The sequence below is a fragment of the Mustela nivalis genome (genome assembly GCF_964662115.1).
Source record: "Mustela nivalis genome assembly, chromosome: 9".
Classification (NCBI taxonomy): Eukaryota; Metazoa; Chordata; class Mammalia; order Carnivora; family Mustelidae; genus Mustela; species Mustela nivalis.
The window spans coordinates 54,365,525-54,437,613 of NC_139028.1; the positions used below are offsets into that span (position 1 = coordinate 54,365,525).

General features: G+C 42.8%; 1 protein-coding gene and 1 long non-coding RNA gene across 2 annotated transcripts in view; one reads left to right on the plus strand and one right to left on the minus strand.

Moving 5' to 3' along the window:
• Positions 1-16,839: 16,839 nt before the first annotated feature.
• LOC309840637 lies at positions 16,840-45,699 on the minus strand. The gene is made up of 3 exons (XR_014298727.1): positions 45,578-45,699; positions 39,741-39,858; positions 16,840-17,372 (listed from the first exon to the last, which is right to left on the minus strand). It is a non-coding gene; the product is annotated as an uncharacterized lncRNA (long non-coding RNA).
• A 26,292-nt stretch (positions 45,700-71,991) lies between these two features.
• CCDC90B (coiled-coil domain containing 90B) overlaps positions 71,992-72,089 on the plus strand; it is a 37,507-nt gene continuing 37,409 nt past the window's right edge. The window contains exon 1 of the mRNA XM_082682889.1: positions 71,992-72,089. This exon is cut by the window's right edge and continues 436 nt beyond it. The gene's annotated coding sequence lies outside the window, so the exon portion shown is untranslated.

Consider the following 72,089-nt stretch of genomic DNA (forward strand, 5'->3'; position numbering starts at 1 on the left):
GGACCCTCACTGCAGATGGATCGCTTTCGAATGTCGGATGCCCTGTGTCCAGTGAGAATGGGAAAATAGATTGATCTGGAAAATCCATACATCTGGTGTAAAATTGTTGAAAGAAGTAGATGAAAAACAGAAGTTTTCCATTAACTGGTCAGTAGAAGGAGCGGGGGAGGTTTTTTTCCTTCACATGACCTATGTCTTTCTCCATTAGACCTAACTTAAATAATAAGGACAGTATGTCATAGATCTCCGCATCTTCCGTATCTAGACAGGGCTTTCCACATAGTAAGTGCTCAATGAGTATTTGTTGTAAAGAATAAATTCATGAAGAAGCACTAGACTTGGCATCATAGAAACTGAGCAACTGAACGTCATTGGCAAAACATTCCCTCTTTTGGCCTCAGCTTCACCATCTGTGCTCCCTGATCTTTAATGTTCCTTCCAGACCTTGAACACCATTATTCCCCAGTGTAGAAAGGGGTAGCTTCTACAGCCACCAAATGCAGACCCGTTCCTATGGCAACCATAGGTCCCATTAGCCCCATCTGCAGAATTTCGCCCTGCAGGCAGGAGGCTCTTAGCAGATTCCAGAGACCCTCCTTTCTCCCAGAGGCCCCCTAGAGGCAGGTGATATGATCTTTCCTCACCTCTTGGGCGACTCTCCCATCCTAAGTTTGTTTCTGAGGCCCCCAGAGATTTAACGGATAGTTGCTGTGCTGACACCATTTTCCCTCTCTGTGCCCACTGCTCCCCAATATGCAGGTTAACTCCTGGTGCAGGTGAGACAGAGTCCTAATCAAAGCTGACTCAAAGGGGGACACCAAGAAGTCACATTCAGTGTGACATACAGCATTTGTAGGGTGGTGATTCTCACATCAACGAAAGGAAGTGATTGGTCTCATCCCTATTTCACAGATGAGGAAACCGAAGCTTGACTCAGGAAATTAGAAGGATTTTCTGAGGTCACAAAGTTAGAATGAAAAGAATGATTCAAAGCCAAGACTGACTGGAAAGCGGGTGCTCTTAACCACCGGGGGTTACTGCCTCCCAGTCAAGTATGTGCCAGTGAGATCTTACTTAGCATTATAAGCCTGGAGAAAATGGGATTCCTGGAACCAACCAGGTATCAGGGCCTCAGTCCAAGCTCCCAGCTCTAAAAGAGAATTTAAGGCTGTCCGGAGCTGGTGGTCAATGTCCAACTGGCTGCCTAAGGCAGAACCTGAGGATATACCAGGCCCTGCCAGGGAGCAAGGTGACAGGACTGTGAGGACAACCACAGCCTCCCAAAGCCCTGCCTCTCACCTTCAGTTCATTCAGTTCTCCCAAGGACCCATGAGAGGCAGGTTGTTGTACCCATTTTACAGATAGAGACACTGAAGCTCAAAAGGGTAACTTACCTAAAGCTAAGTAACAAGGAAATAGATGAAAGAGGTTATTTGAGACCTTCTGATTATAATTCCAGCGTCCCAAGAACTAAAATGTTACTCAGTCTGTTGGAAAGTGAAGGAGGGGGCAGTCAAATATCCTTCAAACCGAGAAGGCACTTTGAGACTAAAAAACAGAAGCAAGCGACCACATACCATTCACACAGGGTTTTATTCAGGTTTACTTACTGACAGTGGGGGGTCAAAGGGACGGCAGTCCAGGCTCTATGCAGCCGTTCTCCACAAAGTCCAGCCCTTAATCTACAGCTTTTATAGGACAAGGGCATTGCAGTAAGGTCTAAGAGTAGTCCTGTAAAGGAGTGCCAATCCGTGTGCCAGAGGGAAGATCAGAATAAGGCTTCCTGGGTTCCAGTCGGGGTTCAGAACATGTGACCGGAAGAGGTTGTTGCTCAGACATGAACAAGATGGAGGGCCAGAGATGCAGTCGGTGTTGTTAGCACTCCTGTACATCCCTAGTCACAGAAGACATGGTCAGCATAGAGGATAATGACAACAGCGACATTTTTTGAGAACAATGTGTCCAAGAGCCTGGAAAGTTAAGGACTCTCCTAAGGTTAAATATTCTCTCCCATTCTCATAACAATCCCATAGAGTAGATATGACTGTCCCACTCTACAGATAGGGAAACTGAGGACAGATGAAGTATAAGATTTGTAATTACAGATTTGTAATAAGAAATATGTATTTGGTCTTTGTTTCTGGCACAAAGCTCCTAAAACTCTTGAAATCTCCTGTGATGAGAACAATAAAGATGTTTTTTGTTATGTTCATGAGGTGACTTTTGGACCTACATCTAAGGATTGGGGGCAGGTTGCCAGGAGGACCAACCGTGTGATTAGGGAGTAGGAACTCTCACTCTGACCTCTGGGGAGGGAAGAGAGGCTTAAGTTCAGTCACCAATGGCCACCGGTTTAATCAGTCATGCCTATGTAATATAAACTCCAAAACACCCCAAAATGACAAGGTCCAGAGAGCTTCCAGGCTAGTGAACGTGTGGAAATTTGCAGGAGCATGGTGCCCTCGTAGAGGGCATGGAAGCTCTGTGCCCTTGCCCTATACGCTGCCCTATGCATCTCTTCCATTTGGCTATTGATTTGTATCCTTTAATATCTTTTGTAATAAATCAGCAGTGAGTGAACAGATTTCCTGAGTTCTGTGAGTCACTCTAGCAAATTAATCCCACCCAAAGAGGGGACTGTGAAAAGTCGTGACTCATAGCCAGAAGCAAAGGTAATGACCTGGATTTGTGACTGGCATCTGAAGTGGAGGGAGTAGTTTGTGGGACTGAGCCCTTAACCTGTGGACTCTGATGCTATCTCCAAGAAGATAATATCAGAATTGAGTGGAATTGTAGAACACCCAGCAGGTGTTGGAGAATTGCTTGTTGGTATGAGAAACACACACACACACACACACGAATGGATGCTCAGAGTCTTTTTTTTTTTTTTAAAGATTTATTTGACAGAGAGAGAGAGAGAGATCACAAGTAGGCAGAGAGGCAGGCGGAGAGGTGGGGTGGGGTGGGGTGGAAGCAGGCTCCCTGCTGAACGGAGAGCCCGATGTGGGGCTTGATCCCAGGACCCTGAGATCATGACCTGAGCCAAAGGCAGAGGCTTAACACACTGAGCTACCCAGGTGCCCCTGCTCAGAGTCTTTTATGAAGGGATTTGTCTAAGATCATGTAGAAAGTAACTGCTGATTTCAGCTCGGGTATATCTGATTATAATCTTCTCCACAAGAAACCCAGGTCTGTAAAGAACTGGCAAAAATTTGCTTTCTCTCCACCTTGTTCACACTATAGATTCCTTGGTTTAGCAAGTCCCCCCATCTGTATCAGTGGTTTGGCTGCCTGGGACCCAAAATAATAACAGCTTAATGATCGGACGTTAGTTACTTTTTCACCTAAGAACGTCCCAGAGATAGGGAGCCCAGAGCTGGCCTGGCAATTTCAGAACGATCAGGAACCCATGTCCCAACCACCGCACTCCTCTGCCATTTTTAAAGTGTATTCCTTCATCCTCAGGGTCCAAGCATTTGCTGAATTCCAGCCACTGTGCCTGAGTTCCAAACAATAAGATGGAGGAAGGGATGGAGAACAGTGTACTCCCTTCCATTAAGAAACTTTCTGGAATTACTAGATAACATACGCATTTACATATCCCTGGCCGAACTAAGTCATGCCAAGTAGGCACGCCAATGCTAGGGAGGCTGGCAGCCATGTCATCCAATGGGCATTGTTCCTAAGGAGGAAGGGAAACATGGACTAATAGTGCTGGTCACACCAGCCTACAAGAACTCAATGATATTTTCATCTCCTCCTGCAGACCTTCTGACCACCAAAGCCCATGTGATCTCACCCTTCTCTGAACGCTTAGCATGTTTCCCAACGTGGTGTTGAGCAAGCCCTGTATTAGCTTCTGTATTTTTTATGCACCTGCTCTTCTGCCAGATGCAAAAGGTAGAGGGATGATAGTGCGACAGATATGTCTGGGTCATGAAAGTGGGCATAGGTATGATTATGAATACAGTTAGATGTAGATAGATGTAAATAAAGATATAAATACAAACTTTCAATGGGTAGCACTGTGATTTAGAAAAAGCTTAGACGTTGGAGTGAAACAGATCCAAGTTCAAACACTATCTTTACCCATAATTTCAGTGCAGATTTGCACATTAATGAAGGCTCGGTTTCCTAATCTATGAAATGAAGATCATAATTGGACCTACCCAACAAAATTGTAATGGCTTACAAAGATAATGCACGCAAAGGACTTAACACTATGCCAAGCACATAGTAAGTATTCATTAAATATTAACCACTTTTATTCTCTTTCATTCCTCACAATGGCCCTATGAGATGGATCATCCTCAATCTTTTAAAAGAGGAAACTGAGGCTCAGAGAAGTTAAAGGACTTGCTAGTGGTGGTACTTCTGAAACTTGGACTCAAACCTGACCTCAGATCCTGAGCTCTTAGTTCAAGAGCCCCCATCTCCTGCCTCTTTCCCCGCTAGCATGTCTAATACATAACGGGCTTTCTACTATTATCTGCTATCTGCTGTAACAAATGCAAGTAAGTCAGTTGTCATTCTGTCTTTTGCTTTAAGGCCTTCTGGGCTGTTAGCTCCACTGCACATTGAAATACAGGGAAAAATATTTTTAATTTCCAGGATAAAGATCATTTTCATATGAAACCCATATAGGGCAGAAAATCTGATTAGAAAGATTTTATTTAGAAAGAAATGAGCTCAAGGCAGACTTTTTGACTAACAGAGAAATAATGAGGAAAAGCAGATGCATCTAAGTAAAACATCGAGCTGCTCTCCCTTGGAGATAAAATTTAGCATTCCAAGCAGCATACTTCATTGGCTCCAGGTACAGAACCATTAGAGTGTCTTTCTCACTATTTTACCTTGAATTTATATTCAAGGTATTTTCATAAGCAATAACTCAATTTAGAGACATAATTGCCCTTGGGAAAAGAAGATTCAGTACACCCACCTTCACGTTTCTAAAAATTAAGATAGGCTCAGTCCCTTGTAACTGAAGCAGGAGGGCACTCCTACGGGTTCGTGCTGAGCAATATTGGGGTGGGGAGCAGACCAGATTCCCATTACAGTCCTCTAGGTGGAGTCCTTATTCAAAACCCCAGGGACTCTAGCTCCAGACCAGACTGTGTGAATAGATGTCTTTCTATGCAAACCACTTTCTCTCTTTGCATTTCCACTGTGGCTCCATAAAATGAGAGATTTGCACTCTGGCCACTTGGGTCTCTTCTAGCTGAAACTATATTTGATAAACTGGCATTAATTCTGGACGGTTTCAGAGAAGTAAGGCACATTAAATGTCACAGGTCACTTGCTAATTTGTTTTGCCTGCTGAACTCGTTTGTTTTAAGACATCATTTTTCTTTGATTTTTTTTTTTTTCATCTTTAAAGGGGTGATCTTACTTAAGATTTACATGCTGGATAGAGTATTGCATATTGTTGACGTGCGGAAGGATATATATATATTTTTTAATCTAACATCTCTATAGCATTTTACACTCTCCAAAGCAATTTCGCTGTCATTATCCCTGTCGGTTTTCACCATTAGCCCCCGAGACTAGAACTGTATTATTGATGCAGTAGGAAAAAGCATGAATTTGAAAATCAAAGAGACTGAGGACAAATTCTAGCTCAAGCCTTTATAAGTCAAGAGATCCTGGGAAAGTTTCTCAACTTTTCTGAAGTTTCCAGTTTCCTTATCTGCAATATGGGGAAGATGATAACAATAAACTAAGGTTTTTTTTGTTTATTTGTTTGTTTTTTATGTAAAACACCTAGCAGCCTAATAGCTGCTTTTCCCCCCTTTATCTTTGGAGGAGTCTAGAAGGCTAGAGAGAGAGGAGACTCTTGTAAGGTTAAGAGCTGCCCAGGGCAATGTCAGATAAGAGGGAGGTAAGGGATTGACCAAATTTAAGGATTGACCAAACCTGCAAAAAGCACACTTTGGTTTTCTCATATATTTGTTTGAAAGATAAGGAATGCATTTATATAGTAAGTGGAGAAGGACTGAGGAAAGTGTCAGTCAATATTGGGGAGCTCAGGAATTCTGGAGCACCTGGGCAGCCCAGTGATTCATGTTTGCATCCAAGGAACATTAACTAAGCATTACTGTTTACAAAACGATCTGTCAGGTCTCTAGAGGTGGGGGAGGGGGGCAAGAAATTTGGGAATTAGAATAGACCCTGAAAGCAAGGATTTCTTTCCTCTGTACCTTGTTGAAGTAATGGAGTTCACAGGGGCGGTGGGTTCTTAAGTCACTGGTTTGTTCCAACACTACACTGGGTACTAGAGACATCAATGCTTCTCCTCTTCAGGCTGCTTATGGTCTAGAGGGGGCACAGCAATGATCCCAGGAAAGAGAAGAGTACTCAGAGATGTCACTGAAGGGAATATACTTCTGTGTGGGAAGGTTTCCCAGAGGAGATGATATTAGAGCTGAATCTTTAAGCCTTAAGAAGAGTTTACTAGACTGATAAGGGCAAGAAATACTCCCAGCCAGAGGCAAAGTAAAACCTAGAACATTTAGGAAACCACAGAGAGTTAGGGATTTATAGAGAACCAGAAGAGACAAGATCAGAAAGATAGGTGGTCAGGAGGAGATCCTAAAGGCTTTGGATGACATCAGAAATGACAGGATCATATAGGTAGTGAGAATCAGTGTGGGTGAGTGAGGAAGAAATCCATGGACTTGCTCTCTGAGAGATCCTACTAGCTGATACTCAGAGATGGACCTTGGAGGGAGGGAGAGAGGATGAAGACTAACCAGATGCAAATTCATGGAAATTTCCTAGTCACCTGAATGGGCAAAACTATTAGTTATTTTTCTTTAAAATTTAATGAGAAATTGGAGCACCTGGGGTGGCTCAGTGGGCTAAGGCCTCTCTGCCTTTGGCTTGGGTCATGATCCCAGGGTCCTGGGATCAAGTCTGCTTCCCTTCTTCTCTCTCTGCCTGCCTCTCTGCCTATTTGTGATCTCTGTCAAATAAATAAATAAAATCTTTAAAAATTAAATAAAATAAAATTTAGTGAGAAATTAATCACTTCTCAAAAACCTTCCTATGCCCAGGCAGAATTTGAAATGAGTTTAAATGTTGCCTTTCTCACTTATTATGTGTGTGGCAATGGACAGATTTCTTATACTCCCTGCCTCACTTCCATCGTCGGTATAATGACAATTTTCCTATCTTGCAGGGTTATTGTAAGATTAGGATAACATATATAAAGGGTCTTATGTTCAAAAGTTAACTTAATAAATAATATCTCTATTATTCCAATGTTTTCATTTTAATTTGCCACAGGTCAATGCTCTGAGTTCATTTAAATATGACTTAATTTAGGGTGTTCGGCCTATAAAAGTTCAATTTGTCCTTGGGGTTCCAGGAACACACTTATCCTTTAAAGGGAGATGTGGCAGCACCTTCTTTGTAACTCTCTTATCTGTCCCTGAAGATCAGATTCTTAAAATGTTGGGTGGGAGTTGGAGAAGAGGGAAAATAGGCAGGAAACCGTTAAATCATTAAATTATACGTTTCATCAGAATCGTTTGAATCATGTGATGACACCTAACCTTTCTCGGTTTTCCTTAGATTTTTCTCTTTATAGCTCTAGTCACCTCAGACAAACCAATTAAACTTCATAAACCCTTGAAGGATTATGTGTTCCCAGCTCAGCCTCACTTAGAATTTCAAATGAGACGCCATCTTCTCAGAGAATACTCAATTGTTCCTTTATCAACTCCTGTGATTTCTCAATGTCAGTCATGCAGGCAGCCTTTATTAAGTGATTTCTATTCTTGGTGGGTAATATAAAAAGGAGAAAAAGGCAAATCATTCAGATGTGGAATTAACAGTCTGGTCTCTGCAAAGCCTCCAAACGGGCTTTGTATACCTTACAGTTCAAAACCATCTCACAGTTTACAAGTCACTTTGCAGTTTTTAAGGCACTAGAATTTTTAGTCCTTGTAAGAACTCTGAGATGTATTATAATCAGCCTTTTGCAAATGAGGAATTGTTGCTTAGCGAAGGTTTGTGACCTACTCAGGAGATACAGAATTCGTAAGGGACAGAATTGGTGCTTCAACCCAGGGCTCGCTGACTTGAGGTTCAGGTCTGCTAAAACACGGTGGCCTGAAAATCTGAGCCTGAGAAATTTAATGAAAAGGCAAATTATCCTAGGTTTATTTAAAGACCATTGCAACTGATGCAGCTACATCTTCTCCAGGGGAAATGAAAGTAGACTTACTGAGTTACCATAATATGTAAGCAGAGTCTGGAAATGTGTCTCTGTTCACTTAACAATTGCAAAATGGTTTAAAGTCTTTAAAAAACTATTCGGTTGGGAGAAGGGGGGTGGGGTTATGGACACTGGGGAGGGTATGTGCTTTGGTGAGTGCTGTGAAGTGTGTAAACCTGGCGATTCACAGACCTGTACCCCTGGGGATAAAAATATATGTTTATAAAAAATAAAAAGTTTAAAAATTTAAAAAAAAAACAAAAAACTATTTGGCGGCACCTGCATGGCTCAGTCAGTGGAGCATCTGCCTTCTTCTCAGGTCATGATCTCGGATTCCCAGGATGGAGCCCTGTGTCAGGCTCCGTGAGAGCCAGCTTCTCCCTCTCCCTGCTGTGCCCCCCCGCCCCCCCGCCTGTACTCTCTCGCTCTCTCTCACTCTCCCTCTATCTCAAATACCTGAAAAAAACCTTTTAAAAAATGTATTCATTTAGCACATGTATATCGAGTGCTCCGTAAGCCCCCAGCGCTGTTGTACATACTGAGAATACAACAGTGAACAGAATAGGCAAAACTCTCACTCTTGAGGAACTTAAACGCTAGAGGGGGAGCTGAAGAGAAAACAAAACAAACAAACAAAAAATACAGAAGATACTAACAAAAGCTGTTGAGAAAAATAAAGCAAGAAAAAGGAGGGGGGGTGTCAAGAAGCTAATGTTGGTCAGTATAGACCTCCGTAAGAGCGAGCTTTGGCGTTAATGTGGCTGGAAATCCAGGCTTCAGAACTTTGTAGCTTTGAGTTTTGAGGAGTTATTTAATTGCTCAATGTGAGGCTCTGTGTCTTCATCCATAGGGCCTCACAGGGTTATTAGGAGACTCCGTAATGATAGTAGGACCTCTTGCACAAAGGCTCTCCATAAACGTTAGTATACTTCCTGTCTTGCCATTAGCACTGTTAAAAGATAAACAGAGGTATATGTTGGGGAGGAAAACTTTTCCCTTCTTCCTTCCTAATTGACCTAATAATCAAATTGTTTTGATTGATAATCAAATTGACCTAATAATCAATTGATAATCAAATTGACCTAATAATCAAATTCTTCCATTGACCTAATAATCAAATTGACATAAGATACAGCAGAAAAACAAATTTAATTTCATAAGTAAGTGATCTCATAAAAATGAGACTCAAGTCACGAAAGCAGGCAGCTTTTACACCTTTTAGACCAAGAAACAATAAATATGTGAAGCATTAGCAAAACAAAGAACTTGGAGCTTGGAGCAGCAAATGAATGAAGTCAGAAGGCTTGTTTATACAGTCTTCCCATGCCCGAGATCTCTCTCTGGCAATAAGGAAGCCTCTGCGCCCCAGGTCCAGGGAGGGTGCCCTTCCCATGGGGAATTTATTTCCTGCTCGCAGTGGGACAGAATGTTTTTTGGCACTGGCTATTTCTTAAGTAAACTTAATTCAAAGTGATCAGTATGCCAAAGGGTCATATTTGGGGGCTGCCTACCCTGAACCCCCTCACATACTGAAAATTTCAGTTGTTTATTTGCACAAAAGTCAATCCTATATGGGCAGTACCAAACTGGATGTAGTTAGAAACACTCCACCCACTGGGGCCAGGGGTGAAGTCATAGATAAGTGTTGTATTGAGAAGCTAAGTTTTGGGATAATTTATTATGCAGCCATAGGTAACCAATAAGCTTCTCTTCCTTAATCATATTTTAATCATATTTTGGATATAAAAAAGCCAAACAAATGTCTCATTCTCATTTCGAATTTATTAAAACAGGTATCTGAAATGTTGATTTCCACTTGTTTCCCTTTTTTCATCCTCCAAGTAGTGATCTGTGTGGCTCAAAGAGATGGTGGATTCTCATGCAAAAGAGATCTTGAGCCTGAGAAGCTTTCATTATAAATAGGACATATATATTTTGAAATAAAAGTGACAGAAGTACATGGTTTAAAAAATAGAGACAACATTACAGAAAGACAAAAGACAGGGTGCCTGGGTGGCTCAGTGGGTTAAGCCACTGCCTTCGGCTCAGGTCATGATCTCAGGGTCCTGGGATTGAGTCCCACATCGGGCTCTCTGCTCAGCGGAGAGCCTGCTTCCCTCTCTCTCTCTGCCTGCCTCTCTGTCTACTTGTGATCTCTCTCTGTAAAATAAATAAATAAAATCTTTATTAAAAAAAAAAATAAATAAAGACAAAAGACATTTTTCCTACTAATCCCAGTATTATTTTTCAGAAATAATGACTATTATTTTTAAAGGTTGATTTATTTATTTGAGAGAGAGAGAGCTTGAGAAGGGGCAGAGGGAAAGAATCTCAAGTGGATTCCCTGCTAAGCCCTGAGCCCAACTCAGGGCTTGATCCCACCTTGGGGCTTGGTCCCATAACCTATAAGATCATGACCTGAGCTAAAACCAAGAGTTCAGGGCACCTGGGTGGCTCAGTCGCCAAGCGTCTGCCTTCAGCTCAGGTCATGATCCAAGGGTTCTGGGATTGAGCCCTGTGTTGGGCTTCCTGCTCAGTGGGAAACCTGCTTCTCCCTCTCCCACTCCCCCTGCTTGTATTCCCTTTCTCGCTGTCTCTCGCCGTCTCTCTCTCTCTTGCTCTCTCTGTCAAATAAATAAAATCTTTAAAAAGAAAAGTAAAACCCAGAGTCCAACATCAATCAACTGAGCCACCCAGGTGCCCCAGAAATGATGACTATTTTTTTTAAGATTTTATTTATTTATTTGACAAAGAGAGAGAGACAGTGAGAGGGGGAACACAAGCTGAGGGGGCGTGAGAAGCAGGCTCCCCACTGAGCAAGAAGCCTGTTGAGGGACTCAATCACAGGACCCTGGGATCATGACCTGAGCCAAAGTCAGATGCTTAACTACTGAGCCATCCAGGCATTCAATAATGACTAGTAACACATTTTTTTTAAAAAGATTTATTTATTTGAGAGAGAGAAAGAGAGAGTTTGCACATGAGCAGGGAGAGGGACAGAGGGAGAGAGAGAAGAGAATACTCAAGCCAACTCCCCACTGAACATGGAGCCCAACATGGGGCTTGAACCTAGGACCCTGAGATCCTGCCCTGAGCCAAAATCACGTAGGCCAGTCAACCACCTGAGCCACCCAGGCACCCCTAACACATTTTCAATCTTTCTAGGAAGTAAATTTCTCACACATATACCACATAGGTGATTTCCCATCTATACAAATGGAAATAAACCACTCATACTGTTAATTTTTTTTACCTAATTCACCCTGAAGACCTTCATTTGCCAGTTCATGCATATCTACCTTCATGGTTATTTTGTAGTCTGTTGTGTGGTTGTACCATAATTTAACTAGTTCCTTGCTTTTCGACCTTTAGATGTTTTCCTTCTTTTCCAAAACTTTTAAAAGTAGTGCTCTAATGACTTAAACACGTCAGTAAATCTGTAGATTCTTTGCCGTGAAACTGTGATTTCAAGTAGGTACATTTGAAGTTTATATGAGTATTAATAAATTCTTTTTTAAATTAATGCAACAATTTACAGTTCCATTGTCAGTATATGAAAGTACCTGGGAGAGATGTGTGAGAGAGAGAGTGTGTGTGTGTGTTTACCCACCCTCACCAGCACTCCATGTCAACAAACTTGAATTTTTGCCCATCTCATAAAGGAAAATCACAAAGACTTTTTCTAGAAGTAATTCAAAGAGGTTTGGTTGGCTTCTGACCAGATGCTTTTATTTTCATTGGTTTTTCCTGGACACTTTTGGTCAGACATATTTCAAGGGATTTTACCTTTAGATTTTTCTGTTGATCTTACGATTTTCATCAATGTGTAGTCCATCACACAGAGATACTTTTAACAGTAAAAAAATAAAAGTTTCAAGAGCATGATTTTAACCCATTTTACTATAAGTAAGGTCCCTCTTAGAGGAAGTGTGAGATATCAAATAATCATTTCTAGTGGGTGCTGCTCACTGCAGTGAAACTCCATATCAGGGGAAAACATTCCACATTCAGAAATAGACAACATAGGATGCCTGAGTGGCTCCATCAGTGAAGCATCTGCCTTTGGCTCAGGTCATGATCCCAGGGTCCTGGGACTGAGCCCTGCATCAGACTCCTTGCTCAGTGGGGAGCCTGCTTCTCCCTCTGCCTACTGTTCCCCGTGTTTGTGCTCTCTCTCCCCGCCCTTTCTCTCTCTGACAAAAAAATAAATAAAATCTTTTAAAAAAGAAAAAAGAAATAGACAAAAAACATGGAGGGAAGTCAGCAGGACATTAGATACAAAGCAAAAAATTCAGAATGCCGGTGATACTCCTCTAAGATTTCATATTTCTTTTAATGTTTTTAAACAGATCAGGTATTCATCTTATATTCTTTATCTTTTCCTTAGGGAAAAGATCCAGATCTCTGAAAGCAAAAACATTTCTTAAATTTGTTTAATTTGAATTCTCCCCAATTTAAAATATAGAACTATAACAGGGTTGGAGGAAATGGAAGCTGTTAACAAGAAAAAATATGGAAAATAAAGGCAAAGAAAAAGAATAGCTAACAAGTTGGGGAGCACCTATTATGTGACAAATGCTTTACATACATGATCTCTTTGAATAGTCACAAGAACCCCATGAGATGAATCTTATTCTCCCTGCATTCATTTGCTGGGGTTGCCATAACAAGGTATCACAGACCAGGTGACTTAAGCAACAGAAATTTATTGTCTCACAATCATGCAAGAATGGAAGAATCCCAAGACCAAGATGTTGGCAGAGTGAGTTCCTTCTGGGGCCGCTCTCCTTGGCTTATGGATGGTGGTTTTTCCCCATGTCTTTTCATGGCTTCCCTCTAGGTGTTTAGATGTGAGGCATCATCAGTGTCATAAATATGTGCTATAGGGACTTAACCTACACATTGTAGCAGTGGTTGACAGACTATAGACCAAATATTGCTTCTATAGTCACTCCACAAAGGAAGAAGAGTGCCAGGTGTGATCTTGGGAGGTGACCCTAAGCACCTGGCCAAAAATCAGAGCATGAGCATGTGTACGGGCTGTACCCTGAGGAAGAATGTGATATGGAGGTCAGGGGGCTTGTATATTGTATTTATATTCCCAAGTCTTTATACACTTATCTGACCTAACACTCCAGGTATATATAGTCTTCCTATCATATATACCAAGACAGGTATAACACCATGAGAAGTACAGTCTGTCTTAAAGACGCAGAACTTCATTCATTACTTGGCAAGCATCTATTCAACAGGCATGAAACACACCAGGAATAAAAATACCAGAATGACACAACCTTTGCTCTGGAGTTAGCCACAGTCTAATGAGGGAAGAGAGTATGATGTGAGGCAGAGAATTTATATGTTACAGACCTGGTCTGGGTGAAAGACTTGGGGAGATCACCAGGGAGAGAGGACTTGCAAGGGACGGAGGTTGCAGAAAGTAGTATCTGGAAGGCAGTTGAACTGGTTTTTTCATTCTGCTTATACTTCAAAGCTACATAAAGAGGTTGGGTTCACCTCTTTTCGTGAAAATGTTTAGACTACTTCCCCTCATGCTTTTATGGCATTTTGAACAGTGAATCATGGACTTCTTTGAAGTTCTTTGAAGGCTGGAAACAGATCTATCCCAGGCAGTTTGAGTGAATCGAGCACATAATTGGTACTCAGAAAGCATTTTTTCTAACCAGATGGAACTATCTATCCAAGTTAAGGCTTTTCTCAGCTTTGGACCTCAGTTTGTCTCCACTATAAAATAAAAGGTATAGCCCAGACCAGGTAATTCTGAGGTCTCTGCTATTGCCAACAGTCTATGAGCCCACCTTGCATACTTTCCTAGAATATTCAGTTTCTCGGTTCAGTTCAAGCCAGTCAAATATTTGCAAGTTAATTTATTCTAAACCTGTGGATCCAACTGTTGTGAGTTTTGTAGGTAGATGGCTGATTTCTCTCCATCTAGAGCGGCTGCTGAGGCTATGTCTACGAAGTGTCAAAAGAACTGTTGAGCTCTGTCAAACAGCTCATCAGTGCTGACTGAAGGGAGGGCTGCCAGTTCCCCAGTCTGAAGGGAGCAGTCAGTTCAGTTAAAAAGCTTACTCTTCTGACCTCAGGCAGTTACAAATCTCATTCACTGGCTCTTAAGGGTCCTTAAAGGCACAGGCTCAACATCCCTGCTAATCACTGGAAAAGGAAATTATGGTAGAGATGAGTGCCTTGAGATCATTTATGTGAAAGTATTTTGCAACTATAACATGCCATCAGAATGTGGCTTACTGTGGTACTGCTAATAGTAGTGGTGCTATGGAAGAAGTCTGGAAAAATTAGCAGTATTTATACATATAAGTTGAGATTAAAAGGTACCTTCTTAGATTTGTGTTTCTAACATGTTTGAATTTAAAATGATGAATTTTGTACCAGAAAAACCAACTGAGAGAAAAAGATCAAGAATGCGACCTCCTCTGGGTGTAGGATAGTTCTATAATAATTTTAACAAACACTTGTTCCTGGACGGGGACTTACCTGGAGTCCTTATGTTGCCGCGTACTAGCTGGTGAGGACTGCCCGCCACCATCTAATGTCTCAAACCTTATTTCTTTATGTGTAAAATGGGTATAAAACTATCTAACCTCCCAGACCCAGTGAGAGGACTTAAGAGGTAAATCTGAAAACCCAACAGCCTAAAGAAAATCAAAGTATTATTACCTTACTGGATCTTTCCAACAACCATGTTGCTTTTGGCTGGATTTCTTCTCTCCCAATTTATGAATGATATAACAGAAGCCTAGACAGGTTAAGTAAATGGTTTCTGACAAGAAGGCTAGTTTGCCCAGAGTTTAATTTTCTATTTGCATATTTTATGCATATATTTTTATGTATCTGTTTGTTTGCCTAGGGCTATAGAATGACTTGCATATCATTTTCTTTTAAAAAAAAAAAAAATCCAGAAAAAGAATACAAGTATAGAAGAAAAATCTCAGTTAAATCTACCATTAGCAAAAGAAAAGAGCCATGAATTCAAGCCCTATTGAAGGCTGCCAAATGTAATTTTCCCCAGCTTTATTTATCTCCATAAGGCAATTAAGCAGAAAGCACAAAAGATGAGAAAGGGAGAAAATAGCTCATTTCAAACTACAGCAAGCTATATTCTTTGCACTGTCTCTTCCCTTCCCCCAAACCCCACTTTAGCTGCAGCCTCTAGAAATGCGTGTGAATTCTTCACATGTTGCGACTCGTCTCCTATTTCACAGTTCCTGAAATGACAGATTGTGTGCAGGTTGTCACTGTGAATGGCAGACCCAAGAGCTGGGGGCTCAGCTGCCTCCATCATTCAGAGGGGAATCGCTGAGAGCAATTTCTTTGAGATTCCAGGTAGGCATGGTTGGCTCTGCCTCCTGCCAGCTGTTTGACCTTGGGCGACACATGTACCTTTTCTGCACCTCTATTTTCTCATCTGTAAAATAGGTATATTGATATGAACATCACAGAGTTGTTTGCAGGAATTGTATGAGAGCATGTACATAGGATTAGCTGAAATTAATACTATGGTACCTAGTGGGGGAGCAGGGGTTGGAATATGGTAGCAGCTCAAACACTGCTTGCTGCTCAGTCCTGAACTCTGATCCAGGCGGCCTCGCATCGAATGCCATCTCTGCCATTTACTAGTGTGTCCTTGACAGAATCATTTTCTCTTCTCTGCTCCCGGCCAGTAGGGTCGAGATAATGGCAGTGCCTGTATCATATGGATTATAAGATGCTCAGAACAGTGTCTGTTAAATAAATTGCAGCAAGCTCATACATTATCTAAACTGCCATGTGGGAGCACAGAAGCCGGTGGAACCATCTGAGGCACAGTCATTCACAGCACAACTGTCCTAAGATCCAACAGCACGCCTCCCTTCTGAATCTGTCTCTATTCCTCCTGCAACTTCTCGCTCCCCACTCTCCTCCATCAGCCACCTGGCTTCTGTCACTGACTTTCCTCCTGTCCTTGACCCTCTTCAACAACCGCACCCTGCATTCAAATTCCTCAGCAGAGCGGGGCCTTTTCCCTCATGGCTCCCTTTGCCTAAGTCACAGATCCCAGCCAGGTCACCTCAAAAGCTACTGGCCTCCCTCATGTGCAGTCAGTTGCAAAGTCACAATCCAAAGCCCAGCAACCCCTGCCCCAGGAAGGTGGCCACAGAGTGGTGAACACTTTGAATTATGGTTTTGTAACAATCGTGGCAATAGGTGGCATTCTAGAGGAATCTATAAAGCCCTTGGAAAGTAAGGGAGGTAGGTGCGCCCTGTGGGCAGAGTGGGGACATGCCCAGAGCAGGACATGCTCATCTGAGCAGGCCCGGCGAGGTGAGTGGAAGATGGTGAGGAGGACAAGACGGGGAAGGGTTCTAGGCAGGAGGCAAAGGTGGACCAGGGCGGGGAGATGTAAGCAGAGGTGGCCTGTGCATCTTCCATTCCACGAGGTCCAGTCACCTGTGCTACACCTTTGACGGCGCTTTGTATAAACTCCTCACTTCTACTGAAGCTTTCAAAAAAAAAAAATGCTACTCAGCTTTTATGGAAATAAGTCTGTTTCACATTTCATCAGTTTCCATCGTGTGTTATTGAGTCATACAGTAACAACCACCCCAGCAGGAATAAACAGGGGAGGATCCTGCAGAACTGCCTCTCATTAAACAGTAACTGATGGCGAGGCCCTCCATTAGTGGGAGTGAACGTCTGCACACAAATGAGAGGGCCCCCGCCCAGCTGCAGAACTCTGCCCTCCACAGGTGTCAGTGGGAGCACTTGCAGAGGAAACAGAGAGCCTCAGTTTACTTGGGAACATGGTGATATGAAGGTTAGTTATGAGAACCTCGACAAAAACCAAGGGGACAAGGGAGGCATTTGGCATCTTTGGGAAAAAAGATGTATGTAGGCTAGATACAGCAGTTTGGCCACGAGTGCCCAGGGAACTCCTCTCTTCTGGGCACTCCTTGGACTCCTTGGACTCCTGGGTCGTCCAGCTGCCTGTCACCACCAATCTGGCCTCTCCCAGAAGCTCAGCGGTTCTTAGAGAGACAATGGCTACCATCTCCTGCAGGCTCGCTTCCTGCCATCTGGTAGGAGGTGGTGGTGGCCGTGGAGCTGGGCCAGGGCACAGCTCTGTGTATACCTGGAAGACAGAAGGAAGCTTTGCATTTTATGGGGAAAGAGGGAGAGTTGGGATCCCTGTGCTCATTGTTCATGGCGCACCAGGCCTTCAGAAAGAACATATACACAAGGAAGCGAGTTAGGGTTGGTGATCCCTGGTCCCTGAAGCCGTGTGCCTACAGGAACAGCCTGCTCTTGCCGGGAAGCTGGCCCCACTCCCTCTATGGGATGCTTGCCCAAGAAAGCACAGCAGACCTGGTCTGTCCCTGTGGCCTGGTAAGAGAGGCATGCCAAAAGCAGACGTGTCGAGTGACAGAGGACAGAGCAAACAAACAGTGACATGAAAGTCGGGAAAGCTCATGCCGCAACCAGGAGAGAGACACATGTAGTGAGCCAGAATTCTACAAATGCGTGGTGACTGGGTAACTATGTTCCTCTCCTGTTAGGTGTGTGTGTCATCCTGCCCTTGGGAGCCTCCAAGTCTTCCATGTTCACACAGCATGGTAACCTAGACTGCTGGGTTAGGATGTGTCCCAGTCACTTAATTATGTGCTTGCTTCTTTTTTTTTTTTTTTTTTTTTTTTTAATATTTTATTTATTTATTTCACAGAGATCACAAGTAGGCAGAGAGGCAGGCAGAGAGAGAGAGAGAGGGAAGCAGGCTCCCTGCTGAGCAGAGAGCCCGATACGGGACTAGATCCCAGGACCCTGAGATCATGACCTGAGCCAAAGGCAGCGGCTTAACCCACTGAGCCACCCAGGCGCCCATGTGCTTGCTTCTTGATACCTGCATCCAACTGAAAATCCCACAGAATCTCGGAAACCAACACAGACATAAATGCTCATGCTCATTTGATGAAGGAATGAAGGAAGGAAGAAAAAATGAATGAGTTTATAGAATTTTTTGGTAAAGATTCATTTATTTAGTTTAGAGAGAGAGAGCATGAGTGGGAGCAGCAGAAGAAGAGGGCGAGAGAGAATCCCAAGCAGACTCCATGCTGTGTGTAGAGCCCGAAGCGGGGCTCAATCTCCCAACCCTGAGATCACAACCTGAGCCAAAATCAAAAGGCAGATTCTTTTTTTGTTTTAAGATTTTTATTTATTTATTTGACAGACCGAGATCATAAGTAGTCAGAGAGGCAGGCAGAAAGAAAGAGGAGGAAGCAGGCTCCCTGCTGAGCAGAGAGCCCAATGTAGGGTTCGATCCCAGGACCCTGGGATCATGACCTGAGCCAAAGGCAGAGGTTTTAGCCCACTGAGCCACCCAGGTGCCCCAAAAGGCAGATTCTTAACCGGCTGTACCACCCAGGCTTCGCTAGAACATTTTTATAATCACTATCTCACTTGCTCTGCTCCCTAAAATTCTGTGAGTTTGGAAAAGCAGGCTTTATTGACCCCATTTAATAGATGAGAAAGCAAACTCCGTGAGGCCCTAGTAGCAGCTGGAGTTAAGTGGCAAAGCCTTCTCTCAGAGCAGAACTTCAATTTCACATCCCTGTTCCCAGGGAAGAATGAAATGAGCCAGTGTCACCTCCTGATGGGAGAGAGGAGACAAAGCTCTCTGGTCTAACTCTCTGGCTTTGTGGACAGGGACAGGGACAGGAGGCCTTGAGAACTAGTGGCAAAATAGAGACTTGAACCCGGGTCCCCCTGCTCCCAGCCCAATGTACTGTCCTGTGAACACACAGCGTATCCCTCTGCCTATCTGTGTATCAGTCCAGTTGATCTGGATGCTGGTACTGATGGAGTGACAGGCAGGGAAACGATGATAAGAGGCCTGAACAGACAGCTTGGTGCCCACGTTGCTGTCAACCATGTCAAAAGTGGGTTGTGGGGGGGCGGGGGCAGGCGCCCACCATCCCAGCTGTGCCGTACCTGTTTTGGTCCTGGCAGCTGAGGGAGACACTGAATCCAAAGGAACCAGATTCCCCTGTTGAGCTTTCTCCTCTGGAGTCTCAGCAGACTTTTCTTCACTTAAAAAAAAAAAAAAAAAGTGAGAGGGGTGCCTGGATGGCTCAGTGGGTTAAGCCACTGCCTTCGGCTCAGGTCATGATCTCAGGGTCCTGGGATCGAGTCCCGCATCAGGCTCTCTGCTCGGCAGGAAGCCTGCTTCCCCCTCTCTCTCTGCCTGCCTCTCTGCCCGTCAAATAAATAAATCTCTCTCTGTCAAAGGAAGGAAGGAAGGAAGGAAGGAAGGAAGGAAGGAAGGAAGGAAGGAAGGAAGGAAGAAAGAAAGAAAGAAAGAAAGAAAGAAAGAAAGAAACAATTAAGTTTATCCTCCTACCATCTCACATGTATCACATTAACAGATATTTATCCCAATACCAGGAAAACCATGCTCATGACCACTGCTGCGGCCAGGAGTAACTTGGGTAAGAGGGAGATAGCCAGCATGGCAGCTTGGATATGGGTCATGCCCTCCCACAGCCACCACTGAGACCCAGCCCACACATCCTTCGTCCCCTTCTGAGTCCATCGACAATACACAGTTTCCAGGACACTGCAGTTTTGACCCTGCATCTCTCTGGTCCTCCACCTGCAGGCTTTCTCTAGAGCATAAAATTTGTTCAACCTGCAAGGCAGCCCAAAAGTACCAGCCAAGGACAGTCTTCAGCCAATGAGGGACAAGAGCCTGGAAGAAGACTCCAGCTTCCCCACCTCGCGATGAAACAGTTTATCTAAATAATTGCCCAGGCAGTAACTTATCTAAATAATTACCCAGGCATCTTTTAGCAGAATATATTTAACTTCCTGATACTAGGAGCCATAGGAGGCATTTTTCGGTGGTTTCTCATCACTGAATGTCCTACAGAGCAGATGACTGTTTGCAGGACACTGTAATCAGAACAATGGTTCTCACTACATGCCAGGTGTTCTGCATTTCTCATCTAAGTCTTATAATAGCCCAGTCCTAACAGTATTATCATTCCAGCATGTTATGGATAGGAAAACTAAAGCGTGGAGAAATTAACTTAAAATTAACTTGTTCAGGGTCCTATAGCTGGTCGGCAGTGGAGCCAGATACAAACTTGGATCTGCTCAGGTTTGAAGGAACCCTGTGTGTTCTCTCCAACTATTTCACACTGTCTCCTGGAGCTCAGATTGTGTCCTTCCCCATACTGCATTCCAGAGAAAAAGGCAAGTTGAAATAGGAACTGAGAGTCCAGTTTCAAAGAAAAAGTCTATCAGCAGTGTCAAAAGAGCCTTCCAATTCTGTGGTTCAAAGCTCTGCGAGATAACATTCCCACATTTGTGCTTGCGGTCATAAAATCCTCTACACAGTTTGCTATTAAACCTTGGAAACATCTCTGATTCTCACCTTGCAATGGCCTGTTGATAATCTGTTCCTATTTGCCCCTCCTCACCCCTCTGTACTCCATCTCCAATGTACAAGAAGAACCAAAATGTCCAACCATTGTGAACTTTCTGGAAGAGGTAAATGGGTGAGTAAAAGCTATATCTAATGCAGGAGTGGCACACTTTCTCTTCAGGGGACCAGATGATTGATTTTGTGTGTGTGTATAAATAATAATAGTAAATATTATCTGGTAAATGACAAGCTTTGTGGGTCACATATGGGTCTATCACAAGTATTTAACTTTGTAACATGAAAGTAGCTGTTGACAATAGCTTAATGAAAGAGCATGACTGTATTCAAATTAAACTTTACAAAAAACAGGCTGCAAGCTAGATTTGGCCCTAAGGTCATAACTTCCCAGCCTTCTGACCTTATTGATAGAGACAAAGGCTGGAGAGTTTCATGGGTATAAGCTTCAGTTTAGGAAGGAGAAGTTGTTCTGAAGATGGATGGTAGGGATGGTTGTACAATAATGTGAATGTACTTAACAACACTGACCTATACACTTAAAACTGGCTAAAAGTGTATGTTTTATGTTGTGTATATTTTAGTCAGTATTTTTAAAACATGGTTAAGGAAAGTATGTGTATAGGCAAGAAACTTGGAAACACAAAAACATTTGCTACATTGGGGTAGGCTGTGGGTGACTTTCTTCCATATGTTTGTTACTATAAAGTGTTTGCAAAGAATAAAAACTTAGAGAAGAAAAGTGGGCAAAGGACTTGAATAAACTAATCTCCAGAAAAAGATATACAAATGGCCGGTAAGCGCAGGAGAAGATGCTCACATCACTAGTCATTAGGGAAAAGCAAACCAAAACCAGGGGGCATCCCCTCACGTCCGCTAGGCTGGCTATACTAAAAACATGAATAAATGACAGGTGTCAGGGAGGGTGTGGAGAAACTGGAATTTTCATCCACTGCTGGCCGGAATATAAAATCATACAACTTCTTTGGAAAACAGTCTGGCATTTCCTCAAAAGCGTAAATATAAAGTTACCATAATGACCCAGCATGTACCGTTGTTCCTAGATATATACTCAGGAGAAGTGAAAACACATGTTCCTGTAAAAAATTATACATGAATGTTCCCAATAGCATGACTCATACTAGCCACGAGTGGAAACAGCCCATCAGCTGATGAATGGATCAACAAAAGGTGGTGTATCTTTACACCCCTCTCTCTCCTCTCCTCCCCTCCCTGCCATGAAACCAGCTCTCCCTGTCTTCCCATCCCCTTGTCGGAAGCCAGTGGCAAGATTCTGTAGGTTGACTGGGGAGACGAGAATGACAAAAATGGGTTTTAAGAGCTGCCAGCTAAGGCCATCAGCCATTTTGCTCCTGCAATAACTCACGAGCAGAATTCTGAAAGCTGTACCTCTAGGTGACTCCTGGTGGCTAGAGCGGCTCCTTTTCATGACAGATCTGCCAACACTTAGGCCACAAATTTGTCACTGCTCACACTTCTTGGATGAAGGTGGCTGAAACTGACTTTATAGGAACCACTTTGTCACCTCTCAGCTCCTCGGCTCTCTGGGTGTCCTTTTCCTAGTCATGGAATGGCTTTTGAGTGGAAGCTTTTCTTCAAGACCCACCAGCCATGACCCTGTGCAACACAAGCAGCAGCAGTTGGTCAACTTCTCTATCGAAGCTCTGCTCACCCCAAGTCCTGACAAGTTTGGTGAAACCTCTGGATTACCCAGTTTTCTGCTCTCAGTCATGGATGTTGATAAGGACTCTGGTCAAGAAAGCAAGACTTTGCCTTTCTTTAAGGATTGTAGCTATCTTGAAATGTCATTTATTCCATATCCCTGAGTTTCCATTATCTCATATTCACAGAGTATGCTTTCTTGACAGTATTTTAAGTTCTGGCAGCTACTAGTAAGTGCTCCCACATGCCCTTTACAAAGTGCTTTCACATCAATTATTTCTTTACTGTTGCTCCTTTTTGAGTCAAGAATCAGGAGTTTAGTTCATTAAGTTCTCCCTTGTTATAAAAGTTCATATTATTAATTTCTCTCTAATTCCTGATTTATTTGAACCTCAAAAAAATTTTATAGTCATTCTGTTATATTTATTTCCATTATGGTTTGTCATTTACTCCATAAATTGCTTAATAATGTTAAAATTTCTGTACAACTATCTTTTTTAGTTATTGCTTCTTACACCCTATTCCTGCCCCCTGAGTTCAGGGGGAATCTTGTTCAATTTTCCCCTCCCTCTCCAGTGAAAATTTAACTATGTGTAGAATTTGAAGTTGGCAAGTACTTTTTTTCTCAAGATTTAGAAAATACTTATTCCACCATCTCCTGGCCTTTATTGTTGACATGGAGAAGTCTGTGGATTCTGTTTTTCCTTCTGACTGTACTTAAGATTTTTTGTTTAAAAACTTTATCTTTGGTGTTTGCATTTTCAGTATAACGTGGCTATAGTATATATTTTTAAATTTTTAGTATTTTTAATATTGCTTGGGACTCATTGGGATTCTTAAATCTGAAGATGTCTTACGTAAGTTTCAGAAAATTCTCAGTAATTATTTTTTAATGTTACCTATTCTCTCTCTCTCTCTCTCTCTTTTTTTTTTTAAGAGGTATTCATTTATTTTAGAGGAGTGGGGAGAGGTTAAGAGTGAGGGAAAAAAGCAGATTCCCACACAGTGGGGAAGCCCGATGCAGGACTCCACATGGGCTTCCACACAGGGCCTGATGCAGGACTCAAGGTAGAGCTCAATCCCATGACCCTGAGAACTGAGCCAGAACCAAGAGTCATATGCTTAACTGACCGAGTCACCCAAGTGCCCCTACCTATTCTCTCTCTCTCTATATATATATATTTTTTTTGAGCTCCAGTGTTTTTTTAAATGGGCTTCATGCCCAACGTGGAGCCCAACGCAGAGCTTGAACTATGACGCAGAGATCAAGACCCTGAGATGAAGAGTCAGGCACTTAACCAAGTGAGCCACCCAGGTGTCACTTAAACTCCTATTAAACATATGAAACTTCCATCCTCCCCATTTAATTTTATATTTAATATAAATATTTATATTTAATAATATTTAATAATTATTAATAATTTAATAATTTAATTTAATAATATTTCACTGTATTTTCAATATTTTTACCTATCAGTGCTCATTTCTCTGTGCTCATAAATTAGATTGAGTGCATGGTTTTAAAAGTAGTTTGTTGGTTGTTTTTTCAAAAAGATTTTATTTATTTGACAGAGAGAGAGAGCCAGAGAGCACAAGCAGGGAGGCAGAGATCCAGAAGGAGAAGCAGGCTCCCGGCTGAGCAGGGAGCCCAATGCGAGGCTCCATTCCAGGACCCTGAGATCATGTCCTGAGCCAAAGGCAGACCCTTAACCAACTGAGCCACGCAGGCACTCCTAAAAGTAGTTTAAAGAATCTGTTTCACCCATCTACTGGCTTTTTAAAAAAATTGCCATAGCCCTCCTTTTTCTAGAGCATTAATCATGATCTGTTTGCTTTTTGTTTTAGTTTTGTAAATCCTGCCCAGTACTTTTCAAATCCACCTGCCCGTTCTTTTGCACAGTGCCTTTCTTTTCTTAGAATTTCTATTTCTTTTTTGTAATTCTTTATCTTTTAAAAACACTTATAGTCTCTCATATTCTGTGTTATGAAATTCTTGGAATGCTCTCATTTTTGTTTGTTTCATTGATTTTTGTCATTGCTTCATTATGGATTTTAAAGTTTGTGATCTTTAGCTCATCTCCAGCCGGGCTTTGCTGTTAAAATCCTGTACAGCTCGGGGTGAGGGAATGTTCCTCTGAAAAGAGATTGTGGCAAAAGGAGTCAGGAGCCAATTTTTTTTTTAAGATTTTATTTATTTTTAAAGATTTTATTTATTTTTATTTATTTATTTGACAGAGAGAGAGAATACAAGCAGGAGTAGTGGGAGAGGGAGAAGGAGGCTTCCTGCTGATCAAGGAGCCAGATGCAGGGCTCCATCCCAGGACCCTGGGATCATGACCTGAGCTGAAGGCGGACACTTAACACCTGAGCCACCCAGGCACCTGTCAGGAACCAATTTAAAGAGCTGGACAAAGATGGGACAAGTTAAGCTTAAGTAAGAATAATATCTGTAATTGATTGGGATATCTCATCTATGTTTAAAGCCATGAGTTATGACACCTTAAGAAAATGTATTAGTCTCCTTTGGAAGTGTACACACTGTATGTAAAGGTAACTAAAGAGTTGATAAGAAGTGTTTCTTTATAGAAGAATTCCAACTAATAGATAAAGAAGCAATAATACAATGAGAAATCACTATTTTGTAATTTCAGGTGATGTTAATAGTTGTCAATGATCATCAGTGGGCTGCTAACATCACAGAGAATGCGAGATCCAACATGCTTTTAAAAAGAAATACACAGCCCCATTGTGGTCACTGCAACTTTTAACACAAACTTAAGAGCCCCGAAGTTTCAGATCTTGAATGCAAGGATATGATTTTAAGCACTTAAAATGTGACTAGACCATTAAGTTTACTTTGTATTGAGTTATAAACAATTTTTTTAAAGGTAGTCCCAGAGATTGAATCATTTTCCTATAGCATACAGCTATACCATTTAAAAAGATATATCCTGTATCCTGGAGGCCCAGTTATTTGGGTGCACTAGAAATCTCAATGTGCTTTCTTTATGAGCTTCGCAGTTTACAACCCATGCTTGCCTATTGGGTGACCACAAAGTGTCCACAGCCATTTGTATGACAACTTCCTACTCCATCAGTCCTACTCCTGGGCATATAAATGCAGCTTTAAATGACTTCATAGAGAGAAATAGATTGAGAAAGAAATTTTAACCTATAGACATTAGCAGGACTTAGTTGAGGCAGCAGCAGAATTATGGCATATAAATGTTCTGTGAACCCAAGCAAAGTTTAACAATAGCACTTTATTATTCATAATCTTAAAGGATGCTCAGTAGCCAGATCCTTGGTGAGAAATAAAATCAGGACTTTAAAGAGAAAAACCCCTAGAAAAAATTCCATTGCAGTTGTCCTCTTCTGATTGATACAATGAGCTTTACTAGTTCCTTTCCATTAATGATGTGGGGACCTAAACAATTCAGTCAAAAGTCCTTATTTTTAATCCTCTCTGCCATTTGTTTCTGGTACACTAGGTTCCTGTTCTTTTGTGAAAAGGCTGGGAATGAAAGGCAAAGTGTCACCATCTGAATAGAAATCAAGCATGAGAACTTATTACAGGCCCAGGTGAACTGGAAATGAAATAAACAGTCACTATACCCCAAACAGGAAACCACTAATTAGATTTTGTAGCTAAGCATAAATGCCTCCTAAGCTGCATGTTAATACAGAAACTCAGCATATCTTGATTCAATTTACTTAAATCAAAGGATGCACTGGCTGGATGTGTCCCCAGAGGCTTAATTGTGCTAAACATCCTACATCAATGGTTGCATTGAAATGTAAATAATGCCGTGAGCCACCATTTGTGTCTACAGTGTTTTGAAGTCAGTCATTCTAAATTGGGATTTTTACCTTGGCCTTGGGAAAATGTCAAAAATGGCCAGAACTCATTCCTAGGTCAGACAAATACATCTATATTAGAAAAACACAAAGCAGGCCCCTAACTTTAAGTCCCCAGACCCATCTGACAATTTGTTAATTAAGAAACTTTAGCCATGAAACAGTCCTCAGTAAGGGTGTGAGATTGACAAGCTTTAGGATTGCTGTCAGGTGACCAAAAGCACAAACAGGATGGCCTGCTTTTGACAGTGTCATTATATCAGGAGGGAAGCAGGAAGGACCAGAAGAGAGCTCAAGAAGGACAAAAAGAAAGATGAGTAAATGGAAAGTGGGGAACTCTTTGCTTTGTAGAAATGCAACACAGGATGGTTGAACACATAGCACTTGAAGACATAAGCCCAACACTTCATCCTCACACAGCCGAGTTCAATGACCATCAGAATAAACTGAGAGTCAATCAGAAATACAGAGCTCAGAGGATAGGGCAAATATTTTATATAGATACAGATATCAATTTATTTCCTTCGGTTAACTTTCTATCAGAAGATTATTCCATCAGAATAATCTGTCTCCCAGGATCTTCCAGGTCTGGAGAACAATGGTGACTACCTAATTTTGAAACTTACCCATACTACCCCCAACCCCTCTGCCTCCCCTAAAAAATCTGTAAGGAAGGAGCTTGAAAGTGCCTGAGGCCAGAACTGGCAGCCCCAGGAAGCATTAATTTCAGGAAAGTATAAGATACTAAGAAAGGGGTGGCACTAGTTGGAGACAAGGTCATCAGTTATAGGAGAGAAATAATAGGGGTAAGTTAAGGGGTAAGTTCCTGCAGAAACAAAAGAAAATAAAATATGGCAATCTCTCTGCTTCAGAGCACCATTAGATGACAATATTTTCCATAAAAGAAAGTGCATAGAAGAGGTTAAAACTGATACAATAGGGTGCTCCTGAGCTAGAAACTTTGCCCATGAAATTAACTGGGGTAGAATATAGACACATCCATATAAAACTAACATAAAAATGAAAATGAGAAAATACAAATCAAAGCATTTCCACTGATGAAAATTTTCTCCAAAAACAACCATAAAACTAAAGAAATCTGTAACACAAAACTCCAAGTTGAATCAAATAGTCTCCAACAAGGATTTAAGGCTCAGACATAGAAAATTTAAGAATAAAAAAAGGGGCATAGGAGAAATGAAATGAGAGTTGACTTAACTAAATACGGAAACAGAAGAAAAGGACAAAATCATATCAGAAAAAAAAATCAGAATCTGCCCTCCCATAAGTGTCAGGAATAGCCTCTATTGGCCTCCATTCCTTCCCCCCACTCCCCACCCCACTCCTTCCCCAAGTCTTCAGCACCATCCCGCTCTGCCTCTTATGTTTATGAGAACAAGTTCTGTATCACTTCACCACCATTGCGGCCACCATGTGAAATCCTTAAGCGTCCTTGATCCTGGACCTTCCCTATATTCAGAATAAATGAGCTATTCACAGCATAATTTTATAGCATAATTTTATCTTTCCCTTACTTATGTGGTAAGGTACAGTATTCAGGTAAATGTAGCCCGTTGAAAAGAAACTCTTCTGAGTGTGCAGAAATATTCTCAATTGTAAACGTAGATTCCTGGGTTCCTACCATATTGTCCGGTATCTTATACTCTGGTGAGCCTGAGAAAATGATTTAAGGAACACTATGTAAAACCACACACATCCAAAGATGCAACATTTGTGATAGGTGGAATTCTAACCATGGAGATTTATTTTATGTTGGCCACTATTACCATTCCACCAAAAATATTTGTCTATTATTGCGTATCTAAGGACATTCAATGTATTCTCCTACTTGATTTCAAAAAGAATGATAGAGGGGCGCCTGGGTGGCTCAGTGGGTTAAGCCACTGCCTTCGGCTCAGGTCATGATCTCAGGGTCCTGGGATTGAGTCCCGCATCGGGCTCTCTGCTCAGCGGGGAGCCTGCTTCCTCCTCTCTCTCTGCCTGCCTCTCTGCCTACTTGTGATCTCTCTCTGTCAAATAAATAAATAAAATCTTTAAAAAAAAAAAATGATAGAAGACAAGTATTACTATTTTCTGCCTTTTTCAGATGAGCAACTTAGAAGCCAAGTCCACACAATTAAGAGGGGTCAGAGCCAAGATTCAAAACCAGTTTGGTTTGGTTTCAGTATCCATGACCTTTCCCTCTACCAGTCTGCTCTGGAAAAATAAGAACTTGACATAAATTGTGCATCATGGTAACTTCTGACCCCAGACATAACCTTAGTTGAGAGCTATGCATCTTGGAAGGTCACGCAACTATCTGAAAGAAGGGCATGAGGGGAAGAACATCCCAAGCAAGTTGAACTTTTGAACAAAAATTTTAAAGTGGACTATAAAAACAATCAATAGATTTATCCTCATCCCCAAGGAGATAGAAATGTAGTAACAGTATATTTAGACAACTCAGTAACACAAAGATGGAGTCTATCCTTCAAAAGAAGAAAAAAATGGCAAATTTCATATATCTTGGGAAGAAAATTTCTTTGAAAAAATCCAATGGAAATTTTTTGAACTAAAAAAGATAATTTAGACCAGAAACAACAAAACCAAAAAATAGTAGTTTAGACACAGATGAAAAGAGACTTTGTGAATTAGAAGGCAGATTTTTAAAAAATTACCTGGAATGTGGCACTGAGAAGCAAAAGGATGAGTAATAGAAAAGAAACATTAAGAAAACATGGAGAATACATACCAAAAGAAAGTCAAACATAGATCTCTTAAAATGTCCAAAAGGAGGGGTGCCTGGGGGGCTCACTTGGTTGGGTGACTGCCTTTGGCTCGGGTCATGGTCTCAAGGTTCTAGGATTGCCCCACATACAGCCCTGCATCCACATCAGGCTCCCTGCTCAGTGAGGAGTCTGCTTTTCCCTCTGCCTCAGCCCCTCCCCCTGCTCGTGCTCACTCTCTCTCAAATAAATAAAATATTTTTTAAAAAAAGAATATACAAGAGAAGAAATTAAAATAAATGGAGAGAGAAAAATCTTCAAGATTATGGTTGAAATTTTTTGCAAATCCAATAAATCTGTGTTCTCATATTTTAAAAGTTCAAGTACCAAGCAAGATTTTTAAAAAAACATAGTACTAGATATAATCCAGTACAATTTATGAAGATGAAAGTTCAAGTAAAATATTCAAACCTGCAAGAAAATGAGAATTGATCGGCAGGAGTGAAGACTAGGAAAAGCTAAGGGAACATGATGTAGTCTGGGTAAAAGATGGTTGGGCAAGACTGGTCTCAAGGGAATTGTTGAAAAATTAACTGATTCATAATATGTTTTGCAGGCCAAAACTAACAGAATTTTATTTCTTTGTCTAATAAAAGTTCTCACTATGTGCCCACATTCCACTATTTGCTAGAGGTATAGCTGTAAACACACAAAGTAGAATATGAGAGAAAGGGATTAATTAAGACTGATTCTTACATTTGGAATTTAAGCAGCTGACTAGAGAGTGGTATAGTTTCATAGAGTTGGGGGTGGCAATTAGCCTTTATTGAGCCCTCTTAAGACAGATTCATGCTAGATGTTTTATTATTAACATTATCTAATTTAATCCTCACAATAAATTTATGAGATACATATTTTATCCCACTATTTTATGTACAGAGAAGATAAATTAGTCCAAGACATCACAATGAACTAACCCAGTATTCAGACATAGGTCTGTCTGAGGCCATACCATAGCAAACAGCTTTATGATTCACAACTTGGGTTGCTTAGTTGGTTAAGCACCTGACTTTAGCTCAAGCCATGATCTTGGGGTTCTGGGTTCAAGCCCTGTGTTGGGCTTCCTACTCAGTGGGGAGTCTGCTTCTCCCTTACCCTTTTCCCCCTTCCTCCTTCCCTCTCCCCCTCTCTCAAATAAATAAATAAATATTTTAAAATTGCAAAATGTTTTCATATTTGTGCCTTGATTCACTTTCACAACAATCTCATTAAGGAGATAAAGAGCTCTCATCATTTTCCTCGTTTCATGAATAAGGAAATTGCAGTTCAAAAAAGTTCAGTAACTTGTCCTGGGTCATGCAGTTAGTAAATGACAAGTCTTAGACTCATACCCAGGCCTCTCCTTCTCCACTATCTGTAATCTCTCCAGTATACCTTGACAATGTCACCAAAACCAGAGCCCAAGTAATTTCAGAGAGGGCAGTGTGATGGTGTTCCATTCCTGACAGGGAGGAGACCCTAAAAAGAGTAAGAGGAGGAGAATAAGGAGAAGGAGGAAGCAAATTTACCAGAAATGGATAAAGGCACTCCAGCTTCTCATAAATCACTGGTTCTCCAAGACTGGTCTCTCAATTATTAGCACCAGCATCACCTGGGAACCTACTGAAGATGCAAATTCTCAGGCCCCACAGCAGACCTATATTAGAAACTCTGGGCATAAGCCTGGCAGTCTGTTTTTACAAGCCCTCCAGGTTTTTCTCATACAAGGCAGAGTTTGAGAAACACTGTCTTAAATCATAATCTTCCCAAGACTGTGCCCCTTTTCTAGACCAGGTGAGGAAGCCCCAAGCAGTCTTGAAGTCAACTGCTCCTACTTTTAACAGAATAGTGTGGAAATGATGCTTAAATCTGACAATGAAGCCCATAATGAAGCTTTAGGAAAGGAAATTAAAATAGAGCTTTCTCAATAAATCCTTACCTAGGATATCTAACCTTCTAAGCTCAAGGTCTGTAATTTCATTTTTCTTCCAAATTTTATTGTCTTACTTTTACAGCAAGTTTCTGCAAATGATCCTTCCAGGAAATAACCAGGCTAACTCCATGCAGATTTAATTAGCATATTGATGTGGCCTCCAGAATATTAAATTAATAGTGTGTCATCATATATTCATACTTGTGGACACTACTCTTTTTTTTTTTTAAGATTGTATGTATATATGTATTTAGAGCATGAGCAGGGGGAGGGGCAGAAGCAGAGGGAGAAGGAGAGAGAATCCCAAGCAGACTCCATGCTGAGTGCAGAGCCTGACAGAGGGCCAGATCTCACGACCCTGAGATTGTAACCTGAGCTGAAATGAAGAGTGAGATGCTTAACCGACTGAGCCATCAGGCACCCCCCTATTTTAAAGATTCTTGATTTCCTCACCTTTAAATTACTAAACTTTCAAGGTTGTTGTGAAGACTAGGCACAATATAGTGTTTGTCACCAGTATGTGCCTAATAAATGGCATCTAATGTTTTGATATTTTTAGCTTAATCTTTTGAATCTAAATTTCCTAAATGGCCCCAAATAAAATTTTTACTCTAATAAAACTATGAATAGCCTGAGAACATTATAGGGACCTAAATTTTTAATTTTAAGAAACTCTAAGGACAGGAGAATAAGCACAGTAAAAAAAAAAAAAAAAAAAAAAAAAGCCCTTGTATTTCCCTTTTTCTTAACCATAAAACAGCAAGTTGGATAGTTCTTAAGGGCTGTAAGTTGTTACTATCTAAGAGAGCATGGAAGGGAAGGAACCATGAACAGAATGGTGCCAGTAGAAGAGAAAGTGCTCACAGAGTGGGGCCTTGAGGACTACTAGGAAAATGAGTGGTTTCCATCCTACCGGTAATGCATGTGTATGAGCTCAGTCTGCCTGCCTTGTAATCTGGGCTTTCTAGCGTGTGTTCTTGTGCAAGTCACTTAATATTTCTGTACTTCATCTCTAAAACAGAGACCAAGTAGCACGGAAATTGCCCAGCACATAAGACTAAAATGTCTCTGATGGTTTCATGTGATCCAAGCACCGTCTAAGTTTATATGTACGAACATGTTTGACCCTCAGGACAATCCTAGGAACTTTCATCATTTTACAGCCAAAGAAACTAAGTCCAGAGAAGTTGAGCAATTTCTCCCCAGGATCCCATAGCTAGTCAGTTGCAGGCCCAGGATTCAAACCCAGATAGTCTGGATCCAGAACCTTCTTTTCATCTACCTTATGTATCTCCCTTGCAAAAAAGAGGAGCAATTATTACCACCACCACCGCATTTTCAGATGACGGTGTAAGGTCCTTGTTCAAACTCTACAAAACAGATGTTGACAGGTGTTCAGAACACATTATCAGGCCCAGCTCTCGAACTCTATCCCAGCTCTCAGCGACCTAATCTATTGGAGTAGATAAGATACATAGACAGAGGCCAGAACTTGCTCACTACTTATCAGATGTACAAAGGAAAAGAGGAGGAAGGGAAGAGAGAGAGAAGGAGCCTGTAGCTCTCATTTCCTATAACTTCTTTTACCTTTTTCTCAAGCCCTCATCCCACTCATGTGATGTGGGAAGGATGTGAGGGGGAGTTGGAAAACTTAAAACTTCGGGGAAAATGTGCTTCTTCCCCTTGTCTCCTTCCAGTTCCTGCTTCCAGAACCTGCTGTTCGTTGGTTGTGTGATTAGCATCCCGTGGACCTTTCTCTCACTAAAGTTAAAGAGTGACGTCTTGCTCACTAACGTGGCCTACCATGGGTCTCACTGGAACCACTGGTCCTCTCAGACATCTACAACTGCTTTGAAGTCACGACTGTGGGGGACTGGCTCTGCCCTTTGCTATGGTGTCTCTTCACTTCTGTTACGGACAACCCCTTTGGCCTTTGGAGCTCATCAGCCAATATCTCCAAAGGACTGAGACGTCCCACTGCCTGAGACGCACAAAGAACTTCTTGATCCCCTAGGATCGTAGAAAACTAAAGCCAAACTCTTGGGCACTTGTTTTAACAATTTCTACTCTCCCATCTGAGTACTTTGTAGACAAGGAGGCTATGCGAAATTCTGGACTTCTCTGGGGTTTACAATGTCTTCGGGTCATGTGTGAGGAAAGCAGGTGCCAGATCATGTGTTTTCTGTCTTTAAGCTTCTGTCATCCCATCTACTGGTCTACCACCATCCTATCTGATCCCAGAGAAACGGGGGAAGGTCATTTGTATCTGCCCTTCGCCTCCCTTCCTGACTCCCCTCTTTCACCCAACACCTTCTGAAAGGTCTTCTGATTGCCTCTTCCCTCGAGGAAGGGATATTCCTTATGTCATCAACTCCTCATTCCAGCCTTTCGGTCTGCCCTATTAAAAAAAAACATTATGGGAAAATAAGCAGAATTTTTAAAAGGCAAAAATATAACAAGAGTTGCTTTGAAATATTCTCTCTGACACAGACAAAGCAGTGAGTTGTCAAAGGAGGTTGTGTGAAACACTTGATAAGGTGCTTGAAGTTCAGAGGAATTCAAGGAGGGAGCAATCAGCAAAGTTAAGATAATCCAGGAAGGCTCCCTGAAGCCATTCGGTTTCAGGCTGAGTCTTAAAAATTTTCTATTCTTTGGACAAATACAAAAACCTGAAGCTGGCACTGCAGGAGGGGAAGAGCAGGTGAGCCGTGGCCTGGTGTGTGGAAAGCTTCCTGTGCATCCCCATTTGGAAAGAGCAACATGAGGCAAGGTGAGAGAGGGCACTGATGGCCAGCTCACGACAGACTTTGAAAGCCAGACTAGGTGCAGTGAAAAGCATTGCCTTTTCATCCTTGCAAGAACTCCATTAGGTAGGCAATTCCTGTATCTGCATTTTACAGACGAGGACACAGGGGCTCCAAGACATTCAATGGCTTAAGACCAGAGAGTTGGTTAGTTGCAAAACTTTTGGTCACCAAGTCTCAGTCTTCACACAGACAAAATGACCGGCCAGCACTTTCATCTTCCCCCACGATGTCTTGGTGAGAAGTTGTATCCATATACCCAGAGTCATTTTCAGACGCACACACACACACACACATATGCACACGTACGTGTACACACAGAGTTAGTCTAAGGTCAGCACAGACTCTTCAGCTTAGACTTTCCTCTTTGTTTTGTGGGCATGGCAGATACTGTGGGTGCTGATGGTTGAAGGCATACTGAATCTTCTCCCCGACATTTCCACAGTATGTAGTTTTCTAAGCAAATCCCTTTCCATAGGCCACAGGCTCTGAAAACATGACTACACGAGGTACAATTACGTGATGTTGCTGTTACAAGCCCCATTCAATTTACTTGGAAATGCCATTAAGAATTGCTTCTATCAGAGTACAGGCCTTGCAAGTGAGAGAGGTCTGTTGGATTGTTGCTCCAGCTGATGGGCCATCATTGCTTTAGGCCATGGAGGGAAACCAGGCAAGGCGGGGAGGGCAGCCCGGCGAGAGGCTTTGGACAGGGCATGTGGGGAGGCTCCCAGACACAGGAGTGGTGGATAAGGGGCTCAGCAGGGACCAGACTAAGTCGGAACTTCCCTCCCAGCCTCCAGTCTGGGCTCCCAACTATCTTTATGATGACTAAGACTCTCAAGGCAGTTCTCCCTCTGTATTCAACATCTTTACTTGGAAAATTGATAAAGGTCTAGGTATCCTTGAAATGTTCACACTCTAAGTTTCCCTTAGTCTAATTCTAGACACTTCATCACAATTAGGTTAAGTGTGTCTATTCTCAATCCCAATCAATTTCTAGCATAGATGTGTGGACTGTTTGATTCACGTTTCTTCTTTCCTTCTCACTTCCTATTTTTAGCTTTTTCTCTTCAACCGCTCTCAGGAAATGGGGCAGAATTCTCAACTGACTCGGTATCTTAATGGACTCCTGCTTCTCCTGCTCTTTTCTTGTTTTTAAACCTATTTACTTAAATTATGTAATCCTCGCTATAAGAACGAGCCCTTTCTTCTCTAAATCCTGAACCAGTGGATTCGAGACAATGAGCAAAGTGTATTAAATGTCAGTACTTTTCAGCAAATATTCGCCCTGGGGTGTCCCACCCAGGAGGCCATCCTTGGCCTAGGTGCTCACAAGCAGGCCGCTACATGAACTCCGAGCTCCCTCCAGCTCTCAGATTCTGTAAGGCAGGCTAGTTCCACTGGGTTTGACAGAAGCAGTAGCTCAGCATTTTCCTGCCTCATTTTCTGCACTGGACTGCATATTGAGCTCCTTTCCAGTCTCTGTCCCCAAGAAGAGTTGTCTGTCCAGAGGGGTGCACTGGCATATTATTGCTTTTTCTTAACTTTTGAGCAACTTGTTCTGAAGGAGCAGGAGGCTGGCTGGCGCCTTGCACCACCCCCCTTCACCCGCTCCCCTCCATATGTGTAGCATTCCTCAGGCCCCTGACTGCCATAAAACGATAGTTAACTTGCAGAGATCACAGTCCTGCAAGGTAGGAGTCTTCCTTGGTTTGCAAGTGTCCTTGAGATTTACAACAAAGAAGTTACCTTATCAATAGCCCAATTTCCAGGGACACAGAACTCAGTTCCTCAAGCCCTAATGTCACCCTCCCCTCCATGGAAACGGAAGGAGGCGGAGATAGAAGGAAAAGTAAATAAAGTTAAATTTCTTTTAAACCTAAATCTCATTAACAAGGATGCTTGATAGCAGGAATGTAACATTCCACCAGGAGACTCCCAATTGTCTTTACTTGATAGTAACCAGGCCTTCAATATCCTGATAGTGCTTTTTTCTGCATGCGTGGGCTAACCCGCCAGTTCTGCTTCTGTAAGATTGGTTTGTCTGCTTTCGCGCGGGGTCCCCTGACCCAATTCACTGACGCCAAGTATGCCTGTTCAAACTGTCAATCAATCAGCTCAGCCCCACCCGAAGCTTGTTTGTACCTGTCTATAAAAACCCTGCACCAACCCAGCTCTGGACCTCTCAGTGTTATCGGCAACGAGCGCCGCAGAGGTCCAGGATCGAACCTGCAATAAACGACCCTTGCTGATTGGCTTTGACTCACGTCTCTGGTGGTCTTTTAAGGTGGGGGTAATACTCTATTGGCATTTCAGTTCACTTGCCACATCAAATTTCTATTTTACACCACATCCCCCTGCACAGATGGTCCTCAGAACACATTGTTTTCCCACACCTTTCGACATTTAGACACTAATCTCTCTGCCTGAGACACTGCTCTCCTAGAAAACCACCCTTGGAAAGCCTTCCCTAAGTATCCCCGCAAAAGTACAAATGCTCCTTTGTGCTCTCATCATACCTTATCCCTGCAGCCCACTTTTAAGGTAGTCTTCATACTGGAATAGAATCACTCGCTTGCACATGTGTTTCAAGAGATGCTGAGGTGTGGGAGAATAGGAACTGTATTAGTCAAGGTCTCCAAAGAAACAGAACCAACAGGATGTGTGTATATATAGAGAGAAAGTAATTTATTTGAAGAAATTGGCTTATGTTATTGTGGAGGCTTGGCAAGTTGAAAATCTGATGGGGGGTATGGTAGGAGTTGACAGGCTGGACACTCAGGAAAGAGTTGCAGTTTGAGTCTAAAGGCAGTCTGCAGTCTGCCGTCGAACCAGGAAGAGGCGATGTTCTCTGGCTCAGGGAAAGAGGTCAGCCATTCCCTCAGTCAAGGCATTCAACTCATTGGATGAGGCCCACCCGTATTAGGGATGGCAATCTGTTTTACTCAAAGTTGATTGATATAAATCTCATCCAAAAACACGCTCACAGAAACATCCAGAATAATTTTTAACCAAATATCTGGGCCTCAGGCCCAGACAAGTTGATTCAGAAAATTAACTATCTCAGGGACTTTTTTTTCTGCCTTTGACATCCTCAAGAGCCAACAAAGTCTCGATAGAATTTTCGTTGTCTCAGAGACTTAAAACATCCAGGGTAGTATGGCGGACACATTTCTTTTGGACTTATCAGTAGACTTACAAAATACCCTTTTTTGAAATAAAGATTTTATTTATTTATTTAATCATTCATTCATTCATTTATTTGAGAGAGAAGCAGACTTCCTGTTGAGCAGGGAGCCCATGCTAGTGCTCAACCATAGGATCCTGAGATTATGACTGAAGACGAAGGCAGACACTTAATCAACAGAGCCAGCCAGGCAAATACCCTCTATAAAGTAGCAGTATTCTATTCAGGAACTGATAGAAAATCTGAACCTGTAGGCAAAAATGTTAGGAATAAATCCCATTAAGACAAAAATGAGCCTCTGTCCAGAGATGAGAAAGGATATGTCATGACCATCCCTAAAACAGAGACCAGGTGATATATATCCTCTTCCAGCTGGTCCTTCTTTAAGAGCCCTGAGCGGCAATAGAAATTTATCTAGCAAGGACCTTCAAACTAATCCATGGGTACAGTCTGCACCTTTTCTGCCATTCCTGTTACTCTTAAGCCACATGAACCACGAGAAGACACAGTAATTGATGGAGTTTTGTCCAATAAATTCAGAGAAGCCACATTCCCACTTCCTCATCCTTTGGTCTGTGTTTGACTCCTTAAGCCTTTATGTCCCCTGGATGCAGAGGGAGAAGGGCAGTGGATTGGGAGTGCCATTGTAAACTGTACCAAGATTATACTTAAAAGTAACAGAATGATATCATAATATAGAGACCACATGTGGGCATTGGATCCAGCCAGCAATAGAAGAAAATACTCCTCAAGTTGCTCAAGGATTTTATTTATTTATTCCAGCCCCTTGTTTAATGCCATTAGTGAATTGAGTGCTACTTTGGGTCTCATTTTTGTGGTTTTAATGTAGCTGCATAGTTTTCAAGAAGAGCAAAGTGAATGCTTATTCATTCATTCAAAACACATTTATTGATGCCCTATGTTAAGCCATGAAGATGAGTAAGAACCAGCTTTTGCCTTCAAAGAGCCTGGTAGGTGGAGGCAGCCAACTACAGATGGCTTGGGAGCATTATGTATGTTAACAAAAAACTGGAAACTAACCAAATGTCTGCATTAAAGAATAGAAAAATAATTAAGAAGTAGGCCTATAATCCCTAAACTTTGGAAACTCAAAGTGACTTCATAACTTATTTGGCAGCAGAGCCTGACATGAAATAACATGAAGTTATTTAGTGTCTGTATCATTCCTCTTAGAGTAAATACTTTCTACATTTTAACCAGAAATATTCATGTGTTTGATTACAAATGTCTGTCAAGACTCTTTTTGGAAAGTTATGTAATTGATGCAATATATATCTTATTACCTTTCTAAAAGCAACCCAAAAAAGCTTTATTTGGGGCATATCTGGCTGGCTCAGTCAGTAGAGCATGCAAATCTTGATCTTGGGGTTGTGAGTTCAAGCCCCACATTGCGTGTAGAGCTTAAGAAAGATATGGAGGGAAGGAGGGAGTGGGTGAGAGAGAAGAGGAAAGGCAGAAAGGCAGGCAGCCAGGCTATATTTATTTAGAAACATATCTGGTCCCAGGGATTTTTACTAAAGCCTGAGACCTGTATACTCATACAATGGGATTCTACTAGCAATGAAAATGAATGAGTTATGTATCAACACAGTTGAATCCCAAAGGCATACTGAATGAAAGGACCAAGTCACAGAACAAAATATTCAGTATGATACGTGTTTCCTGAAGTTCAAATCCTAACACACTTAACCCTGTATGGTTTAGGAATATGCATGTTTTAACAGTAAATAAAATTGTAACTAAAAACAAAGAAGCCATAAACACAGATTCTGAATAGGGGTTCCTCTGTGAGGGGGAGGGACCCACAGTTTAAAAGTGGTGGAATAGTTGGTGCATTGGCAGAATTCTGGCACAAATGTTTCAGGAAGGGGCATCTGCATGGCTCAGTCAGTTAGGCGTCTGCCTTCAGCTCGGGTCACAGTCCCAGGATCCTGGGATGGAGCCCCGCATCAGGCTCCCTGCTCAGTGGAGAGCTTGCTTCTCCTTCTCCTTCTCCTGCTCCCCCTGCTTGTGCTCTCAGTCTCTCTCACTGTCTCTCTCTCTCTCTCTGTCAGATAAATAAATAAATAAATAAATAAATAATATATTTTTTAAAATGCTTAAGGAAGTCACTGCAGGCAGGATCCCCACTTGGGGCCTGTGAGAGAGAGCATAGGAAGAGAGCCAGTTGGGGTAGGAGATGGAGTTCTGGACTACTATAGTCCTCCTACAATGGCTTCTTTGCAAAACTGTTGTGTTGAACCCATGTCTAACTCGACTGGTGACATGGTTTTCTAAGTTTTTCTTTCCCTTCGCCCTAGTTTTAACCTCACATGCCCTGGTTAGACTAAAGTGGAGTTGTTTCAGACAGGAGCTGGCAATAGGGAAAGGGCTAAAAATAAAGGCTGCGGTTGTTTAGGGAGCTCTGATGAGTAGGGATGCAGTTAATCATCTCCTCTCACCAGGAAGCCAAGGTATAATTGATTCATCTCTAAGTTTGCATTCCTGATGTTATGAGCATTTCAAACAATTTATGAGAATTGCTAATGAGAATGCAAACCAACTTGATATTCAGCACAGTTAGCCTCATTAAAAACTCATCACAATCTCTACTCACAGTCCCCCACCTCATTCTACTTTTGCACACAGAAGCTGCCTCACTGGATCTAACTGTGATGAGTGGAGCCTGAGTATGAAATTGCAGAATTCTTAAATGTCATAAACTTGACAGTCAGATGGCAGTGCCCACAGTAGTGCTTAGGGAAGATGTAGATGTGATTAGGAACAGTAGGATGATGGAAAATACTATCACATATCCTCATGGTAACTCACTGCAGATTTTCATTCTTCTGTTTATCCACTCATCCTTTCCTTAGACAATGTTCCAGGCGCTGCTCCAGACACCACAGGTTCAGAAGTTGAATGTGGTCCATGCCCTTAAAAGTGCTCCCTGTTAGAAATGAATATAAACAAGAGAATAGATTATTATAAGCATTATAATCAGTACTGTTATAAACACAAGGGCCACCCCCTGGACAATTCTATAGAATAAATAGACTGCTGTTTATTCACAGAATAAAACTAACTGTGCTCCTCAGAGAAGTGTGTCAAGGGTTTTGCTAAAATACAAGGAGGTACTGGGCAAGGACAGAAAGTCTCCATTAGAAGATGGTATTGACCTGAGTTTTGAACAATGAGTAGCAACTGGTCGTGTGAAAGGAAAAGGGGAGAGAAGCATGAAGGAACAGTTTTGTTCTTCAAGAAATAAAGTTTTTTCTTCAGCTTGAATTCTTGGACCATTCCTTTCATTCTTGAGAAATTTTTAGGTGTTAAGAGTAATTTAGGTGTTAAGGTGTAATTTCCATTTGGACGAGAGAAATTTCCTCAGGGTCTACCAGACCAAGTATATGTAAGTATCCTGGGCAATCTTGAAGTTAAAAGCCTCTTTGGGAACAAATAAATGTGAAGAATAATAAAAATAGCTTCTCTGAACTTGAGTGCCCACTCTGCACCAGGCCCTAGATGGGACACTTGATAAATAACCTTTCAATGAGTCCTTGCAAAAACGTGAAGTGCTGTGCTTTCTAGATGTTGCAGCTGAGGCTCAAAGCAATTGTTCACCTGCCCTAAGTCACAGAGATAATAAGTGAGGGACTTGTTTTGTTGGATATCAAAGCTTTGCTTCTGAAAAAATGAATTAAGAAATAGTAAAGCTTTAAGAAGCCCTACAAAGGTCTCGCTCTTGGGGATCCCTCTCCTTGTGGCTGTACAGGAGAATCTAACCCACCCGTCACCTCCCATGACCCACTGAAGGACCCACCTCTCCTCCCATAAATGTAATCAGAGTAACATAATAGTTTTAAAATTGTATCCTTTTAGACCCTTATCTCAAGTGAAGCACATTTTGAGAAGCATTTCCAACACTTCTTTACAGGTACAAACCATCTGAATAACTTCCAAAGAAACCACCAGACAAAAACTCAGCTTCAATAACTTAATTAGAAGTTATTGTGTGTAGTGGATTTTATTACTGGTGAGACTTTGACAAATAGGTCCCACTTTCTCCAGGGTATAACAGCAGAAACCTAGAAAGGACATTGCCCTATAGCTCAAGGGAATAAATAAACAACATTGATACGGAACCACAGTACCCTCCAGCATAAACAACAAAAATAAGCCTTGGCTTTCTCTTTTAAAAATTCTGAACCCTCGCTTCAGCAAAACATTTCTGAATCAGAAGCTTGAATAAAAAGACGTCCTCCTGTAACAGTTAAGGTTCTTGAGAGAAACAGAACCAATAGACTGCACATATAGAGAAAGCAAAATTTATTTTAAGGAATTGGCTGGTGCGATTGTGGGGGCTGGCACTCCCAAATCTGCAGGACAAGCTGGCAGGCTGGAGACTGAAGGAAGAGATAGTGTTGCAGTCTTGAGTGTGAAGGCCATCTGGAGGCAGAATTTCTCCTTCTTCACAGGACCTGTCTTTTCTCTGAAGGCTTTAAACAGATTGAATGAGGCCCATCTCATTATAGGGCAATCCTCTGTACTCAGAGTCTACTGATTTAACTGTTCATCATATCTTAAAAAAAAACAAAAACAAAAAACCACCCTCACAGCCACATCCAGACTGGTGTTTGACCAAATAACTGAATACCACTGCCCAGCCAAGTGGACACATAGAATCAACCATCACATCTCCCATTTCCCAAATCTTGGTAAATGGCAGGACCTCACAAATGACTGGCCAAGTAAGAAACATGAAATCTTTGAGATCCTTTCTCTTCCCTCACCCCGTATACCTGACACTATCTCCCAAAGATTTCTAGACTTAGCTCCTTCCTCCTCATCCCCGTACCTCCCACCAAGCAAATGCCTCCTACCTGATTTATTAAAATGGCTACCCAATAGGTCTTCTTGCTTCCTTCTCTTACATTTTGAAACCATTACACTCATTTCCCATCTTAAAATGCTTCGATGATTCTTCATCGTTTTCCAGATAAAATCCAAGCTCCCTAAATCATGACCTACAGGCTCCTCATGATCTGGCCCCTGTCTACTTTCCTGCTTCATCTCCCACCTCTTAATCTTACCCCAAACCTGGACAGCTACTTGCAGGTGCCAAACTCTCCGTGAATTTTTCATATTATGGTGACAGTTCACATGCTGCTCCCTGTACTAGCAATGTCTTGTTCATCTGGCAAATGCCTGTTCCTCCATTATCACATCCCAAATTTCCCTTCTTCCCTGATCATGCCCACCTTTGCCACCCACACCACGTACTATGCATAGTAACATTCTCCCAAGTTCCCATAGTACCTGGCTTATACTTTTATTGATCACATTTCATATACACACAGTGTATCTTCATGTGCTTGTCATCACCATTAATATGCCATCCTACTAAAAGATTAGATTTTTATCTTTGTTTATCTTTGTACTCAGTTCAAAAGACAAAGCCCAAGACAGTGCCCATCACTTAGCAAATACCTAACAAATGTTTGCATTGGCCTTTTTGTTTGTAATCATCTCCTTCTAGAACTAAACCCCTTAAAAATGAGAAAAAATAATTGCATGTTTGTTTTACCTCATGCCTGGCATAATGCCCCATGTACAGGAGCTAATAAAGAGTTGCTCAATGAGTGGGCCCCTTTGCTGTTAAATTTAATCATCTCAATCTCAAATATTCTCTCAATTTTTCTTCTACTGAAGTCTTCAGCTAGGTAGAAAGGCTCTTGTTGGCAGGAACTGGTCTTCTACTTCTTTGGTAGCTCTTTCCTCTCTTTACCCCCATCCATCCTAGGGCAGGTACAATATTGGACACATGCTAGAGACTCAACTGATACTTGCTGATTAAATGATGAAGAGGTTTTACACCTACTCTTGTGTGTTTCTTTCTCTGAGTCAGAGCTTCCTTGTATCAAAACTTATCCCTGAATCCTTTATAGTGAACTGTCGAAAATCAGGTCAAGTGAGTCTATCCAACGTAGGCCACTCTGTCCAGGAGAGATGGAGTTCACCTCTCTTATGATTAACCTGTACACGTCTCAGGAAGGCACACATCCATTCTCTCCAAGAGGATTATAGTTTATCCTGATGCTCAGATGAAGGATGAGGGCAGGGAGAGTCAGATGGAAGAAAGCCTCTGTGGAAGAAGAGAGTTCGGTGTATCCTGGGATTAAAATGAAGCCAGAGCTTCATGAAGTTGTGGCTTCATCTAGAACCAATAAGTAATAGCTCACCCTAAACCAAGTGACTCACTGGTACCTCTTGGGCAAGTATCACCTGGAAGGTAATAAGCCCTTTACATCAAGAGTCTTTGATCAGACTTCTGGGCAGCCTAGCCACATGCACAGCTCACGATCTGGACTTCCATATCTCATTCCCACTTTGATGCCTCACTTCTCTATTCCATTTGACTGTATCTTCTGTTTCCACGTCCAAGGCCAAGCCTGTAGGATCTACAAACAAATATGACTTCTTCAATGTGACCCTCTTGAATGTGGTTTTATAGGATAAGCAGTGTATCAGAATGAAAAGAGCAGGGGCTATGGATTAAAACAGATTTAATAATAGCCACTCCATAGATAGTGTCTTAGTCTGTTCAGACTCCTATAATGAAATGCCATAAGCTGAGTGCCTTTTAAACAATGACATTTACTTCCTATTGTTCTAAAGGCTGGAGAGTCTAGGATAAAGGTACCAGCAGATTCAGTGTCTGGTGAAAACCCACTTCCTGGTTCATAGGATGATGCCTTCTTGCTGTGTCCTCACCTGGTAGAAGGACTAGGGATATTTCCGGGGTCTCTTTTATAAGGGCATTCATCTCATTCATGAGGGCTCCACTGTTATGACTTCAGCACCTCCCAAAGGCCCCACTTCCAAATATCCTGTTGGCCTTTAGCTTCAACATATAAATTTTAGGTGGACACAAACATTCAGACCATAGCAGGGTATTTTTGTGTATTAGATGAGATAAACAAGAGTAGTTGTTATCATCATCATTCACCCCATTCTCCATCTGTATTTCTTGGTCCTCCAGCCTAGGGGTAGATGGGCATAGAGCCAGACCCAGCCAATTGTCCCATCCTTTCCTTCTGGCCACAGTAATTAGTTGACAAATGGGCATGTGGCCCAGCCATAACAAATGAGCTCAGTATTTATGAGGTTTAAAAATGGATAATGGGAGATTAAGTCTCACTTTTCTTTGGAGTCATAAGCTCTAACAATGATATAATACTCAAAGAACAAGCTCTATAGCCATCTTTACCACCACATAGAAAGTCCCTGGTTGAGAATTAAGCCAAAGACGAAATCTAACCCAGGCATACAGGGACTTTGTCTTCATATGTCTGAACTTCAGAATCCAACAGTACCTAAAGCCAGCTCTGCTCGTAGATTTTCTAGTGCATGGACAATATATTGTGTCTTTTTTGCTTAGTCTAATTTGAATTGGGTTTTCATCACATGCAACAAAGTATAGAGCTATCTAGAAGGAGTGCATGTCCCAGATTCCAAAGGTGAGCAGTAAGGGAAAAGAATCCAAGTTCCTACTTACTACTGTTTTATTTTGTTTTGTTTTGTTTTGTTTTTCTCAGATCAGGTACTATGTGGCCTTTCTGAAAAACTGTACTTTCTAAAATTTACTGAATCATGTGTTATTTATCAGGAGGATATATAACAGGAAGGTTGAATAGAAGTTTTATACAAAAGGATCTACAACATTTCTCAGCTAACAAATCAGAAAAACAGAATCATGTCTATAGATCCATCCATCTGTGTATCTGTCCTGGTCTGGTCAGGAAAACAGAAACCACTCTAAGCATTTCCACTCTAAGCATGAGGGACCACCTCATGATTTATCCTGATATTCAGAGATCTTAGAAGTCATGTAATTCACCCCCAACTTTGCTTAGAGAGAGAAACTGAGGTTCAGGGAGAGGGTGGGGCATGGCCAGAAGTAGAGCTCTTAGAGCCACATTCAAGTCTAGATTGCTATCTAGCCACCCGTCCCACCAGAAAAAGGGCAACCATGCATTTTCAAAGCCACCAATACTACCCCTGAGAAGCACAGACAGTGTTAAGACATTAGGCTTGAAGTATGTCCTTCTTGCATGCTGTGACATCCTGAGCAGGTGACTTACCTTGCTCCTCTAAGCGTGACCCCCAGAAAAGCAGCTTCAGCAAGACGTGGGAGGTTGTTGGAAATGTAAACTTTCAAGCCCCACACCAGACCTACTGAACCTAAATCTGATTTTAACAAGATCCCCAGACGATTTATGTACACATTGAAGTTTGAAGAATATTGGCTTAAGTTTTCTGAGCCTCAGTTTCTTCATCTGTTAAATGTGATAATACTACCTACCTCGTGAGATTGTTCCAAAAATGATCAGTAAGGTATGTCATGAACAATAAGACGCCTTGACTTCAAAGTTCTGAGACTTTCTTCAAGGAGGTTTAAAATTCAGCCATCTGGCAGCATTAAAATGAAGGAAATCTCCATACATGGCTTCGATTTAATTCACATAACTTATGGTAATGATTACAGCAGAAGCTAGAAATTATTCAAATTAAGAAACAGTGTGTTTAGTTGCTGGTTTTGGGTGGAGACTGTCTGGCTTTGCTCATTCCCTAGAGAGGCGATGTGGAGCAGGGAATTCATCCTCACTCACCTTCCGTTTCTGCATCTGTGAAGTGAAGATAATGAACCATCAGGTAGTGATGAGAATTCCATGAGATAATCCATGGGAAGCACTTGGCACAGGGCCTACCTAGCACTTGGCATGTCTCCAGAGACGACCAGCTGCCAAGACCACCATCACCCACTTTGTCACCATCATTCACAATCATGTCCTCTATTATGATGCCCAATGACTGTGACCTGGGAAGCGCTCAGCACAAACACTCCTAATGAGAGATTGCCCAGGAGCTTCTCTCTGACATGAATAATCAGTTGAAAACTTCATTTTCCTTCTATAAAGATACACTTACCAGTGGCAAGTTGATTTCTCAAGATCAGATTTCTCATATTTAAGCTTCCCTATCTCCTTACTAGTTCTCTTTGTCCTGGTTAATTAAGTGAAAAAATAATAAAAATAAAATAAAATAAGGGTTTTTGCAAAAATGTTTTGTGCAGAAAAACTCAAGAGGGTCACATGCAGCCTGCAAAATATGTTTTTTCCATCTTTTCATCTCCTCCAATGAAGCACAAATTGTAGCATTTCAGCTGTTGAACAGCTACATTCAGTTCGGAATTACTAAATTTTCATCAAGTTTTCATGCTATCTGCAATGTGAATTCTCCACAGGGGCTTTGCAGAATACTAGAATTCTAGTTACTAAATTTATTCTCCTGCCCCACAAATTATATAGAAAGAGCCACCTCCATCTTTCATATCAGAACAAGTTCCAAAAGTGGAAATTTAATCAGCTCACACTTTGGCACACATACTATATTACCTCAATACAACCCTTAGGAAGTAACTGAGTCCCAGAAACTTTGATAACTTAGTAAATGGTAACTGAGTGACCTTGGTAACTTGCCCAAAGTTGCATAGTTGGGGGCACCTGGGTCGTTCAGTGGGTAAAGCCTCTGCCTTCAGCTCAGGTCATGATTCTAGGGTCCAAGGATGGAGCCCCGCATCGGGCTCACTGCTCATCAGGGAGCCTGCTTTCCTTCCTCTCTCTCTCTCTCTCTGCCTACTTGTGATCTCTGTAAAATAAATAAATAAAATCTTAAAAAAAAAAAAAAAAGTTGCATAGTTGATCAGACGGGACAACACTCAGGTCTTAGAAAGTTTCAAAGTCGCACAGCCCAGTGTCTCCCAATCCATAAAACCAGGTTATGCTTCCCAATGTTTGACCTATCTCTTCTTCTGTAGTCCAAGTCTAATTGCTCTTACCCTGTCACCTGCATACAAATCTTCAGGAATTCCTTTTTAAATCTTACTCACCTTCCCCTTCTCACAGATATCTTTTTGGGAAATATTAGTCCAACTCCACTAAGCTCAGAGCCTGCCATCTTTAAATGGGAGGAGGTGGACCAAAGTGTGGCATGTTCACTCCCTTGAGGGTTGGGGTAAAGAAAGGGGGGTTTGTAAATCATGAACACTCTGCAATAACAATCCAGAGTTTTGTCTCTGAGCAACTGAGAGCACAGGGAGTAACTGGAGACTCTTGGCTTTTGTGTTACACCCAACGATTTTCAAAGCACATTCACATCTTTTGAGCCTTCCAACTATCCCGTGAGGAGGGCAGAGCAGGAATTATGATGCCTCATACTTTCAGGTGAGTAAAATGAGGCTCAGAAAGGCTAAATGATTTTTCCAAAGTCACAAAGCTAGTGAACAGTCATGCTGGGACCAGCTGGAACCAGGCTCTTGCTCACACACATTGGAAAAGAAAGCTCAGGATGGATCATGCCTTAAGCTACTGTTAGAAATGCTCTGATCATCACTTACTGCTTTAATGGAGATAAGCTGGCAATCAGCTGAGAACAAGAATAGCGCACAACCCACCAGCACAAGGAAGCCCCAGGGTGGGTGAGTACAAAGGAGTTACTAGGACAAATACCTCAAATTCCATTGTTTTGTTAAGACAAGATTCTACCATGCCAAGCCAACTCATCTGTAAGTGTTTTGGGCTCTGGTCCTAGACCCGATCCTTGGGGAACAGGGGATTTTTGTGTCAGAGGCCAACACTCTGCTGAGTACAGAATTTTTATATAGGTTTCATGAGTTAATTGATTGATTATTTGATATGTGCCCATGCTAATTCCTGGGTTTTCTTTTATAAGGTTCTTGCTTTCACCTTTTTTTTTCTCCCCACTCTCCTCCCCAATCTCTAGCCCAGGTCAGTGTCAAGGCTCTTTCAGCCTATCAAATAGTGCAGGCAGTCCTGGTCCTGAGACAGCAGTTTTCAGCTAAACCAGCCAGCAGTCCTATTGTTCATTCCTCTCAGACATATCAGATTTGACATTTCTCCCAGCAGAGGGATTTCTTGTTGCAAAACAAAATGAAATCAATATAGTTTTATTAGCCATCCAGTGTAATAAATCTGACCAGGTGACAGTCTCTAGGCTGAGTCCAGTCTGAGTCTGAAATCCCAGAGGAATGTGTCTAAATACTGTCCACACCTCTAGCCCTCTCCTCTCTGTCCTGAGCACTGTCACCCTGATCCCATCCTTTATCACCTCCATCTGAAATTCTGCACAGTCCCTTAATCACTCTTCCAAGCTACAGGCTCTCTGCCTTCTGCCCTTCCTTCACTCGATCTCAACGTTTCCCCCTTCGGTGGTTTTCAAGGTCTTTCACAAGACAGCCTACTTTGCCTGATTGATTTCTCACCCATCCTTCCTTGCTTGATCATCCTACAGATCAATGGAATCATTCCCCAGAGAGCACATGAATGTCCCCATCCCTGGGCCTTTGCTCATGCTAGTCCCTCGGCCTAGAATGCCCTTCTCCATTTCTTTACCAGAAGAATTCCTACTCATCTTTCAAGGCCCAGTTCTTCTGGGAAGCCTTCTCCAAGAGGCCCAGAAAGAGGCAGTTATGCAGTTACTCCCTCCTCCATGTTCCCTCAGTAGTTTACTTATATCCTGATACCTGGCACATTATCTCTTAATTTTCATTTACCTATCTCTTCCCCTACTCATAAACTCCTCTGAGATGCAATGTCATTCCACCTCCAGACATCCTTGAATTCCCCATGCTTACCTCAATATCCATACCAGGTGCAGAAAAGTGTGTTGACCTGCAACGAAAGCGTTATTGGGGATTGCCCAAACCTCTAGAGGACTCGGGAGCTATCGACTGAGGCAATTCACACGTTACATGCTGGTAAGAGCTATGGACAGCTAAGGACCACCCTCATAAGAGTACATGTATTAGAGAAGCCACTATAGCAATATATTTCAACATTGTAAATGTGCACACTCTGATCTGGCCATTCTACTTCTAGAAATTCTTCCTCTAGACTTTGTCACATTGGTGCACTAAGAAATACCTACAGGAATAGCCAGTGCAGCTTTGTTTGTAACAGCCAGGGGAAAAAAAATGGATACAATTTAAGTTCCATTAGTAGGAACAGCAGCTAAAAGGATAATGTTTAACTTATACCATGTAATACTATGCAGTTACTAAGAAGAATGAAATAGACCTACAGGTACTGATTCAGAAAGATGTCAGAGACATGACAGTGAGAAAAGCAAGTTGGGGCACAGTGGGAAAGAAATATCTCAAACTATTAACAGCAGTTTTCTTCAGGACATGGTATTAGAGAACAATTTCTTTCTGAACCCTATAGATTTCCACACTTTTTTATTTCTAAGCAAGCAATACATTTATAATAAAATACACTTTTTTTTTTTTTTTTTTTTTTTTTTAACGGAAGCCTCCCCACCTCTTCTCCAGCTTTCTGACTGAATGGTCTGGAAAATAAAGCCAGGGGCTATTCTCAGCCTCCAAATTCTAGAACCTGATTTTCTGCAAGTGCTCCAGGAAGGAGGCACAGCTCTGAATGATGCTCCCTCCCAGTGGCCAATCAAGTCCCTTCTTCTGCTTAAACTGGGGAGGGTGGGGAGTATTGGGGGGATGGTAAGAAGGAAGGGGGAAGGGGGAAGAGGGAGGCTGGAGTGGTGCCAGAATGCCAAAGGAAATGAACTGCAGGTATGTCAATCAACAATCTTCCACCTTCCCTTTCAGTAGCATTCTCCCTGCCCCCTCATCCAGGTCCTGGGCAGGGTCACCCATGGTAGAGAATTCTGTAAACACAGGGGCTGGCCCACTGAGTCACTGCCTGCAGAAGGCAGATGGGGACCTAGCTCCTTGGACAGCAAAAGGGCAAAACCACTAAGTGAACTCCATGAATTGGTAAATCACCTAATCTAATCTCTCTCTTTAGATGGGTCCTCTGTCTCTGCTTGAAATGGTGGAAAAGAGTACAAGTTTGATCAAAAAAGAAAAAGGGCCTCAAAACAAGTATTAAGCTAAATATAGGGCGATATTACAGAACCAGAGATTATTAAAATTATGAGAAAAAATATAAGACTAATACTTTTTCTTTTTTAAAAAAGACTATTTATTTATTTGACAGAGACACACAGCAAGAAAGAGAACACAAGCAGGGTGAGTGGGAGAGGGAGAAGCAGGCTTCCCATTGAGCAGGGAGCCCTATGTGGGGCTCAGTCCAGGACCCTGGGATCATGACCCGAGCTGAAGGCAGACGCTTAACAACTGAGCCACCCTGGCGCCCCAAGAATAATACTTTTTTCTGATAAATTCAGTCTAGATGAAAAATACTACTCTATTAGAAAATATAAATTGTCACAAATACTCAAGAAAAAAAGGAGAATTTCTAGGTAAACCACCAATAACCAGGGAAGATTTTGAGAGGGATCTCACAATATCCCCTTTCAAAAGACACCAAGCCCAGACAGCTTTACTAGAGTTCTACCAAACCTTTAGAGACTAAATCAAAGGCAACAGCAACAAAGAGCTATAAAATACCAAGAAATAAGCTTAATTATATGAAATAAAAAAACAATAAAATCTATCAAATGATACTGTAGGTCTTGACACATGATACTCTGAATTGAAACGTTTGATATTATGAAAATATTGATTCTCCCTAAATTAATCTATAAATACAGTTCATTTCCAAGGATAATTTCAGTTGTATTTTTTGACAGAATTTGGAAAGAATGGGGAATACACTGAAAAATCTTTTTAAGCCTCAAATCATTTCAATCCAAATATCACATTTACTTATAATTTTCTTTTTTTTTTTTTTTTTAAGATTTTACTTACTTATCTGACAGAGCATGAACAGAGGGAGGGGCAGAGGGAGAAAGAGAAGCAGGCTCTCTGCCAAGCAGGGAGCCCAATGAGGGGCTTTATCCCAGGACCCTGGAATAATGACCCAAGCTGAAGACAGACGCTTAACGACTGAGCCTCCCAGGTACCCCTATAATTTTCTTTATAAAACTTGTGTTTCCTAGCTAAGATTCACCGCTTCCTTATTTTCTCTTTATTTCCATAAGCAATTAGTTTCTTTGTTGGGCTATTATTTGGAAAAAAAGAAACAAAATTTGTTATGTTGATAAAATACATTATATTTGACACTTATTACATATCCCATCCTCTGAATGAACACATGAAGTGTATAAATTCATGTATTCCTTTCATCCCTGTATGAGACACCTTCAGTTATAAAAGGTACCATTTCTTTACAGGAAAAATCCCCACCATTTATTTTTTTTTTAGAATCTATTTATTTATCTGACAGATAGAGTGAGAGAGCACAAGCAGGGGGAGCACAAGACGGAGAAGCAAACTCCCAAGGGAGCCTGATTTTCAGGACTCGATCCCAGGACTTTGGGTTCATGACCTGAGCCCAAGGCGGACGCTCAACCCACTGAGCCACCCAAGTGCCCCTCCCCTAACCCCCACAGTTTATTTTCTGTACATCTCAATATCAGAGCTGATAAAATTGAAAAGGAAATATTTTTTAGAATCAGTGAAGGATGCTATGATCCCCCACGGTATTGATTAAAAAAAAAAAAAAACCTGAAGCTTGTTCAGATTTAAGGAACTTCTCTGTTAGTTTCTTCTGTGCTCTGGCTTGGAAACATCTGTGCAGTGTGTGTTTCCCTTGCCGCCCCCATCTCGCACTTAGAGCTGGTTGCTTGTTCATTCGTTTTTAATTAAGCATGTGCATAAAAACTACCCCACACTTTTCCTAGCAGAAGTGTCCAATTTACTCAACTCAAAAAAGGCCAGTGTGGTTTCAGGGACTGGGTTCTCTATGTTGAAAGGCAATTCTACTGTTTCATATGACCTAGACAGGACCCCTCCCTCAGACTATTTCAAGTACTAGATAGGACCTTCCTTTTTATGGCAAACCTCTCAGGTTTGGGAAGGCTGAATGGGAACACTTGAAAGGAGAAGCAGCATTCCTTATTTAAAAAAAAAAAAAAAGGCACTTAATAGAAAGGCAGAGGCCTTCTTTTCTTAGTAAAAAGAGCACTTAATAGGGGCGCCTGGGTGGCTCAGTCCATTAAGTGTGTGCGTTTGGTGTGGGTCACGATCTCCAGGTCCTGGGATCCAGCGGGCTCTTTGCTCAGTGGGATCTGCTTTTCCCTCTCCCTCTGCTGCTCCCTCTGCTTGTGCTCTCTTGCTTGAGCTCTCTCTCTCTCAAATAAATAAAATTTTAGCGGCGCCTGGGTGGCTCAGCCGTTGAGTCTGCCTCCTGCTCGGATCATGATCCCAGAGTCCTGGGATCAAAGCCCCGCATCAGGCTCCCTGCTCAGCAGGCGTTCTCTCTCTCACTATGTCTCTCTCTATCAAATAAATAAATAAAATCTTTAAAATAAATAAATAAAATCTTAAAAAAAGAAAAGAGCACTTAATGGAAATTCAGAGGCCTTGTTTGAGTTGTGACCTTCTCTTGGGTCCACCAGGACTGGGACAGCCTGCGAAGAAGAGCAGCTACAGCTCCCAGTCTGTCCTTCACCTAGTCAAGCTGGAAAGGAACGTGGAGGACCTCTGCTCCAACTCGCGTGTTATAATGAGAGAACGGAGGCCCTGATGCAGGAAGTGACCAGCTTCCATCTCACAGTCCGTTGAAAGAGGTCTGTCCCCGGCCTGCACTGGATTCCAATTGTCACTGGCTGTCCATGTGCCCTTAAGCTCACCGGAGGAGAGATATAATAGTTCTTCCCTTACAGTGGTGAGGATTAATGAAGACTGGACGCATAGCCTAGTGTAAAGAATATAATCAGTAAATCTCATTTATTATTTACTACCTGCAACTTCCCATCTTCCCAAAGTCCCTGCGTATGCCTTCTTAAACTGTGCAAAGTAAGTTTGATTTCTCTCTAATGCCCCAGCCTTGTATGTAAGTGAAGAATGCAGTCCTGTTCCCCCAAATCTTATCCAGATTAAACAACACAGTCCTTTTGATCTCATTTTTTTGGAACATGATTTTGTGAAGCCTCGTGGACCCAGCTATCCTGTTGAAAATGATGTTTGTAAATGTTTCTTTCCTTTTTTATTTTTATGTAAGTTTTAATTTTAACTTTAGATATTCAACCATGGTATATTAGTTCCATGTGTACAATACAGTGATTCAACATTTCCATACAACACCCAGAGCTCATCAACAGCAGCGCCCTCCTTAACCCCCATCACCTGTTTCACCCACCCTCCCACTGACCGACCCCCTGATAACCATCAGTCTGTCTCTACAGTGAAGAGTCTGTTTCTGGTTTGTTTCTTTTAAAATGATACATATTACTAAAGAGTTAACATAGGGGAAAAAAATCACAGGGGATCCTGGGTGGCTCAGTGGGTTAAAGCCTCTACCTTCAGCTCGGGTCATGGTCCCAGGGTCCTGGGATCAAGCCCCACATCTGGCTCTCTGCTCAGTGGGGAGCCTGCTTCCTCCTCCTCTTTCTCTCTCTCTCTCTCTCCCTGCCTTCCTTGCCGCCTACTTGAGGTCTCTGTCAAATAAATAAATAATTTTTTAAAAAAATCACAGATTATGAAAAAAATATTCACAGCATATGTTCGAGAAAGGATTACTATTTCTCTGGTATATAAATGCAAAAGAATTCTACACCATACACTACAATATATATTTTTTTAAAAATTTAAGAGCCTAATTAATAACTGGACAAAAGATATGAGGATTCATACAAGAGGATTTGCAACCAGTAAGCAAACATTTAGAGAGATAACCTTAATAATCAAAACAAAAAGGACTAAAAGTGATTCTGAAGTGCCATCCTGTTTTGAAATTAGTAAAGAAAAACAGGTTTTGTCACAATAACATTTGGTGCTAGTATGGATATAGGGAAATGTGCATTCAAAAGTACAAATACCAAGATAAATTTATACAACTTTTTCATAAAACAACTTGAAAATATACAAAATGAACAATACTAAATATTTATGCTCTTATCCAGTCAGCCTTAAAAATTGAAATCAGTCTTAAACATGGAAAATATTTTATATTGTTTACAAAAGAAGACTCAAGGCCCACCTGGGTGGCTCAGTCTGTTAAGCGTCCGAGTCTTGGTTTCAGCTCCAGTCATGATCTCAGGGTCACGAGATTGAGCTCCAATGGGCTCTGCACTCAGCAGAGTCTGCTTGAGATTCTCTGTCTCCCTCATTCTCTGCACCTCCCCACCCATGCATTCATGCTCTCTCTCTCTCAAATGAGTAAAATCTTTTTTAAAAAAGGAAGACTCAAATGTCCAACAATAAGAGATTGATTTTAAAAATTCAATCTTCAAGCCTCCATATGCACATGAGAAAATGGCAATAATTTACAACTCATATTAAACAAGTAATAAACAGTTAATACTAAGTTTTTTAGAAAGTAAGCTATAAAGTTGTATATACACTGCTACTTATTTTAACTATGTTTTAAAGAAAACAACTCATAAGAAAAAGAACTAAATAAATACACAAAAATGCAAATAACTGTCTTGTTGGATAGTGGAATTATTTTTACTCTTTTTTTCCCCTCTAGCTGGGAGAATTCCTGGGGACGGTACTCTGCTATACTCAGGGAGGCTACGGTTGTAGAAATACCTAACAGCTCTGCAGGAAAATTCAGTTAAGTGAATCTCTGCTTTGACTAAGAAATTTTATCAAAAACATTTTTTAAATCATAATAATGCATCTATTTCTTTCTTTTTTTTTTTAAGATTTTATTTACTTATTTGACAGAGACCACAAGTAGGCACAGAGGCAGGCAGACAGGGATGGGGGGGGGGGGAAGCAGACTGCCCGCTGAGCAGAGAGCCCAATGCGGGGCTCGATCCCAGGACCCTGAGATCATGACCTGAGCAGAAGGCAGAGGCTAAACCCGCTGAGCCATCCAGACATCCCAATGCATTTATTTCAAAAGCAAGTGTTGCCAAAGACTATTTTCCTGAAACCACTGTACTCCAGTATCTGGAGGCTGGTAAAAACATATCAGTTCGTGAGGAATGCATATATATTTGTATAAAAAAAAAATGTCATGGCTATTTTCATTTGGGAACAGATCTTGCAGTTGAAATTATATATCTGTGCTGTTTTTACCAGAAGAAGATAAAAATATTAAAAGGACAGCCAGGGTAATATCTCGTTAGGAATAAATGCCTGAGCAGCTCCTTGAAGACGCTTGGCTTTACTTACTTCATTTGCTGCCTATGGTGGAAGGGGTCTGAGAGACCTTCTGATTCCACTTGGGACTCTGACCCAGTTCTGAGAGTAAATACGACCTTGAGCCAGTCATTTAACTTCTCTAAGCCGGAGTTCTCTCATCTGTAAAGTGGGAATGAAAATACTGAGTTACAGAAGAATTGTATTGGAAGGAACCATTGAGAAAAGCTGTGTTTTCAAGAACCTCACAAAGCAGATGGTTGGACACAGTACAGCATCCCATCCTCCTAACAACCCACAAGGTTCTTGAGGGAAATCGAAGTGTGGCACGAGGTCCTACTCTGCCGCCGTGAACACCAATGCAGACTAAGCCCCCTGGAGCACTCCTTTGTCTACACAGCCTGGATTATGAGCTGAGAGCCAACGGAGAGGCTTCCTTTGCTCCTTCTCTGTCAGCCCACATGAGGATCCCAGCTCTAACATTTCATGTCGGGAGCTCAGACCAACGCAGAAAACAGCACAGGCAAACAAAGGAGCCGCGTGCGTCGGAAGGAGCCAGAGTGGAAGAGCCTCTTGTGGCTGGGCTTCACAGAGCGGGGCAGGAAAACCAGCCCCTGGCCTCTCTCACCTTTACCCAGCCTGGGACAGGGGCTAAAGGAACGCAAGCGAGCCAAAGAGAGGTGGCTGCAGTGTTCCCCCAGCCAGAGAAAGGGAAGGAGGAGGATCCCAGGATTCCCAGCCCTATGTAAGCTCTGATCTTTCAATGATTCATCGCAGGGCCGCCTGGCTCAAGCCCCATGTTGGGGTGGAGAGACTACTGGCAAATAAAATCTTTTACTGATTCAACCCAGTGGATGCTCCCCTCCCCCGTCCAGCAAAATGCAGGCAGACAGAAGTGATGTGGAGCGGTGCTCTTCCTGCATAAGAAGGACAGGATGAGGCAGCAGCAGGGACTGGTAGGTGCCCCCTCCAGCAAGCACAACTCCCTAATGACGTACACGAATGACCAGCACAAGGACAGACACACATGATGCTTCCCATCTCCTTCTGGGCTCCTGGCATTATTGACGTGAAGGGGAGAATGGAGCTTATCTATTCCAGGAGGAAGGACTGGGTGGTAGCTAATTAGTAGTGAGGGGGTCAGAAGCAAGTTCTCACCAGTTCTTACCAGCTGGAACCAGCTCTGGAGAGGATAACAGCCCTAGAGATAATCTGTCCCTCCAGTCTTGTTCTGCTCACGTTCACTGTCTACACTGCAACCACAGAGATATCCAAATTGTTCATCTGATCACACAACAGCTCCACTGAAAGTGCTTCCATTCTCACTGAGTACAGATGAAGTTCAAGGGACACCTGGGTGGCTCAGATGGTTGAACATCTGCCTTTGGCTCAGGTTCATAATCTCTGAATCCTGAGATCCAGCACCAAATCAGGTTCTCTGCTCAGTGGGGAGTCTGCTTCTCCCTCTCCCTCTGCTCTTCTGTTCCATTTGTGCACTCTCTTTCAAGTTCCCTGACATGGCATTCAAGACCTTTTCTTTCCTGTCACACTTTGCCACTCACTAGCTCTGTGAGGGTTTTTATCTACTGGGTTTATTATCTACTCTATGTTTATGCTTTCTAATTTGTAAACTGAAAATGATATAGTCCCTATCTCACAGGGATTTTGTAAGGATTAAATGGCATAATACACATGTCATTCTTTTTTTTTTTTTTAAGATTTTATTTATTTATTTGACAAAGAGAGATCACAAGTAGGCAGAGAGGCAGGCAGAGAGAAGGGGAAGCAGGCTCCCTGCTGAGCAGAGAGCCGGATGCAGGGGTCCATCCCAGGATCCTGAGATCATGACCTGAGCTGAAGGCAGAGGCTTAACCCACTGAGCCACCCAGGTGCCCCTACACATGTCATTCTTAGAGCCTGGTATACGAGAAGTCCTCAAGATAGTTAGCTCTTATTACCATCATCAGCATTGTCTGCACTACTATTCCATAGCCATGTTCATGTTTTCCCCTTTGCCTAGAATAATCTGCCTGACCTTTTATACCAACCAACTCCTATTCATCCCTCAAGACCCAGCATTGCCTATTCCAACAAGTGTTCTCTGAATCCCTAGGCTAAGCAGGGTCCTTATCTGTGATGCAGAGTTCCCACTGCTTAGCTCCGTCATAACCCCCAACACACAGTACTGGTCTATGATCTGTCTCCCTTGGCACACTGGGGAGCTCCTTAAGGACAGGGACTGTGTTTTCTTTGCCTTTGAATTGCCAGGTGCAGCAGTGCCTAAGTTATACCTGTGAATGTTTTGTATTGAAATGACCCTAAAAGTATCATGCATCCAACGCTATGTGAGAAACTGCTGGGGAGATAAGAGGAGAGAATGAACCCTTGGGCTAGAGGAGTATATATGCTGTGGGCTAATACTAAACCATCTGAAGATTGGGCTGTACGTGGGAGGGCTCCTGGGGGAGTCTGAGATGAAGTGTGTTCCTGAGGCCTAAGGACACAAGGACTAGCTACCCTGGGTCAGGCACTAAGTCAGCCCATCCAGCCTCGGTTCTGGCATTTGCTGCCAAAAACATTTCCTAGAGGTCTCAAAATGAGGCCACCTGTGCCCATGCAAACTTGGGACTACCTGGGAGAGCTGTGTGGCTGTAAGTCGGGCCCCAGCACATTGCTGCTGTCTCTGCAGAGTTGGGGTAGCACGTGGACATGCCCAGTCTACTGAACCAGTTCTGAGGGAAAGTGCTCTGCACACACTCCTCACAGAGGGAATTCACGCTCTGAGCCCCAGACCTGTCCTTCCTCCCCTGGCCAGAGCCGTTGGAGAGCAAACGTCCAAACACTCAAGGTCAGTCAACCCAAGGCTGACCAGAAACTTACAGAATGAAGCTCTGCCCAAACAGGCCAGAGTAATTAACCGAGCCAGTCTGATTCTCTCCCTCTCTGGAACTTGATAGAGAAAGAAGCAGGAATTCTGTACTGGTGATTCTCTGCCTGTCCTCACTCCCTCCCTTGACCCATCCTCCACTCTTCTTCCCCTGTGGTCCTGCGGGCTGACCTCTGTGAGTACACCCCCAGGGTCCTTTACCCTCTTGGCTTCTGGCTGGGTTCAAGTTCAGCCAGTGGGGCAACTGGCAAGAGATTGGAGACTGGAGGAGAGAAATGTCACAGAATTTACTCTTCCTACACTCTAGGTCTGGTGACATTTACCTTCCTCTATGGCCACAGTTCCCTCCAGGCAGTCTTTAAATGGCAGCAACTTTCAACCAGGCTCCAAGATCGCCATCTCCCGTCCTTACTCCTATCAGCCCAGGAGTGATAATGGCTTCCTGCCCTTGCTAGTTTCTGGGGTCTCCTTGAGGGATCCTTATCTCTGGGCACACCTTTTCCAATAGTCCCTTCATTAGAAGTTGCTTCACAAATCCCAGCTGAGGAATGCCAGCCATTTCCTGCTGGGACCTAGACCAATCCAAAGACTTACAAAGAAAAACAAAGCCCTAGCACCCTGAGGGTCTAGCAATAGAGTGAGAAGCTAGACAGCCCCGCTCCTGAGGCTCCGGATTCTTAATGCACCTCTGGCTCGAAATGCATCCTTCCGCACCCCTTGAGCTTCTTTATGTCCGACTGTGCTCAGGGTACTTCCCTTACCCCTAGGTGACACCTGTCTTTGAACTTTCCAAGCCTGGGCTCACACATCCATTTTCCTTAGTACTTCACATCTCCACACTAAATGCCTCATTGTGGGGGTGCCTGGTGGCTCAGTCAGTTGAGGGTCTGACTCTCCCTTTCTGCTCAAGTCTCGATCTCAGCATGGTGGGATCAATCCCTGCCTTGGGCTCAGTGCTCCGTGTGGTCTGCTTGAGATTTTCTTCCCTCTCTCCCTCTGCCCCTCCCACTCATGTTTTCTCTCTTTCTCTCTAAAATAAATAAATAAATCTTCAAAAAAGAATCAGTAAATGCCCCTTTCTCTTGTACTCATACCACCTTCAATGCCCAAAAGGCGGGAGGGCAGGTCCTCACCCACCGCTGGTGGCCCATCGAGCTGGCCCAAGACTTTGCCACAGTGACCAATACCTTAGTGCTTGGTCCCTCAGGAGAGGAGGACTGACCGCTCACTGCCCAGACAGGGACTCAGATTTGGGCCATCGGACTCCACACTGAGAAGACAAAATAAATGGGAGCAATATAGGTCCTGTTACTAGAAAGGAAACTCCTTTGTGTGTGTTCTCTTCTGATGTAAGCAGCATCCTCTCCAGCTCTTTCTGTGATGATGATTTTCTCCCCTTCGCCTTCCACCCTCCAGAGAGGACCTGAAGCTCAGCCTCACATATGTTTCCAGCCTCAATTACCTGCCACAGTAACCAAGCTGCAGTGGAAACCAAGCTCTTATTATTCCTGCGTGCCCTGATTTCATTAACATTTTTAAATGCTGTTACTTAATTTTCTATTCTTACACCTGTTCACATATTTCATCTAAGAGGCAACCTGCCACATATTGACCCATAAAATGAGAACCTAAAAACTAAAAGATAAAACCAAGAGTCTAGATAAAACTAAAAATGATTTTCATCACTCTTCAGGGATGCAGAAGAGGAAGTCTGTGCAATCACCCCCGTTGGACCAGCTAACCACCAAGGCCCTTCCAGCTTCAAGAATCTTTGTGAGAGGGGGGCGCCTGGGTGGCTCAGTGGTTTGGGCTGCTGCCTTCGGCTCGGGTCGTGATCTCAAGGTGCTGGGATCGAGCCCCGCATCGGGCTCTCTGCTCCGCAGGAAGCCTGCTTCCCTCTCTCTCTCTCTCTCTCTCTCTCTGCCTGCCTCTCTGCCTACTTGTGATCTCTGTCAAATAAATAAATAAAATCTTTAAAAAAAAAAAAAAAAAGAATCTTTGTGAGAGGCTTTTGCCTAGAAGGTTAAGCTCACGGTCGTAAGTTCATTGCCGGGATCTGTGCTCCCTTTGTCCTCCAGCGGATAAGTGCCAAGACTTGGCTCCTGCCTGGACAGTATCCTCACCCAGCCTCTGGAGCTAGTCCTGTCTGGAGGCAGGACTGAGACTTTCATCCAGAGCATCTCTGCATAAGTCCTTAGGACTAATGGTGCCCCACGGGCAGAAACCTTTCCTCTGCACCTCTCCCAGCTCAGTCCCTAAACACAGGAGGTGCTCAGAGAATGTTTGCTGAATGAATGAGGCAGTATAGTTCCCTGTGCCTCATCCCCATCCCTCAGCCTTCCCAGCAGCCCCACCGTGGCGGACACGGTGAGGAACTGGTTTATGCCGGCCCCTCTAATGTGCTCTGGACAGAGGCTGCAACCCTAAAACCACAACTGCTCAAACGTCTTTTCACACAAGCTCCAAACATGATTTAATTTCTCTAATTAGATGCCCTGGTCTGAGACTTAAATTTGGAATGGAGTTGCATAGGGAGAGAGAGAGAGGGCATGAGACATAAGCTCTCAGGGTAGAACAGAGTCCACCTGCCTTGGTTCAGAGGCAACAGCTGTGGCAGCAGCTTTCTGATTTGGGCAAAGGCAGCCACTCTGCAGTGTGATTTGTGGGAGTCATTCCTGGAAGTTCAATTCATATTCTAACTATGACCCCCTCACCCCCTTTCAGACTGCTGCTGGCCTCTCACCTTCTAAAGTTATTCCCCAGACTCAGACTCCCACACTCTTCATCGTGGCTCAGTTTACCTAAGCCATGTTAAGAACCTGCCCTGCTCAGCATCATGGGCATGAATACAACTTAGTCACTGCCCTCCTGGGGTTTATAGTCTAGTAAGGAAGCTAACCGTGGAACCACATATGCACCCACCAGAGACAAGGACTCCCAGAAGGATGGATAGGGGAGATACTTCTGTTCCGGAAAGCTCCCTGGGAAGGCAGCTCATCCCCCGTCCACATGTGCTTACTGCAGTGACTCTGAATATCTTCTGGAAAGTGACACAAAAATGAGTAAATGTTTAATGAGGTGAGCAATTTTTAAAATCTACCATGAGAAAACACTTGCTCACTATAATGAGGCTGACTTCCATATGGACAACAAAACACACACATGCCCCACCAACTCTACCCCGTTTCTTCACAATAGAGGCTCCTGCTCGTTGCTTACGACAGTGCAAGGGACGTTCAAGATCTTCCCCATGTGTGGCTGCTGGGAAAAGAATTCTGCTTGTCTTGGAGATTCCAACAGCCACGTTGTGCCATTTCAACCTTATTTCTTATTAATCTCTCCACTCACCCTGAGGCTTAGGAACATCCAATTTTCACCATCCCCAAAACATGACCTGCCCTTCCCCTGTGCCTTCCTCCCCTTAACTCTTCATACTGCTCTCCTGCCTTGTCAAAATCCTACGTGGCTCAGCTTAGTGCCAGCTGCACTAAAAACACTCCAATTGAACCCTAGGGACAGGGAGAACTCTTCCACATCTGTACTGTAGATCCTTGACATTTACAGATTCTAATGTTCTCCATTTTGCGTATTTTCAAACTACCCTAGAGGTTGAGGACATGGGCTAATTTGGAATTTTGTTAAGAAGAGAGTTTGAATCGCTGCTGCTATAAGGCTGGTATATGGGAAAGTGTTATTGAGCCAAGAAGACGGTGAGAAGATTTTGTATAAAAGCCCTGGAGGGTTGGGCGCCTGGGTGGCTCAGTGGGTTAAAACCTCTGCCTTCGGCTCAGGTCATGATCCCAGGGTCCTGGGATCGAGCCCTGCATTGGGCTCTCTCCTCCGCAGAAAGCCTGCTTCCCCCCCCCCCCCATCTCTCTGCCTGCCTCTCTGCCTACTTGTGATTTCTCTCTCTCTGTCAAATAAATAAAATTTAAAAAAAAAAATGCCCTGGAGGGCAAAGGAGGGTAGAAAATGGGGAAACTTCTATCTTCACCATCACCTTTAACTCACTCTGTTAGAGAAGAATTTGTACGAGGATTGGTAAGAGATTAGAATCTAGTTCCTGAGCCCCAGCAAAAGGGTCTGGGGGCCTCAGGAGAGGCAAGCTCGGCTCTCAAAGAAGGGAAAAGGGGAAGGCCGTGTGGGATGAGGGGGATGGCCAAGGTCCACGGGAACAGGAATAAAGCACTGCTGATTGGAAATCAGGGGCTCAGGCACCAGTTGTCCTGAGGAGCTCAAGGCCTTAGGCCCAGAGAGCTGACCAGGTCCCCAGGAGCCTAGCATCCATTGTTATTTCCATAGTCCTTTGTCACATCTGTGAATAGAGCCTGATAGGATCACAATATTTCTGTTATTTTTTTCTGCATTCTGTGGGGAGTAATATGAATCTATAGAGGATTCCTTGAGTGCAGAGGTCCCAAAGACCTTGGCAAGGACCCTCTGAAATGGGAAGGTCTGCTGGACTTATGTGCACCTGCATTACCGTGCCCATTACTTGGGAGAGCTGGGGATCCTACCTTCTCCTGTAGACCAGCCAGGGACTTTGTCGTAATGGTCTTTCTTGCTCCCTAAGGACCACAGATCAAAGTGGGGCAAGCATGGCATTCATCCAGTTGGCCACATTGATTGATCCAGGAACAAAGTCGAATTAGAGTGAGCCTCTGAATCTTTTCCCTTTGGATATTTGGACATGGGACCAGGGAAAACTCAGTTAGTCTCTCACTGGTGGCTGGTCAGATGTAAAACTTTGAGCTGTCAACCACTGTTTTCCTACCATATGGGAAAAGCCAGACTGCAGTCGAAGAAAAGTAATAAATCTTAACACTTTTTAAACACCGTCTATGTACCCAGCCCCACGCCAAGCCCTTTATGTCCATTAGCTGACAACAACCCCCAGAGGTCACTAATATGAACATCCTTGTTTCTGAATGAGGAAACTGAGGCAAAGCAAGGTTTAAGTAACTTGTGCAATATCACACAGCTAGCAAGTAACAAAGCCTAAGGTCGACTGGCTCTAGAGCCCCTCATCATGACCCTGACTCTGCCTTGCAGAGGCAGCAGGCATCAGGGAGTAAAAACAAGAGATGGCAAGAGGCCTGCTCATGTTCAAGGCCCTATTCCAGCTGTTCCAGGCTGCATATGGATCCAGTGTGCCCTGGGTGAGTAGAGCAGGACGTGTGTGTAACCGACACATGGTCGACTCTCAATGCGAGTTTCTACCACGAAGAACAAGAAAATTCCTGACAAAGATAATATCTTCTCAGCATGTAGCATTGTGTCCACCACCTTCTTACTCTAAATCTGACTTTTTTCCCGCTCAACTGGACAACCAATGTGAGATTCCAAGTCCAAGTGAAATTATATTTTTAAAACCCACCAGTATTTTTTGTTCCTTTTGAGAACATTTGCCCTTTAATTTGTATTTGAAATCAGTTACTTTAAATATTTTAGGTACAGGGACGCCTGGGTGGCTCAGTTGGTTAAGCAGCTGCCTTCGGCTCAGGTCATGATCCTAGCGTCCTGGGATCGAGTCCCACATCGGGCTCCTTGCTCGGCAGGGAGCCTGCTTCTCCCTCTGCCTCTGCCTGCCATTCTGTCTGCCTTTGCTCGATCTCTCCCCTCTCTCTCTCTGATAAATAAATAAAATCTTTAAAAAAAAATATTTTAGATACAAATTCTGAACAGTGGAGACAGAGTAGAGGCTACAGGCACTCAGTGTGGGCTCCCAACCCTTCCCCCCACCCACCCTCCAGGCCCCGCTTCTCCACTCAAGATCCAGGTGGGCACATGCAGTAAGTCAGTGGTTGCTGGTGTCCGGGGTTAGCAGCCTCAGGCCTGGATGCAGTTGGATACAAAGTGATGAAGCCCAGCAGCTTTCCTGACAAGATGTGTGTATCTCAACGTTCTCCAAGCAATTCAGTGATTGTGCCCAGACCTGACGGGCAACTCCAGCTGGGGCAACACTGCCCGTTCTCCCTACTTCATGGTAGCATCTTGGGGCTGCTTTCCACCACAGCCTATCCTCCCCGAGAAGTCAAGACTTCTCTATGTAACATGGAAGATCCTTTAGAGTCTGGCTCCTGTTTCATTTCCCACCCCCTGCCCATTTCCCATGGTGATCTGCAACTAGGAAGAGAAACTGTGCTCACAGGTGCTCTCCCAACCCCACCCCCCCTTCTATCTAAGCTCATCCCGGCTGCTCACAAGTAGCTTTCGGGATTTCTGTCTGCTTTTGGCTCCTGCTACTACTCCCTTCTCCAGAGACAGAATGAGGGAGACAAAAGTTCAAGACCTTCTTGAAGTTCAAGACCTTCTTGAAGTTCAAGACCCAAAAAAGGACTGCTCACCCGGCCAACTCCCAAACACTGTGTTGGCTACCTGAGATTTTGCTACCTAATTAAGGTAACATATGAGAAACTGCCGGCACAGTGCCTAGAACATAGCAGTCAGTCAGCATATGATAGTATCCATCATTTTTTCCTCTTTTCATTTCCTGGGGTCCCTATTTTTAAAGCGTTATTGTCCTGATCCTGCCCCATATGAAAGCAACTCGGAGCAGAGCCGCCCCTCCCCGCTTCATCTGCCCTGTGGCAGATCTGAGAACTATCAGGCCTCCTGGCTAAATCCTGCTATCTGACAAGCAGGGTGCAGATATTTTATTTTATTTTACTTTCTTTTTTCAGTGTTCCAAGATTCATTGTTTATGCACCACACCCAGTGTTCCATGCAATACATGCTCTCCTTAGTACCCACCACCAGGCTCACCCAACCCCCCCACCCCCCTCCCCTCCATAACCCTCAGTTTGTTTCCCAGAGTCCACAGTCTCTCATCGTTCATCTCCCTCTCCGATTTCCCCCAACTCCCTTCTCTTTTCCATCTCTCAATGTCCTCCATGTTATTCCTTATGCTCCACAAGTAAGTGAAACCATATGATAATTGACTCTCTCTGCTTGACTTGTTTCACTCAGCGTAATCTCCTCCAGTCCTGTCCATGTTAATACAAAAGTTGGGTATTCATTTTTTCTGATGGAAGCATAATATTCCATTGTATATATGGACCACATCTTCCTTATCCATTCATCTGTTGAAGGGCATCTCAGCTCCCTTTCAACAGTTTGGCAACTGTGGCCATTGATGCTATGAACATTGGGGTACAGATGGAAGAAGGGTACAAATCTTAATGTTTTAGGTCAATGTGGGTGCTACTTTGGGGTCTGGGTCTGTGGCTGCAGGGGGTATCGGAGAGCCTGGTTGGGGAGAGGGAAGAGCTTCAGGGGCCTACACCCCAGCAGACTGCTTCGGGCCTGCCCACGCAGCACCTCTCCCTGACCCGAGAGTCACTATAAAAAGAACAAGCTCAAAGCAAGCTGTTCTGGAAGTACCGTTCCATCTTCAGAGCAGTTCTATTTGTGTCAGCTGAAGAAAGAGGGCTGGAGCATCCCATTCTGGTACAATTGGAACAATTACCCCTTAAATGTGATAATTACAGTTTGATCATTTTGTAGGCAAAAGCAAGATCAGTTCCAAGATTTTCTCCTCCTTGTTGGAACTTTCTGTAAAGAAACTGCTTATGTTTGAGGACCGCCGTCTTCAGATTTCAGATCCAGATGGGAATGCGCCTTCCTCTCCAAAAGAACATAACTTCTGATGTTTATCTTTTGTACTGTGCTGCTGTAGTGAGGAGTGAGCTAAGGCAAGTGTCTGGGTAATTTAAACCAGAAGGGCTGAACCCTTTGCATGTGCCCATCAACTTAAGACTTGCCATCTTATCAGAAATCATACTGACATCTTGGCATCCATTTGACCAAGGTGGCAACATAAATGGTGTTTGGATCAAGGCCTTGAATCCAGAAAACACCTGTATTTGGACATTTTTGTATGTGTGAACTACCTAACAGGTCTGCCCATTCTGGACATCAGAATCTGCTCTGCATGATTCAGTGTTTGGAACCTTAATAGTGGCTACAAAAAGTTGAGAATAAATAAGCCTAACCCATCAAATAAAACATATAGAAATTACTATGCAAATTTTTAAAACATAAGTAAAACCAGTTATAACCACCACACTGGGATAGGAAGGTATCTTCAGGAACGGTGAAACCATCTGAACCTTAGCCAGGTAGATCTAAAGAAATATTTCCGCCCTCTTCCTGTCCAGCAGTTCCTCATTTGTTGTCCTGATTCTGCATTACGGTCCTTTCCTAGGGCCACCCAGCCCACGTTCCACACAATCCTGCCTTCAGTGGCCACCTGTTAGTGTTGAGGTTTTGAGAATTCTCAGTCTCTCTTTCTGTAGGAGTTCCAAGTTCAGGCCTCAAGTTCTGATAGAATTGCTGTAACAGTATTTTTATTGTTCATTCATGGCCATAATCCCTGATATGACAGTGCAGATATCCATAAAATGCTCACATTTAAAGAGGTTCACAATCCTGCTGGGCTTTCTGCAGCTTCCTGGAGCTGGGCAGTGTCACAAGCATCCCTTGGGGCCTACACCTCCTCCAGGAGAGGTGCCCTCTCGAGGAGAGCTCCCACCCCCACTGAAGCTTTGTATCTCAGGCTACTTTTCACCCCTCACCTCACACACATCCCTTCCTGCCCATAGCTCTTCGGAGGAATGGAGTTTCTTCGCCACATCTCATCTTTTCATATCTAGCCATCCTGGTTCTGTGAATCTGTAGAAGAGACCCCTTTTCATCTCTGGGTCTTCTGAAAACACATGTCTATCTATTTTACAATGAATTCCCCATCAAAAACAAATGGGTCTACTCTCCAAAAGTTGAACAAAATTGCCTTATGACCCTGCAATTCCGCTCCGAGGTATATGCCAAAGGATTGAAAATAGATACTCAAGCACGTGTGCACACATGTTCCCAGCAGCACTCTTCACAATAGTCACGAAGTAGAAACAGCCTGAATGCCCATTAGTGGATGAATAGATAATTGTGGTACGTATGTCGAAAAAATGTCATCCAGCCATAAAAAGGAATGATGTACTGATCTGCTACAGCATGGACAAGCCTCTGAAACATTAGGCTAAATGAAAGAAGCCAAACACAAAAGGCTACATGTTGTAAAATGCAATTGTTTTTATAGGAAAAACCCCAAACAGATGAAGCCACAGAGACAAAAAGCAGACTGGCTGTAGCTAAGGGCTGGGAGAGCAGGCAGTGAGGAGAGCTTGCTTACTGCATCAACAATTTACACTGCCGAGATGGAAACATTTTGGAACAAGATAGAGGTAGTGGTTGTAAAATAATGCAAATGTAAAATAAACGCTACTGTTTACTTTAAAATGCTTAATTTTAGAGCAATCCTCTCAGGTCTCCTCCCTCCTCCAGAGCTTTGTACTATCACTCAAAACGCTCAATAAAATTAATCAGGGGCCCCCAGAGTCTCCCCATGGTGGTGTAGATCAGCTCTGTGCAAAAGGCTCTGTGCAATCCAGGGCTCTTCTCGGCAGGAGGAGGGGAGGAGCAGCAGGTGAAGGCCTGAACTCCAGTCTGGAGGGCTCCCCCACTCTGCAGCCAGCTCCTCTCCTTTGGGTCTCTGCCTCCCCAGGCTGTAAACCCAGAGAACTACCTCCTGGGGGCGTTGTGAGGCTTTAAGCAAACAGTAAATAGGAAGGTATTCATGGCCCACCACAAAATGTAAGTAAAACTCACCTTTTGGTTCAGGGTTCAACTTAATTACTTACTCCTCATGTGTCCTTGAACTAGTCACTGAACCTCGCTGAATCTTGCAGGACTGTTGTGAGGCCTGGCGGTAATATATGCCAAGTGCCTTGAACCCATTACCTGCTCAGGCAACTGAAGCTATTAGTAAGTGGACAGGAACCATTCCTGCTGGGAAGGGAAGGAATAAGAGAAAGTGAACACAGTGGGTGTTGGGGGTGGAGGTGGATGTCGTGACTGTCGTGAAACGTCGTGACTGGTGCAGGATCTTGGTGTACTACAAACGGCACTTGTGCGGCCCCTTCTCTTTCCTGCATCTGTGGCGGACGTGGCCAGTCCACAGTGGGCACTCTTCCCTACCACACCAGGATGTGGCCTCAGACCACTCAACACTCTGTTCCGAGCAGTCAGACCAAGAGAGTCGTCATGAAGATAAAACCTAGTTGCCACCCCTGTATGAGAGATTTTGTTTTCTTGAACAAATGAAAAAGGATGCAGAATAGCCTCCTGGAGGAGGAGAGGCCACGTGTCCCTAATAGCAGCCATGATTTCACAGTTTGTGCCCCATGTGCCATGAACAGCAACGGTGGAGGGGTGAGTGACAGTGTGACTTCTCTGTATCACGAGCAGTACATTCAGTTCTAAGCTCAACCCCTTACTTGCTCTGTGACGTGGGACACAGGTCACCTCAGCCTTCTGAACCTTAGTTTTCCCATCTGTGAAATAGGATCAAAACTGCCTCACTCATGGTGTTACTAAGGAGCTCAAATGTACTGATGTAGAGGAATGAGTGAGCTTCCATGAAGAAATGAAGAAAGTTCCATGTATCAAGAGTTCCTTCCCTTGGTGTAAGGGACTTTTCTCCTTGGTACCTTTCTCTCTTTTTTTTTTTTTTCTTTCTTTCTTTCTTTTTTTTTTTTTTTAAGATTTACTTATTTGAGAGAGAGAGAGAGACTGAAAGAGTACTGGAAGGAGAGAGGCAGAGGGAGAGAGAGAAGCAGTCTCCCTGCTGAGCTGGGAGCCAGATGCAGGACACCATCCCAGGACCCTGAGATCATGACCTGAGCCGAGGACAGGTGCTTCACCATCTGAGCCACCCAGATGTCCCAGCACCTTTCTCCTTCATCATAGTGTTGATCATAGTTAGACTGATAACAATCAGAGGGCAGCATTGGCTCTTATGTCTGGATCCTTATGGCTTAGCAAAGTGCCTGACATCATAAATAGTACTCCTTAAGGATTAATTGAAAGAATAAATGAATAACCAGTGAGAGACACTGTCAGGCATGATGTCACATTGCAAAACACAGTAATGTTTTAACAATTCTTTTGTTCTCTTTTTCTTTTTTTTTTTTTTTTAAGATTTTATTTATTTATTTGACAGAGAGAAATCACAAGTAGTCGGAGAGGCAGGCAGAGAGAGAGAGAGAGGGAAGCAGGCTCCCTGCTGAGCAGAGAGCCCGATGCGGGACTCGATCCCAGGACCCTGAGACCATGACCTGAGCCGAAGGCAGCGGCTTAACCCACTGAGCCACCCAGGTGCCCTTGTTCTCTTTTTCTTTCCTTTTTCTTGATTTACTATAATCAGGAAACTTGTCATTGGTTGTCATTGCCCGCTCCTTAGTATAATCAGGAAAAGAAGGTCTCAGAGCCGTGGGGGTAGGGGGTTTGTAGTCACTTTCAAGCCATGAGAAATGTGATATTAACATGAACTAGCACAGGGGCCCAGGGTGGCTCAGTCGATTAAGTTTCATGATCAAGCCCAAGTAAGCTCTGAGTTCAGTGAAGAGTTTGCTTAAGTTTCTCTCTCCCTCTGCCCTTCCCTGTGCTCTCTCTCAAATAAATTAATAAATCTTAAAAAAAAAAAACATAAACTAGCACAAAACTTTGGTGACAATGGGCTCCTCTGACTCATTATACAAAAACTACAAAATCAGTTGTAGAAACAAGGGTGAAAGATGGTCTTCTTTCCTGTCCACATACTCCCTCTAGTGTCAAAAACTCAAAGTAAACTAAGGAAGGAAGAGGATCCCAATGGGTCGCATCTGTCTCCCAAAGCCTCACTCACGTGCTCTAAAAAATACATTAGGGCTCCTTCACATCACCTATTCCTAGAGAAAAGAACCAATATGGGGAGCAGTCCAGGCTGCATCTTCTCTCCTTGAAGTCAGCAGAGCTGCATTCACCATCTCTTGCAATTATGCCCAACCTGGGTTCCCAGACTTCTGGGCCTCAGAAGGAAAACTATTAGGGTCTTCATGAGGGACCTGGAATTTCACAATGCCCAAGGAAATTGTAGCATCACTGAAGATGAAACTGAAACACACACACACACAAACTGGCAAGTGCTTTGTCCTTCAGGACATTACCAGTTTTGGTATTGGATCAGCACTGCGTATCTCCTACTCACTAAATGCTAGTTATCTAGGTCTTAAAATAATCAAAAACAGGAAAATACATAATGGCTTCGTATATGTGGTTGGTAAAGAGTGTAAGATATTTTTAAATTGAGGGCTCATTAAGAGCAAAAACACAATAAAAGTGTCCCTTCACAATGAAGAAGATACAACCCACTTCCCTGCTAAGTTACTGGCCTGAGGCTCGGCTAAATCAAGCTGCTTTCAGAGAGAGAGCACTTCTCATGGCCAGGTCACCTCATCAGACACTGGGACGAGCAATGATTCATAAGCCTGACCCAGCAAATGGAGAAGACTGTTTCCTGGAAAGGTACTCAAACTAGCTTTTATCAGTTTGGACTAAAAAACGTTCAAAATTACCTGAGAGTCTATCGTACAAGCCCAATTCCTTAGTCTTTTTCTTCTTATTTTCAATTTTATCTCCCCCAATTCTGCCTGATCTTCCAAATGACTCCGATGCCCCAGTCTATCAGGTCACCTCACCAAACGATGACTATATTTCAAACGTTTATTGATTCATTCAAAACATCTTCCTGAAGGCTCATTAGGGGTGAGATGATATGCCAGGTGTTGGAGAAAACAGTGACAGATGTGTCTCTACCATCATGGATACAAGCAAGAACTACAAGGGCAAGAGCAAGGACATGAGTTCCGTGAAAGAGAATAATTAGCCCTGCTTTGGTCACCTGACTAATCAATACTTTATTTCTGTCGTGGAGTTTTACAGTAATGTAAATAATAACCAATAAGTGTGGCTATACAAAAAGGTACACTTTTTCCCATAATCATTACTTAAGGTAATTAAAAATATCCTGGTCCCACTTACTGCTCTATATCTTCCAGTAGTCTGTGAGCTCTTCCAGAACAGTGATCATCATGTCATTTGACAGAATTACAATCATAGGTATATACATACACTTATATATATCATTAATATATATGTGCATATGTAAAGAATTTTTAAAATAATTATATCATGTTAATGATTATATAATATTCCATGATTGTATAATATTCCCATTTGAATAATAATTCCAACTATATGATTGTACAGTATTCCAATTTGGGGCATTTGTGCAAGTTGCTGAATCACATTGAGTATTTAGATTATTTTTAAATTTTACTATTAAAATAAAATTCCATAGGTTATAATTTTTAAAAATATTTGTTATAGCTATGATTACTTTTGCTTAGGGTAGGTTTTTAGAAGTGAAACTCTGGCTATTCACTTTTTATAATTTCATATATATTATTAAATTGCTTTCCGAATGTATTGTACTAACTTACACTCCTGCCAGCAGTATGGGTGACCCTACCTAATTGCGTATTTGCTGGCATCGATAACTTTTTTTAACTTTAATAGGTAAAACTGGTATATATTTATGTTTGTTTGTTTTTTCATTTTCCCGGTGAATTTAAGCTTTTCCATTTTTTTCTTCAATTTTTTAATAGCCTTCTCCATAAATTGCCTGTTAAAACCCTTGCTGACAGGAATCAAGTGTTGTTCCTTTAATGGGCCTCAGTGCTTAGTATGGCGCTCGTTAAGCAGCTGATACTTACAAAGCTTTGAAAACAAGTAGGAAAATCCAGGGGTAACTGTTTACATCCTTGTGAGAATAATTAAAACCACTAAAACCTAACTATTGGGACCACTTTAGAATTCACAAAGAATATATGAGCATATTTGAACCCCACAACTACTGTGTGTTGTTATTTTCAGGATTTTTACTTTGTGGAACAAAGTCTGAAGTAACAGGTCTCAAAGGGCTTAAGTGGTGAAAATCAAGTCCACTCTGGAAAGAGAAATTGTTTCCCTCCAGACGGGGACTAAACCAACTGAAGTTCGTCCTCCTACACACAAGAGGGCGAAGCAGTAGGCCATGAAGCAACACGAATGAAGGCCTCGTTCGACTACATATCCCAGGTTCCTGCGCGATCTCCCGGAATGCTCAGCGGACGAGGATTTCAAGTCCCAGCTTGCTCGGCGGTAGGACGTGACTCCCTCTCGAGTAATGGCCGCTGGCTTTCCCGGGAAACCTCTGCTGTTGAGCTGT